Source organism: Lolium rigidum, unplaced genomic scaffold (genome assembly GCF_022539505.1).
Source record: "Lolium rigidum isolate FL_2022 unplaced genomic scaffold, APGP_CSIRO_Lrig_0.1 contig_30536_1, whole genome shotgun sequence".
Taxonomy (NCBI): Eukaryota; Viridiplantae; Streptophyta; class Magnoliopsida; order Poales; family Poaceae; genus Lolium; species Lolium rigidum.
Genome location: NW_025900146.1, coordinates 33,811 through 105,899, shown reverse-complemented (window position 1 = coordinate 105,899; position 72,089 = coordinate 33,811). Strand labels below are relative to the sequence as shown.

Sequence of the window (72,089 nt, the reverse complement as noted above, 5' to 3'; positions counted from 1 at the left end):
AAATTGAATGAAAGTTGCGTACATATCTGAGGATCATGCACGTAAATTGGCTTAATTTTCTGAGCTACCTACAGGGAGGTAGACCCAGATTCGTGACAGCAAAGAAATCTGGAACTGCGCAGTAATCCAAATCTAGTACTTACTTTACTATCAAAGACTTTACTTGGCACAACAAAACTCAAAACTAAGATAAGGAGAGGTTGCTACAGTAGTAAACAACTTCCAAGACACAAATATAAAACAAAGTACTGTAGCAAAATAACACATGGGTTATCTCCCAAGAAGTTCTTTCCTTATAGCCGTTAAGATGGGCTCAGCAGTTTTAATGATGCACTCGCAAGAAATAGTAGTTGAAGCGAAAGAGAGCATCAAGAGGCAAATTCAAAACACATTTAAGTCTAACATGCTTCCTATGCATAGGAATCTTGTAAATAAACAAGTTCATGAAGAGCAAAGTAACAAGCATAGGAAGATAAAACAAGTGTAGCTTCAAAAATTTCAGCACATAGAGAGGAGTTTTAGTAACATGAAAATTTTTACAACCATATTTTCCTCTCTCATAATAACTTTCAATAGCAACATGAGCAAACTCAACAATATAACTATCACATAAAGCATTCTTATCATGAGTCTCATGCATAAAATTATTACTCTCCACATAAGCATAATCAATTTTATTAGTTGTAGTGGGAGCAAATTCAACAAAGTAGCTATCATTATTATTCTCATCATCAAATATAGGAGGCATAGTATAATCATAACAAGCTTTATCCTCCATAGTAGGTAGCAACAAAAGACCACTATTTTTATCATCATAAATAGGAGGCAAAGTATCATCAAAGAAAATTTTCTCCTCAATGCTTGGGGGACTAAAAAGATCATGAAAACCAGCTTCCCCAAGCTTAGAACTTTCTACATTATTATCAACAATGGTGTTCAAAGCGTTCATACTAATATTACTACCAGCATGCAAATAAGATTCCATAGGTTTTTTAATTTTCGCATCAAACAATCCATGTTTTAAATCAGGAAATAGAATAAGAAGCTCATTGTTGTCCATTATGCCCAACTAGTGTAAACAAGAAACAAAAAGATGCAATTGCAGGATCTAAAGGAAATAGCTTCGAGCACACACACAACGGCGCCGAGAAAAATACTTTACCCGGGACCGGTGTATGAGAGCCTTTTACCTTTCCTCCCGGCAACGGCGCCGGAAAAGTAGCTTGATGTCTACGGGAGCTTCTATTCTTGTAGACGAGTGTTGGGCCTCCAAGAGCAGAGGTTTGTAGAACAGCAGCAAGTTTCCCTTAAGTGGATACCCAAGGTTTATCGAACTCGGGGAGGAAGAGGTCAAAGATATCCCTCTCATGCAACCCCGCAACCACAAAGCAAGAAGTCTCTTGTGTCCCCAACACACCTAATAGGTGCACTAGTTCGGCGAAGAGATAGTGAAATACAGGTGGTATGAATAAGTAGTAGCAACGGCACCGGAAAAGTGCTTTGCCCAGGACGAGTAAACAAGCAGTAGTAACGCAGCAGTAGTAACGCAGTAAAACAGTAAACAAGCAGCGATAGCAGTATTTAGGAACAAGGCCTAGGAATTACACTTTCACTAGTGGACACTCTCAACATTGATCACATAACAGAATAGATAAATGCATACTCTACACTTTTGTTGGATGATGAACACATTGCGTAGGATTACACGAACCCTCAATGCCGGAGTTAACAAGCTCCACAATAATGCTCATATTTTAGTAACCTTTAGTGTAAGATAGATCAAAAGACTAAACCAAGTACTAGCATAGCATGCACACTTGTCACCTTCATGCATATGTAGGAGGAATAGATCACATCAATATTATCATAGCAATAGTTAACTTCGCAATCTACAAGAGATCATGATCATAGCATAAACCAAGTACTAACACGGTGCACACATCTGTCACCTTTGCACACGTGCGGGAGGAATAAAACTACTTTAATAACACATCACTAGAGTAGCACATAGATAAATTGTGATACAAACACATTGCAATCATAAAGAGATATAAATAAGCACCTCACTATGCCATTCAACGAGTGAATAAGTATTCTGTGAAATATAGCCTAAGAGACCCACACGGTGCACACACTCGTCACCTTTACACACGTGGGACAAGGAGTCTCCGGAGATCACATAAGTAAAACTCACTTGACTAGCATAATGACATCTAGATTACAAGCATCATCATATGAATCTCAATCATGTAAGGCAGCTCATGAGATTATTGTATTGAAGCACATAGGAGAGAGATGAACCACATAGCTACCGGTACAGCCCCGAGCCTCGATGGAGAACTACTCCCTCCTCATGGGAGCAGCAGCGGTGATGAAGATGGCGGTGGAGATGGCAACGGTGTCGATGGAGAAGCCTTCCGGGGCACTTCCCCGCTCCGGCGGGGTGCCGGAACGGAGACTCCTGTCCCCCGGATCTTGGCTTCGCGATGGCGGCGGCTGCGGAAGGTTTTCCGTATCGTGGTTTTTTCGCATCGGGGTTTTCTCGACGGAGGCTTTAAATAGGCGGAAGGGCAGCGTCGGAGGGTCGAAGAGGCGGCGGCACCATAGGCTGGCGCGGCCGGGGCCCAGGCCGCGCCACCCTATCATCCGGGCCCACGGGGCCCCTCCGGCGGCTCTCGGGTGTTCCGGATGCTTCCGGTGAAAATAGGAACCTGGGTCTTGATTTCGTCCGATTCCGAGAATATTTCGTTACTAGGATTTCTGAAACCAAAAACAGCGAGAAAACAACAACCGGCACTTCGGCATCTTGTTAATAGGTTAGTTCCAGAAAATGCACAAATATGACATAAAGTGTGCATAAAACATGTAGGTATCATCAATAATATGGCATGGAACATAAGAAATTATCGATACGTCGGAGACGTATCAGTAACCAATGTTGCCCTATCTTGTATTTCCTAGTTGGAGGCCCATGAAGGCACTCGACGGCAAGATGGGCCACTAGGGCGGTGCAACGGAAGATTCCTTGAAGTACAAGACGCGGAAGGAGCCGAACAAGGAAAGTCTAGAGATAGATCTACTGTAAACCTAGTCATACTCGATTAGACCTCTTGAGACTTGGCCTCCTATATAAAGGCCAGGAGAGGGGCTGTTGAGGGACACAATCTATCTTAGCGATCTTAGCCAACAGAAGCTTAAAGCTAGGTCACCTCAGCGCTTAGCCATCTCGACGAGATCTCAGCCGAACTATTCGGCACCCCATTGTAACCCGTTATCATCATAATCAAGAACAGACAGGCAGGACGTAAGGGTTTTACCTCATCGAGGGCCCCGAACCTGGGTAAATCGCTCTCCCCGCTTGTCTGTGAACCGATGTCTCGTGTCAGCTTGCAGGATTCCATCAACCCTAAGCCCCTATCGGAGGGCATTGCCGAGGAGCACCCTCGACAATTGGCGCCGTCTGTGGGAACCCTGTCGGCACAAGATCGGTCATCGGCAGATCCAATCATGACACCGGCGACATCACCGGCGACTTCATCAGCAACTTCATCGACACCGTCATCGCCAAACCTGGGAAGCCCGATTAGGTTCGCCTCCTATGAGTTCACCCCACACAGCGATTCCTCCCGCTCAAACTTCTCAGATCTACAAGGAAACACGGAGATGACCTTCGGCAGCGTCCACTACAACGTCAACGCGGAAGGAATCCTTCGACTACTGGAATCGCCCACTTCCATATCGACGAGTCTAAGCGCGTCATCATCACTCGACCTTTCGGCTGGTCTGACAGACTCGACGAGTTCACCCGCGCCCTCGACTCCCCGTTCCGTGTCTTCCATGTCGGTAGGATCCGACGATCCCACATCTTCGGAGTTAACCTCGTACTACTGCTTGAACTGCGACACCAGGCACGGGCTGGGATCGAGCGACACGCCGTTCATCTGCAATGCCCAGTATTCATCGGGAGAGGACAGTATCGACAGCATCGTCCAAGGAACCACCCGAAGATCGGCACACCATCAGGTTTATGTCGCCAATAACACAGGAAACACAAGGCACAGAGGAGACGGAGACCATACTCCTCGTTCCAGTAGATGGGCAAGTTTCGAAAACAGCGCCAGCAACCACGACAGCGACTACACCATCGCGGACGAGGAGTGGGCAGCCGCCAGGGCAGCAGTACTCAACAACACACCGCTCCCCGCAGGAACCTCGGTTGGAACCCTCAATGCTTATCGCTCTATACTAGAGAAAAACCGGGAGCACCTGTCGAAAGAACAAGCCACCCTCGAGAGACGCCTATCTGCGGTAGATCGATCCAGTGAACGGCGAAGAGGCTCGCAGGCGAGCGCCTCTCGAAATACTCAAGGGGCAGGCAAGCACCGGTCGAGGCTATCCAGGATTTCGGAAGATGACGCCAGAGAAATCACGTCGAACCTGACCAAGTCCTTTATGACTACGGACACCGCAGGCATGCCACGGCCGAAAACCGTTGCAGGAGCAACTGCCAACCTTGGTGCATACCTCATCAACCAGCGCCCTGAAGGATCCATGGCTCAAGCTCATCGAGGCGCCCTGGAAAGTCTCGCGATACTGGGAAATAATCTAGTTCCACAAAAGGAAAAGATCACGCTGCAGGTTAGCGGCTCAAAGCATCATGCGAGAGACGCTCGGGATGAAATCACCCAGAGCAGGATCGACAAAGCAAGGCGACGACGCACCGCTAGGAAGGAGAATGACAGTGATTCTTCGGACAAGGATCAGGAGTACGACGACCAGAGGTACTTGCAGACCGGAGAGGAGGAAATCAAAAAAAAGAATAATATTTTTTCGTGCATTCATTATTGCAATAAACATACCATATGGTACTCCACTATACTAGTATCGGATTCGGGCCAGACGGAGGAAGTCTTTATAAGAGCATGCCGTGGAAGAACTACTACGCTGCTGCCTTGGCTAAGCTGCTTGCCCGAAGCTCTGACCAACTCTGCTCAATCAACTACTCAACAAGAGCTTTTACGCAAGTTATCGACATATAGGAATTCGACTACCTCATCACTGTGTGAAGGAAAAGGTTCCGGAAGCTTGTGATGCTCGGGATGGACTGACTCCATATGCGCGAAAGAACTGAGATCTTCAACGAAAGCCCCCCAATTTGATCGACCCTTACTTAATGACTGGTGATGGCGATTTATGCTTTTATTGCCTCCCAGACTTCTCATTCTTACTTAATTAAGCTTAAGATCGGGAGGAGCCATCTGTCTAAGTCACAAAATCCGCGAGGCAATGCCGCCCAAAAAGTTCAAGCCTACTCCTACCGATGCTGCCAAATACGATGGGCAGCAGGAGCCAAGATCTTGGATAGACGACTACCTGCAGACCGTGATTCTGCATAAGGGGAACCAAATAGCAGCAATGCAGTGCTTGCAGCTCTATCTCAAAGATTCAGCGCGAGCCTGGCTAAGGGGGCTGCCGAAGGGTTCCATCAAATCATGGGACGACCTAGTAGACGCCTTCGTTGCCAATTTCCAAGCAACATACAAGAGACCCGTCGGGATTGAAGAGTTACGGAATTGCCAGCAGAAGCAGAAGGAGTCGATGCGCTCATACATCGGGAGATTCACCAAACTTCTAAATGCCGCCGAAGATGTATCTGTCGACAGAGCAATCGACGCTTTCAGCGATGGCGTCCGGCGTGAGAGCTACATAGAAGAACTCGGACGCAAAAAGCCAAAAACTATAACCAAGTTAATGGAAATCGCCAACAGCTGGGCTGATGGTGAGGACAACGTGCGAAGGCCACGGCAGCGCAGTGACGACGAAGACGATGACCAGCCGAAGCACGACTCGGGTAGCCGAAGGGATCGTCACAAGAGAAGGAAGAACCGCAACTATGATGACAACAACCTGGTAGCCGCAGGGTACTCTGATCGGCAGGATGATCGATATGACGACAGAAGAGACGATCGACGGGACGGTAATTGGAACAACTCCGGGAACCGTGGCAAGTATAAACCGCGGCAGCAGAGGGCTCCCGAACTGCCTTACGCTGAGCAGATCAATGCCCCCTGTTACCTGCACTCGTTCGTCGACTCTAAGGACGGAAAAACGAAGTCGAGTCACCTGCTCAGGGACTGTCGGCAGAAGTTATGAAAAGAATGCGAGAAACGAGGGGACAAAACACAGCAGAAAGGAAGAAGGTACTTACATGTCGAAGAGATCGTCTTCGTCGGCAAAGACACCGGTTGATCTCTTCACGGGCGAAGCCCTGGTCGCCTCCACAGCTGCATTAACAAAGGCATCACGATCAACGTCATCATTACGCACTGATCCCTCTGTGTCACAAGCGTCATCGGCTGAAGGCGGAAGATCGGTGTGAACAGTTTCGGAATCTATCGGATCATCGTGTTCGCTCTCTGGGCCTGCGTGCTCGACAGTGTGAAAATCAACAGGTATTGAGGAGCCTCTTCCCTCAGAAGTATCATTTGGCGAATCATGCAAGTTTCCAGAGACTATGGGGGTCTGTCGAAAAGAAGAACAAATAAGAATAATAGTAATCATATTGGCCAAGTGGAAATAGCATAGTGAGAATATCAAAAGGAAAGTTACCTCTGGTGGCGGATGATCAGCATCGAGAGGAGTGTAAGAAGATATCAATGGGATCGAGTCTTCCTGGCTAAAGGAAGTAAGGCGACGGACTTCATCAAGCAACTCCTTTTCCGACAGTTCGGCAGCATTAATCCTGGTTTCATCCTTTGGACCTGAATACAACCACATCGGGCGAACTCTGGCCATGACTGGTTGGACTCGACGTTTCAGGAACACCGCTGCCACCTCTGTGCCGACCATAGTTTGGCCTTCGGCCTCTTTGATTCGAAGAAATTTGGCAAATAATTCATCGGCTGCTACTCTTTCGTCGGGAGAGAGGAGAGAGAATGTTCTTCCAGGAATTCTTGGGATTGGCTTCGAGGACATCGGTAAAGCAAGGAAGCTGGGATTCAGGTGACAGGGAATCCTTGACATAAAACCATTTCAGTCTCCACCCTTGCACAGATTCTCTCATTGGGAAATTGAAATAATTAACCTCCGAACGAGCCACAAACCCCACTCCTCCGGTGACGAAGGATCCATTACTACTGCTGTACCTCTTTACATAAAAGATCTTTTTCCACAATCCAAAATGAGGTTCGATGCCCAAAAACGCCTCACAGAGGGTAATGAACACGGCAACGTGAATGATTGAGTTAGGAGTAAGTTGCCACAATTGGATTTCGTAAGTCCGCAGAAGATGAAGGAGGAATTCATGAGCGGGGAGCCAAAGACCACGATATAGGAACGACAAGAACATCACGGTAAAGCCAGCAGGGGGATTAGGCCGAGAAATCGCACCTCGAAAGATCACATTCCCCTCGTCGGAGGAGATTAATCCCAGGCTTCGGGATCTTTTCTCGTCACGCTTGGTGACGGTTGACGCTACCCAATCTCCGGGCTTGGCTACCGAACTTGGCGGTGCTAGCGGCGCCGGAGCTGGGGAAGGAGCGTTCAGGGCGCTCCCCTTCGGAAGATTCGAGGAAGATTTGGCGGCGGCGCCTCCGCTAGTAGAACTGGCGGTGGCAGTAAGGCCCTTCTTCTTCACCATTGCGAGATCTGGGGAAGGTCGGAAAAGCAGTGGTGGCGGCGCAGCAGTAGTGAAGGAAGGAAGAAGGAGAAGAACGAGAAGATGCTTCGAAAAATGTGGGAGAAGATTAGGGATTTTTCGCCCTTTGGAGATTTTAAGGAGAACTTGAGAGCTGTGTGGGCACGTGTCGTTGCTACCGGTTCATTCAGTGGATCTTTTCTATTAAAGATTGCAGAAATCGAGGAGATGCCTTGGTGACTGTGCGAGAAGGGCCAGACAAAGAAAGAATAGGCCCAGCAGGTTACGTCCTGTCAGTCAAAATCAGGATATTAGTAAAGCGTCATCAATGACGTCATGAGAAATGCTCAAAGCATTCGAAGGAATGAAAAGGTATCGGATGGTTAACTTGAGTCTACGCACGGATTGCCAGCCTCCGCACCTAGACTCGGGGGCTACTCCCATCGGGAGCGCTGGACGCGCACCCGACAGAATGAAGATTCGAAGGAAAAAGGCCTTGAAGGGAAAGATAATTGTTCGACTCGAGTCCGCACCCGGTTGCAAGCACCCATGCCCAGACTCGGGGGCTACTCCCATCGGGAGCGCTGGGCGCGCACCCGGTAGAACTTTTTCGCACTCCAGGATCATGCCCGGGGACTTGATTCTGTGTAGGGCAACGTTGTTTTGCCATCGGCAGTTAACCAGCAAAAGTTGGGCACGTTACTCATTATCCCTTGCATGAGGAAAGTATATCGGATGACCCACGAAGACTCGCGGAAAAACTTCGGCAGAGCAAAATGTTCGAGTGGTACAACTTGAGTCTACGCACGGATTGCAAGCATCCGTACCTAGACTCGGGGGCTACTCCCATCGGAGCGCTGACGCGCACCCGACAGAAGAAGATGATGCAGATTCAAGAAGAACAAGAACAATCAAGGAGAAGAACATTGGGTGGAGGCATGCTTTAGTCTCTACCCGAACTATCTTCGGCTAGACACTCGGGGGCTACTGACGTGGGCATTACCCTTCGGGTAACCAATGTTGCCCTATCCTGTATTTCCTAGTTGGAGGCCCATGAAGGCACTCGACGGCAAGATGGGCCACTAGGGAGGTGCAACGGAAGATTCCTTGAAGTACAAGACGCGGAAGGAGCCGAACAAGGAAAGTCTAGAGATAGATCTACTGTAAACCTAGTCGTACTCGATTAGACCTCTTGAGACCTGGCCTCCTATATAAAGGCCAGGAGAGGGGCTGTCGAGGGACACAATCAATCTTAGCGATCTTAGCCAACAGAAGCTTAAAGCTAGGTCACCTCAGCGCTTAGCCATCTCGACGAGATCTCAGCCGAACTATTCGGCACCCCATTGTAACCCGTTATCATCATAATCAAGAACAGACAGGCAGGACGTAAGGGTTTTACCTCATCGAGGGCCCCGAACCTGGGTAAATCGCTCTCATCGCTTGTCTGTGAACCGATGTCTCGTGTCAGCTTGCAGGATTCCATCAACCCTAAGCCCCTATCAGAGGGCATTGCCGAGGAGCACCCTCGACATCGGTGGACGCCTGGGGGGGGCCACACCATGCCATGGCGCGGGCCCACCCTTGGCTGTGCCATGGGATGGTGTGGCCACCCTGTGGCGCCCCTCCATCTCTCCTCCGGACTTCGTCTTCGTTACGGTAAAATATTAACTTCGGTTTTTGTTTCGTCCAATTCCGAATACAAAACAACAGAAAATAGGGAACTCACAGTGTGGCATCTTGTCAATAGGTTAGTGCCGGAAAATGTATAAAAGTGCAACGAAGTGTAAGAAAAACATATATAAATTGGTGTAAAACAAGCATGGAGCATCACAAATTATAGATACATTTGCAACATATCATGCGTCGGCTAGGGTGTATTTTGGAGGAGATGAGATGCACACGCCCCTCTTTATATATACGCTGAAGGCAGCAGAGGGGCACGGCACGCGTGGCATCGATATTACTCGTTGGCAGCCGTGGGCGGCAGTCGCTCGGTAGGCGAGGTGTCGCCATTAACGTGGCGCAGACTACCGAAGAGACGCCATGGTACCAGTACTTGCGTGCCTGAGAAGACACATCGGGCATAGGTCGCTGCCAGGTGGACCCGACGAAATATTCGCCAGACGCGAGCAGACACTCAGCGCGACCGCGCAGCAACCGTGGAGACGCAAACTCGACGCATATTTGGGCTGCGGTTTGCATCTCCGCGGATAGCTCGGTCACTATGCGTCAGGCCGCTAGGCCTAGTCCCATACGCTTTTTTCGATCGCGTGGACACAAACGGTCGCTCACGTCACTCGGTTAGAGCATCTCCGGTAAATCACATCAGTCTATCCTACTGCGTTGCGGATTTGCCGGGTAAATTTTTTTTGGTTCCGATTACCCCTCTCTTGAGCCGTTGCCACAGTCGATCTTCAATCTAGTCGTTGCTGGCATGGGGTTCAGTTATCAATGGTCTGCATCGCCATTGCACGGAGGCTCTGCGGCGCCGACTCATGGAGGCTCCGCGCCGCCACATAGGGGTCCGCATGGTTCCAATCTCGCCTCGCCGACGCGCCTCCCGACAGGAGCCTTGCCAATGCTTCCCAATGAGATTTAGGGTTTCTAATTTATCTTTTGTTTGTAGTATGAGTCTACATGATTTGGTAAAGATGTTGAACAAGCTCAAATTGGAGAAGGGCATCGAAAAATACGGGCTATGGCTTTTGAAGAAACAAGTGCATAACCCATAGCACTAGATCTCCTCATAGGTCCGAGTGAAATGGGAACCATTGCAAGAGAACACTGGGAACTTGTGAGAGTTGGGATCATGCAAATGGCTTGTTGATCTGAGATAATACAATAGTTTGTACTCCCTCTATTAAAAATGTAAGACGTTTAACAATTGCTCTCGACCAGGTGAAAAGGGTAAAAAAAGACAATTCTCCTCTTCTCAAATTTTGAATCGGTACACCCAGATTTACAATTGCATCCGTCGTCGATCACCCTCGGCCTCCACCCTCGCCCTCCGCCCTCCACCTCCGGTCCTAGCAGATCCTCACCCATGTGCTCCTGGTGGACGGTCTCCTCCCAATGTGCTCCTGGAGGGCGATCTCCTTTGGCGCAGGCAGGTCCTCGCCCAGGAGCATTGTAGAGGACGATCTCCTCAGGAAGCACTTCTCCGTCCCCAGCACCTTCGTCCCAGGCAGATCCTCGAACGGTCTCCTCCCCAGGTCTCTCCCAGGAGCACCCTGGAGGACGATCTCCTCAGGCCCAAGCAGTTCCTCGCCGAGGTGCGCTTTGTTAAGCTTCATGCACTAGCCACTTGGACCAAAAGTCTGAACTGATGGAAAGGGAAAGGCAATCTACTTATACACGTCAACACCCCCTCTCACGTGTGACGGGAAGACGAGAAGACAAGTCAACACGTGTAGAGAGGCAAAGAGGCAGCGCCGGGACCACACGCCACACGGTAAGAGGCTGCGGGGGAATTTAGAATAAATTGTGAAAGCCAGGATTTGAACTCGAGACCTGGAGCTCTGATACCATGTTAAGCTTCATGCGCCACTAGAACCAAAAATCCGAACTGATGGAAAGAAAAAGGCAATCTACTTACACACGTCAACACGCTTCACCTCCTCCTCAACGACGATCTCCTCGCTAAGTGCTCCTTGCCTCTTCGACGAACGGCGCGCAGGTTCTTCCTCACCAAGCGCCTCGACGCACACGTGCTCCTCGCCTCTCTGTCGACGAACGGCGCCCAGATTCTTTCTCACCAAGCACCGCAACGCACGGGTCCTCCTCGCACAGAGAGCAACCGCAATAGGCATCAATTAAAATATATGCCGAACAAAGATAGCAGCAGGAGTACATCACAACAACAGCATCCCTGTACCTGAACAAGGCAGCAGCAATCGGATCAATATGGTGCTCCGAGACTTGAATTTCACTCCACCTGAAGAAAATGTCGATATACTGAAGGAGAACATGCTGGTACATTATCTAGCAAAATGAAGTTACAGTAACAGTTATATCAAGGAATCTATGGCATATACATTATCACTGAATTTGAATAGGTTATCAGGCAGGTAAACAACAAGGTCTCTTTGTTTGTGTTGCCAGTGCAAATAAACAGAACACTAGACAATCTGTAGGTCCATGATTTGCTCCATTCTGGTCCCAGCTTCAGCTAAGTCATTTGCCAATATATATGTAACTATAAACTCCACATATCCCGCCATTTCACCCATAAATTCCTGAAAAAAAGATTTAACCTTGCCAAAGGATGCTTTGGCTGTGCACAACTGCAAACTGGCTAGTTAAACCAGTTAGATCCGCGAATTCAGAACGCATTCGTCATGGTACATGTAGAATTAGAGGTGGATTTCAAAACAATATAATTCCACTAAATAGATTTTAAATAGCTGTTAAATGCCTGGCAAAATTCCAACTCTTTGATAATATGTCATAATCAATATTGTAGTCATGTGTGTTAAAAAGAAAGTGGCAATTTCCCTATCTTTTTATTTTGCGAAACACAGTACAACGTACACGCTCACACATATGCACATACACTCACTTCTATGAACGCACGCACATCCTACCCCTATGAGCACCTCCGAGAACGAACAAACTTCATCCGATGGGTCTTGAGATTGACGAAGTCACCATAAGTGCCTCGCTGTCGATGGGACCGTCGCCTCCAACTGAAAATAATCCTCCTTTTATGAGACACCAAAGTGTTAAACCTGGGGTTTGAACTCTGGTGGGTTGGGGTACCACCGCCCTCCTAACCACCCAACAACACGTTAGCATTAGCATCATACGATCTTTCCCTAGACAGTGGTAGCAGGTGGCAACCTAGTGTCAATTCGGAGGTAAACATGCATACTTTGTTAGCCATAAAAGCAAACTGGTTCACAAATCACAAGAACACCATGGTTCCACAACCAGATGCAATATTAAGAGAACAAAGACAGCATTGTCATAAAAGGATTTGCTTACAATCGAAGGCAGCAGCCGCATCATACAGTGATTGTCTCCAGTGGCTCTGGTCAGGGTGGTTCTCATCTCTCCTTCAAACACAAACAATTCACTGGCTATGGCAAACACGGGAGAATTACTGAGAATGCAGATAGTAGAATGACAATTTACTTTAAACTGAGCAGGAATGCCAATTTACTTTAAACTGAGAATCAATGGCAAACTTTTGGTTCAGTTAAGTTTTACCATGGCAGCGCTACAAGCACTAAAGCACACAAGTTCGTCCAGGGCAAACAACATCCAGAGTTCAGGGGTATATTTCAAATTTGAGATGAAATGGTAACATAGTGCAACTCAAGCAAAGTTGCTCACATACAGGACCAGAGAATGTGTACCTGTGATTTTCCTAAGTTTGAATCTTTCTCGGCAAACTGCTTCATAAGAAAACGGTGATTCCTTGACAGTTGCAAGTTTTCATTCTATAAAAGAAGAAAAAACTAGTGTGAAGACGTACATTTGGCCAATGTATTCAGTTGACAATACTAATTATACTCTGAAAGTGCAAGAAAATTCAGTTTGAAACATTGATAAGCAAAGCATCATTTAATAATTTGACACAAGCATCAGTATAGATAGGACTGCACGAGACATCACCGGTAAAGAAACTCAGAGTAGTGCACATTACCATGCATCTCATGGCTGAATTGGTACTACGTGTGCTAACTGAATCAAGTTTCTGACTAGTAGTAGATGACACATGGAGTGCATCGTAACCTGTTTGTGGCACCTGGTGCACCATTATCACCCTCTTCTACAGAAACAGCTCCTTTCTGAACTGAACCGAGTCCAACATCGCTGCTTGTTTCTTCACAAGACAAATGTACTCCTGACAGAGTACATCAAGTCAAAGAGGTATTGTTTCACTGTCTGTGAAAAGATATTGACTAAATTAGGAGTAATCGAATTGTAGATATTCAGGAGTGATGAAATACGGGATTAAATCGAGGAGAGGATCCATAAATCACTCAAGAACATCACACTTCGTTTCCTGGGTGTTGGTATTGTACAGAGGAACGGTAGAGGGCAGAGGGCTGATGTCTGGAACACTCTCCATCGTTCCCTGCTCCCCTTTCTTTTATTTCTCCACTCTTTCCTATTTTACATTTACATCCTCATAATATTTACATGTTACACTAATAACCTCCCACACCCCCTCAAGATGGGGCAAAAGCATCATATCGAGACTGTATCCTATGAAACAAGCCAACTGGTGAAACGGCTGAAACGGTGGCATACAACCGTTGGATGCAAAATAGACAAACCAGATCCAGCTAGAAGATTGGGTACCCCAAATTTGCAAAAGAATCCTTGTAATTTCATGGAATCAAGCGAGCCAAGTCAACCGATCTTAGATTTTTTTTTCCAAATCTACCCGTTTGTTGAAGCTCCAGCGGTCTCTGAACAAGCCGCGCGATTTGATTTGGGCAACGGCGGTCCTACATCAACACAAGAACCGACTAGTTCTTCTAGTAAATATAGCTCGAAATTAGTATGTAAAACACAGCTCTTATGTATGGAAACATTTTTTCCGAGTAAACTTGTACCAGTTGCAATGCAGATTTATGTCGTTGACTTTAGGTCAATTTTCTATTCTATGTATTTTTAAGTCCCCCTAAACATGATACAGTAGAATATCTTGAAATAATTGGAGGAACTCAACGATAAGAAATCCTAGGATATGTACGGATTTGTCCGTTTTTTTATCTTCTCCACAAATTTTGATTAAGGCAATAGAAGCTGGAAGAAAAGATATGACTCTGAGCAAACAAGTCTTGCCAACCTCGCCGGTATAATGGTACAGAACACAGGGAGAGTAACGACGTGGGGCTTGAGGAGGACAGGTCGCCTGATTCCATAAAACTACAGGAATTGTTTTGCCAAGGTGCCTGTACACAATCTTCTGGCTGGATCCTGTCGGTCTCTTTTGCATCCAACGGCTCACATGCCACAGGTGCAGCCGTTTCATCAGTTTACTTGTTTCATAGGATACGTCCTCGCATCATATAGCCCCATCTTGCAACATAGATTAGAAAAAACATTTTCAGACATGCCTTTAGTTAGAATGTCTGCTATTTGATTTGATGAGTTCACATATGGCATGCAGATTATTCCCTGCTCTAGTTTCTCTTTAACGAAATGTTGATCGATCTCGATGTGCTTTGTTCGACTATGTTGAACCGGCTTATGAGCAATATTTAGTGCTGCTTTGTTACACACCAAAGCATTAATGGTTTTGCTTGGAATAGACACAGTTCTAACAATATGATCTTCAACCATAGCACCTCACATACCCCATGAGCCATGGTCCTAAATTCTGCCTCAGCTGAAGACCTCGCAACAACACTTTGTTTTTTACTACGCTAAGTGGCCAAATTTCCTCCAACAAATGTGTAGTATCCAGATGTGGATCTTCTATCGTCAAGTGAACCCGCCCAATCAGCATCAACATAGCATTCAACTTAAGTTGCAAGTGGCCATTTGATTTATATAGTAGTCCACGACCTCGACAACTCTTGAGATAACGAATAATTCACATTACATCGTTCATGTGATGACTCTTAGGGTCATGCATAAACTGACTAACCACGCTAACAGCAAAGGCAATATCTGGACGTGTGTGTGATAGATATATCAACCGTCCAACCAGTCTTTGATATTGCTCTTTGTTTACTGTTTCTCCGGACTCGCTAGAGAGTTTATGTTTTTGTTCTATTGGAGTTGACGCTAGGCGACAACCTAACATATCATTCTCCCCCAATAAATCTAAAACATACTTTATTTGTGATAAATAAATACATTTTGGGCTCCGGGAGACTTCGATTCCAAGAAAGTATAGTTGTCCTAGATCTTTGACTTCGAACTCTCTTGTTAAATTTTAATTGCTTCTTCAGATTCTCTATTCCCATATCATCATCGCCTATAATAACTATGTCAGGTACATACACAATCAGTATGGTTAGTTTACCCATATTTCTTCTATAAAATACAGTATGATCACTAGAGAGGGACACAAAGTTACCTAGGTTCAGGGCCCTCGTGGTGAGGTAAAACTCCTACGTCTTGTCTTAGAGTGGTATTGATGTCTCACCGAGCGAGTGTAGTGTTTACAAGGTGGTGGCTTGATCCAGATCCAACTTGCTCTAGGTAGAAGGAGGTGGAATCGGAAGAGGATCAGGAGGGGATGAACAGCCGATCCCGAGAAGGTCCTCTCTACGGGGCAGCTACTCCTCCTTTCATAGAGGAACCAGCCCTCCTCCCCACGGAAACTCGAGGGAGGGGTAACCACAAGCGTGCACAAGGAGGAGGAAAGTCCCGGTCTAAGCACGTGGGCTTGGTCCACGGCTAGGAAAAGCTCCTTGATCTACGGGAGTGGTTGTGGACGATGTCAACCCCTGTTGTACTACGCCATCCACCCCTAACCTTTGGGGAAAGGAGCAATGACCATAACGATATATGCATGCAATGTTAGGGCTTCTCTTGTCTTCTAGGGTGCATCATGGCTTGCTTCATCCTCCTTAGCTTCGTCCCTACGCAACTTGCTTTGCAGAGGGATCCCCTCCTAGCGCATGACGTGCACCCCTCGCGAGGGCTTCATGTCTTCTGGAAACACCAAATCTTAACTTCCTCTCGAGGTGGCATGCACGGGCCCAGCAGCAGGTGGACCGTGGTACCCCCGGTGCCACTACACCCACATCGAAAGATTGACACCATCTTCCAAGGTGGCATGCAATCCCTCTGTAGTAGATGAATTAGTCTCCTATCGAGATCCGACATTCCTTTGTGGCCGTGTGCAAACCTAATGAGGAGATAGTTTGTTGGTTCTCGCGGATGGTTGTGCTCCAGTTCAATTCTCGAACTATTATGTGTGCTCGACATCTAGACTTAACAAGCGTACTTGCCTTTCTCTTGGTTGTTGTATCGGCTTGTATATTTGTGCAACCTTCCTTGTTACATGTGAATGTTTGCACATAAATATCTCCATTCTTTCTTGATCTCTTGCTGCCGAACTTTTTAATTGCAAATATTGTCTTTCTTGCATTCAAAGCATAGCTTTAAAAAGCATCCTCTCTTGTTTGAAATATGCACCTTCCTTCGGAATAGCGGCACTGATAATTTCATCCACTGCTAGATAATCATTTGAGTTGAACATCTTGTCCATTTCTTCCTCTATCTTTACCATTGGCTTTGAATTTATTTCTGGATTAACATCGTTCAACTCATCTTTTGTTTCAGGTTTTTTAGCTTGTTCCCCTGGTGAAGTGTTTGATTTTTCTGTGTTTTGCTCCGGTGACGATCCACAAGAGCTTGTTTGCTTGTTTCCTGTAGAGTCACTTGTTGCATCATCATTTCTGCCAAGTCATGTGTAATCATGCATTCATACGATGAAGAATAATTAATAGATTTTTACTATTTTAAAGTAATATAAATAACTTAATGTGTCTTGTCTATCTATATAATCATCTGGACTGTATTCTTTTTTCATTTTTCTATACCCAGTGCTTCTTGTTTTCATTTCCTGATGTTTCTGTATCTCGAGAATCTTTGTATTCTGTAATGTGTTGTTGCTGCATTGATGAAGGTGAGATGATTTTTTCCACCTGTGGATTCATAACTAGTCTGATGTTATGTAGACAACTTCATATTTGATTTGTTGTCGTATATCTCCCGTAAAGTAAAATAGAAAACGAATTAATGTCACAAATTCTTTACCATCTATGTTATTGCACGTTATATGAAATTAAACATTATCATAGTTATTTTTTGTTACCTTGTTATCCTGTACCTTGCATTCTTCTTTGTATTTCGGTCTGCTAGAGCTGGTACTGTTTGAAGTAGTCTTTGTTTTATGGTCATTAAATAGTTCCTGCACAAAATAATACAAATAAAGTCAGATATGGTTTTAGCCATGTTTTTATATTGTTCATAATGTAGACCAACGTTCATACTAGTTTGAAAAGTTACCATGTTAATACTCGATGAGCTTCGTGGTTGGTTTGTTTTCATATTCTGTTGTTTCTCTGGTACATCCTAGTTGCTTCAATTTGCTTCTGAATGTTGTTTCATTTTTGACTGACTGCAGTAAACGTCCTATACAAAGTAAATATAAAATTGAACGATTATTTTTGTTTGAGAAGAGTTATTGTTCTTGTATTTAATATAATTAACATTCTACTCATTATATGTTACCTTTTTATATGTAAATTGCATGCCTCTATGATGTTTCTAATCTATCGTTGAACTGATCCACCATAGGTGCCATGCTTGTCCATCATTGTGTTCATCCAAGTATAATTATTCAGTCTATCGTTCTAGTTATCCTCATCTTCTTTAAACAAACTCCGCAGAAAAAGAAAAAAAGAAAAATATTTCTCTTAATATGTTGACATGTTTATTTTCCCCTATAAGCTATGTTACATCATATCTTTTTGACCTTCTTGGCTTATTATTTTCTGCTGATGCACCAGACTTGTTTTGATTGTCTGTTGTTGACACATAACTATGTGATTTTGTCTATTTGTGTGTGGTTTGATTCGGTTTGTTGCAATGAACCTCCTATTAGAAAATAGATACTCAAAACATTGCTATCTAGCTTGGTTTTTTTTAACAATGTCGTCATAATGTTATTTTTAAAACTAGTAATGGCAGTTTACCTGCAATTTTCGTTGGCAAGTTCCCCGACTGGTTTATTTTATATTGCTTGCAACAAAAACTGAAGGTGGCTGAAAAACTGAAGAAGCAGAAGAAGATGCAGAATTCGTGAAACTCTATGAGGTTAGCATTCTATTTTGCTTGCTTCCTTCATTCTGTGCGGTTGTTGAATTTCTAGTTGAACCTTCTTCCCGGTTTACTTCATCGACAAATCGCCTCAAGTGGGCGTACTGTATTGTGATTCAACACATTTAAGTCTATCTTCTCTATCCTCTTTTTTTCTTTATCTAACTACGTATTTTTGCATGAAATTTTAAACACAAATGTTTGAGTATCAATTAATAGAAAAATATGTGTGAAATTAAATAGTACATGTTTCATACATACTAGCAATGTGACTACATTGTGATTGATGTAGGAGCATGCTCGTTTTACAAGCTAATGTATTTTTTCCACCGAATACTCCACGTATTTTCTCATCTCACATGTATATATTTTTTTGCTTTAGAAAGTAAGCATTAATGTTTTCTTTAGGTGAATGTGCTAGATTTCATTATACTTGTGTACTTCCTAACATGATCAAGTAGTACTTCTTATTATGACTATCAGTACTTCCTAATATGATAAAATAGTACTTCATAGTATCAAATTGCAAGCATTAAAGTAGCATTTGAAGGTGTGAAACGTTAGTAAATATAGGATGTAGTTATAAGTAAGTGGTACTATTTTGACAAGTTTCAACATCTGCTCTGCTGTCAGTGGAATTTTAACCTTTGGTGGTAGCTTGTTTCACCACATTATTTGAAATTCTTCTTCACCCTTCTTTTTGGATGGCTCTCATTCATCCATCTTCTCAGGTGTGTCTTGTTTTTTTTCCTACAGAATTAAAAGCAGTAGCAGATCATTACATGGTAGATTGTCGAAACTATCACGTTTCCAGAAGGAACGGGGAAAATTTGAAGAGTACTTTTGACTAGTATCCAAAATCAAGTGTTGAAGTTTAACAAAACTTTTGATTAGTTTCTAGAACCTAGTAATGAAGTGTTGAAGTTTGAAACTTCTTTCTGTTTAGAATCCAAAAACAACGAGAAAATTTTGTATTAAATATACGTGTGTGTTTGTTCTGTTAATTAGATCGTCTATGTATCATATTTAATCTTGCGGATCTGCATGTTAGATATTTACCCATGTTCCCAATACTTCGTATCTTCTTGTTCTCGTTCTTCGTCTTCCTTCGTTCCCTTGTGTTGCTGTTGTTCGCCTCTATCGTTTGAAATTTGAATCGGTTGAGAAAGAAGAGATGTGAGGTAGCATACGAAGTACCAAGGTAGAAGGCGTGTTCGAGTTGTCACTCGAGAATGTAGCCTGGCGATTTTAAATTAGTGAAGATATCTTCGTTACAGATTTGCTTCTCTTGTTTTTCTCGCTATGACTTGTGGGCTAGCAGATATCATTAAATGGCTGGCGTGTACTATTCCATGTATCACATAATCTATTTCTCTTGTATGACATGTGGGTCCGTCATTTGACGAATCTTTCATTCCTACCTTGCCACCTCACAAAATCTACGTGAGCTACTTCATGTGAATGACATGTGGGGTCGCACCCTATTGGAAAGTTGATTTCTCACTCTCTCTTTCCCACTTTTCATTGTGGGATATGTGTGGTGTTTGGTTTGTTTCCTTGATTCGTAAGTCGTTTTCCTCTTATCCTTATCTATTTCCTCATTTCTAGATCTAGTTTTGATTTTTTTTCTTCAGGTGAAGGAGTATAGTAGGTGTCTTTACTTCGTGAAACTTGCTGAAAATTTTCTTTTAAACATTTTGTTTCACTCTATTTCAAACTAAGTTCATGAAAGTTAGATTTCTGGAAACTATCTTAGAGTCCAATTTGGACTGTTTCTAATTTATTGAGTTTTATTATCATCATGTTTGAATATGTTCTAGAATTCAAAATTTAAATTTTATCAAAATGAACCGTTTTGAACTTGTTTAAAAGATATTATGGAAAATATACCCATATTCAAACAAAACGTTAATCTGATATATATTCAAATAAATACAGCTATTTTAAATTTTGGTTAATTAGATATATGTCAGTGCAATTATTGTGTATTTGAGGAATGCCACGACAATTTTCATCTTTTGAAATATGCCGGGGCGTTTTTGGAAGGCTAAGAGTGGCATTTTTCAAAGAATCTTGAGAATTAAAGTGGCATATTTCAAAAGATAAGAATTGTAGTGACATTTCTCAAATATGCAATAATTGCAGTGGCATATATCTAATTAACCTTTTAAATTTATACTAAAAATTAAATCAATATGTTAAACAATAAAAAAGGGAGTACTAATGTAAGGTGGCCGCTCTCGTCACTGGTCACTGGATAGCCAGATCGAGACGCAAACGATACGAACCTGCCCAGGGATTGCGATGTGCGATGGAGATATATAGAAGTTCGAAACCGCACCGCGCGGCGGAAGACAAGACAATCTGATAATGCTTTCACTGGACGAGCGACAAATTAAGCCAGCTCATATCTCCGTGGTCCCCAGCCATGGCGTGTGCAAAACTGTACCGCAAGTCTGCCTTCTACTAGAAGAAATCCAACCACGCACGCGCGATATATGGCCGCCATGCAGGCTCCAATCAATCCATGAGTACAGTGCTTTTCCCAATCAATCCATTAGAAAGTGCTTTTCGCAATCAATCCGCAAGCTAAAAACACCCATTCGGCCATTCCCCCCACAGTGACTGAAACAATGGACAAGGCCTGCATTGCCGTCTTCTCCTTCGCAGTCCTCTTCCTGATCCACTACATTCTACGAGGCAAGAAGAACAATGGCGGCGACAAGGCCGTGCAGCTGCCGCCGAGCCCTCCGGCCATCCCGTTCCTCGGTCACCTCCACCTCGTGGCGAATAAGCCGTTACACGCCACGCTGCGCCGCCTCGCCGGGCGCTACGGGCCGGTCTTCTCGCTGCGCCTCGGCGCGCGCAACACCGTGGTGGTGTCCTCGGCGGCTGGCGCCAGGGAGTGCTTCACGCAGCACGACGTGACCTTCGCCAACCGGCCCCAGTTCCCCTCGCAGCTGCTCCTCTCCTTCGGCGGCACCTCGCTCATCTTCTCCAACTACGGCCCGCACTGGCGCAGCCTCCGCCGCGTCGCCGCCGTGCAGCTGCTCTCTGCGCACCGCGTCGCTTGCATGTCCGGCGTCATCGCCGCCGAGATCAGCGCAATGACTCGCCGGCTATGCCGCGCGGCCGCTGCCGACGGCGGCGCCGCCCGGGTCCAGCTGAAGCGGAGGCTGTTCGAGCTCTCCCTCAGCGTGCTCATGGAAACCATCGCGAATACCAAGGGAACACGGCCGGTGGCGGACGCCGACACGGACATGTCCATGGAAGCCCAGGAGTTCCAGAAAGTGGAGGGCGAGCTCATCACGTACATCGGCGCGGCCAACATGTGGGACTTCCTGCCCGTGATGCGGTGGTTCGACGTGTTCGGCGTCAGGAACAAGATCCTGGCCGCGGTGAGCCGGAGGGGTGCGTTCCTGCGGCGGCTCATCGACGCCGAGCGCCGGAGGTTTGGCGAAGGCCGCGGACAAGGCGACAAGAAGAGCATGATCGCCGTGCTGCTCACCTTGCAGAAAACAGAGCCAGACTTGTACACTGATACTATGATCACGGCTCTCTGTTCGGTGAGTTCATCTTTCTTTCTTTTTTCGAAAATTTCAAATAATTATCAACATCAATGGTAGTACAAACATGCTCAAAAATAATAAATTTAAAATAGGTCTTTGATCACCTAGCATAACTACATACACTAGCACGAGCCAAAAAAGTAGTTGTACACTAATACTTCTCTCAGTGCAAAAGATCGCTTAAAAAATCCATAGAAAACAATTCTACAAATTAGATGTCTTATAAAAGCTAGTGCAAAAGATCGCTTAAAAATCCATAGAAAATAATTCTACAAACAATCTAATTTTTTTATATAAGCTAAAGTTCCTTTAATTAATCATACAAAGTTTTCTATGTAAATTCTTTAAATCAAACATGCTCTAAAGATGGGAGATGAAAATAGAAGGAAACCATAGATTCATTGTGCTAGAGCATCTTCAGCCGCGTTTCTCAAACCACATCCGAATTAAGCGTTTGAGGGCCGCTACTAGTTGCCGCTTTTGGGGCGTATCCGCGTCCCCCAATTTTTTTTTTAGGATTTTATATAAACATCAATCAATAAATATGTAGACAATATTGTTTTCAAATTAATCGTTAACAAACAACAAAGCAGACAAATAGAAGTTGGGCTAGATCAAGGCGTCGGCGTAGCGGATGCCTCTCCTTTGAGCCTCCATAGATGATGTACGAAGTCATATTGCAGTTGAGCATGACCAGTGGTGTCACGGATTTTCGTATGCATGGCGAGAAAATCAGCAAACTCTGCAGGCATCTAGTGTTCAACCTTCGCAAGAGATCACTGGCACTTGTAGGGACCAACATGCCTGGCTCGAGTGGCTCGAGTCTTGCGGTCATTCTCGATGATCATGTCGTGCATGATCACATAATCTTGCATCACCTCCCACAGTTGGTTGTGAGCCCAAGAAAGAGCGGGATACCGAACAATAGCAAATTAAGCTTGAAGCACACCAAATGTCCGCTCGACATCCTTTTGGCATCTCTCCTCGACATCCTTTCGGCATCTCTCCTGGAACTCAACAAAGTGGCAATTTTTGACCCGTTGGCGGACATTGTGTTGACAAATGTCGCCCATGTTGGATAGATGCCATCGATTAGACAGTAGCCTTTGGTATATATTGGTTGCCATTGATCTCATAGTTGCATAGTGGTGCATGACCTTCCACAAGTTTCGAAAACATCGGAGAGCGCTGCAGCACATTGATGTTATTGTGCGATCCCACCATGCCAAAAAAAAAAGCCAAATCCATAGGTCATAATCTGCCACAGCTTCAAGCACCACACTGCAATATCCATGACGCCCTTTGTACATACATTGGGAAGCAAAGGGGCAGCTCTTCCGTGACCAATGCATACAATCGATACTTAAAAGCATTCTAGGGAATCATATCGCTGCATTTTGTGCCATGATTCTAGCAACATTTGCTTCAGTTGGCCCTCTCAAATAGTACAGGCCGAACTTTCCCACACGGCTGTGCAGAATTTGTACATGCACTCAATGGCAGTGGACTCACTCATGCGAAGGTAGTCGTCATGTGCACCGGCAAGTGCTCCATATGCAAGTATCCTCATGGCGCGGTGCATTTCTGGATCAACGAGAAGGCAGTTGTGCTAGCGGCATCATGTAGTAGGGGTCAAACTCTCTCACGCCGAAGGATTTCCATGAACAAGTCCTTGCTCATCCTATAGCACCATCTAAAATTGTCGGCATGTGTTCCAACCTCTGTCGGGGCTTCGACTTTTTTCTTCCCGGCCTTGAACCTCCACTGCGTAGCCTCTTCTTCTTCTCCTCAGCTTCATCAAGCTTATTTTTTTGAAGTCAAGCGATGATCTCCAAGTGCTCACGAACGTTGTTGTCGCAGGTTGCGTAGTCATCAAGCATTTCTTGAATCATCTCGTTGCATCTATCCATATCTATGAGGCAAAACAAATAGTTGGAAATCCGCGACGGCAATGCGGACAATAAACATTGACTGGCGGCGCCTACCATACAAATGATCGAACACCTTCTACGCACGGAGGATGGGAGAGTGGCCGCCGCATTCTGGCCAGAGTAGGCGAACCACCGGCGACGAAAAGAGAGGCGAGTGAGTCAAGCGGAATCCAACGCAGTCGAAGTACCGGGTCGGCGGTGGCCGGAGATTTGAGTGGCGGCGGAGGGTTGGGAGGGGAATGAGAGGACGCACTGCACGAAAGAAAAAGGCCGAAGCAATGGTATCAGCTATGGTCGCTGGTAGGTAGGAACACACGCGGGTTTTAGTTCAGTCCGACATCCTCGCAGTGCGTCCATGGAGCCCCAAATTCAACTGAGGCTACCCAACCGCGCCCTAGGTTCCCTTGCGTGCCAATTTATTTTCAGATTCCCGAAACTTAAAAGCCTAGCAGCACAGATCTTACATCGATCTTAAATCGTGAAACATAGTGAATCGAACAACACAACATGCATGCATAGGAGGTCATGTGCATTCGACAAAAGCATTTCACCCTTTCCTATCTGGTACCACCCACGTTTCCTTTGTAGTATTTGTTTTATTTCGTAGAAATTTTAATATGTTCTACATAAACTTGGCGTAGAAGTGCACATCTTTTTACATCCAAAACAAATATGGAAAACCCTACCGATAATTTGGAGGACCTGTCTTGCGAGTCCTGCCCCTTGTGCGAACATTCTACACGGGAATTTTTGTCAAAAAGGACCACCTGCCCCACTGAAATGTCAAAAGAGACCACCTGTGAACGGAAATGGCAAAACTACCGTGGCGGCAGCACGGCCAGGCGACGCGTGGCACCTGCCGCCGGAGCCGGTGGCGGCAGGCCCTGCCGCCGTCAGCCGTGGCGGCACGTCCGCCTCCGTGAACCGACCGACCGCCGACGTCGCCCTGCCGCCCTTGCCGGTGGCGGCACGCTGAGCTGGCAAGCCTGCCGCCACCACCGGTGGTGGCATGTGCTGCTGGCCGACAGCCCTCCACAGCGCGCTGACGGCGCTGATTCCCACGTACTTCTTCGAATTATTGTACTGCTTTTTGGCTGATTGCACTGATTGAGGCATGTTCTGCTAAATTTTCCCGCCTAATTCTGTCGCTCAGTTCGCTATAAAAGCCAGCGTCGAGTGTGCCTAATTCTCTCGCTCAGCTCGCTGATATTATTTGGTACACAAGTGCTCATACCTTAGCCAGCATGAGTGTGCCTTGCTCAGACCAGGATTTTAGACCGATGAAGGGAAAGAATGCAACTTTGCCGCCGGGGGTTAGAGCAGAGAGGTGTTGGTGCGGCCGCCTTGCGAAGGTGAAGGAAGTGGTGGATTTTTCGGATAAGTTCGGCATGAAATATTTCATGTGCGCATACTACGATCATGATCCACCCGCACATACAAGTTCATCGTCCTCGAGACCTACGGTATGTTGTAACAGCATGATTAAAAATCATATTTGTATGTCATTAATTTTCATTTATTAATCGTCTTATTTTTGTTGCAGTCTCCGCCGCCCCTTTGCAACTGGTTTCACTGGATAGACCAGGAGCAGCCGGATTGGGCGCGCCGTGAGGTGGAGGAAAAACAGAGGCGTGCGTGGGCAAGGTTCCATGAGGAGGAGCGTTTCGAAAAGGCTATTGCTAATGATAAAGCAGAAAGAGAGAGACAGATACAAAAATTAAGGGCAGAGCAAGCTCGAAATCGCGAGGTAAATCAGAAGCGGATGGATGATGAGGCTGCACGTAGGTATGCAGAGGAAGAGGTGCGCAGGGAGGCCCGTGAAGCGGAAAGAAAGAGATTAAGAGAAAGGGCTGCTGAGGCGCAGGCAGCAGAAGAACGCGGCGACAAGACTGGAAAATGGCCACGCTGGACGCAGGGCAAATAGAGTGATTTGTTGTAGTAACTACGTATTTTAAATTCTGTTTTACTTTCGCGTTGTATCTTAAATTCCGTTGTAGTGATTAGCCGTATTTTAATTTAAGTTATATTTCCAACTTTATTTCAGCAGATGTATTAATAATAAATGTTGGTTTCCCGGAAAAAGGTCGCGTGTAAATTTTCCCGCCTAAAGTTCCCGCCTTATTTTTTCCCGCCAAAATTTCGCGCCATGAATTCCCGCCAAGATTTCCCGCCTTTTGTCTGAGCCGCGTGCTATAAAACCCCTCCCCGGGCATTCATTTGTTGTACACAATCAAAGTCGCCAGAAGATGGCTCCTCGGGGAGATCGTAGTTTTACTGCACGTATGGCTGCTCCTCTTATCTCCTCTGCTACTTCAGTTATGAGTGCCAATAACATAGAAAATGTCGAAGATCTGGTCACGAATGTGAATCTTCTCGTTGAGGTAGGCAAGCTTTTTTCTAAGCACGCAGGTATGCCTGGCCGAACTCCGGTGGAATTACGACAAGAGCTTCTTAGGTTGCAAGCAAGGTTTGAGAAGAAGAAACCGAAGGATGAGAAGGAACAAGAAGAATTTCTAAAGTATCCATATACATGGGCTTCCTCGACGGAGGATGACGAAGAAGTCTTCACGCCGAGGAGTCTAGCTAAGAGCAATGAATATTTCAAGGGAAAAGTGCTGCATCCGCTTGCGTTGACTCGGACGATGATTTTATGCCACCGAGTAAGAAGGGAAAGGCTAGTTCATCATCGAAGAGCAAGAAGAAGGGAAAAAAGTGAAGCTTATAATGTTACTCGTAGCGTTTATTTTAAGTTGTGGTGTTGGCATTGCCGATGTATCTTCATTTTATGTTGTATTTTTGCATGTTCATGTATCTTATTTTGAAAAACTGGTTGAATAATAATTGAAAATTATAGAAATATGTCTCATACATAGGTCATACATAGATAGAAATAATGGTAATATGGCAGAGTCGTCAACATATCACCCTTGTCGACGACGGCGTGGTGGTCTCTGCTTAGCACCAGAAGGCGACCAAGGATCTGGTATACGATGTTGGCGCAAACCTCGACCGTACTGTTCGTGCTCCTCATCTATGTGGGCCTCATAGTTCTGTGGTGGAGTTTGTAATACATGTTGAGATTGTGCCGCCGGAGGAATTAAACTGCCTTGTGTGCTTATAATGTCAGCTCCAAAGAATTCATTAAATATCCCTTGATTCTCAGGTTGACTAGAAGTTCCGGGATAGTATTCTTCCTGCATATGCTCGTAGCTTCGTGGCGGGGCCATATTGTGGCCGAAACCAGCTATCATGTTGGGCCAAGCAGGATCAAAAGATTGCTGCGTAAAAAAATTAGTTGTAAGTAATAGACATGAATATTTTTATGGGAGAAATTATATATTACAATTGAAGGAACCTGTGGAGGAGGCATATTGTAGCCGAGTCCAGCTTCCGTCTCTGACCAGTCAGGTTCAAAAGATTGCTGCGGATGAAAAATATTCGTAAATAATAGGCGTAATTTTATGGTGTATGACTGATTATTTATAAAATATGAACATACGCGAGTGGTGTTGTCGATGTTTGAAGTCTCCCCTTGGGTGTATGAAAATCGTTCCCCGAACGGATTAGTAGAGAAAATATTCTCCTCCTATTTTTAATGCACAGAAGATAATATTTTTTGTAAAATCTTGTAGAAGAACGTACGCGCATTTATAATTTTAGATGTATCTGATAATACCTGTGTGGCAGCATGGGGCGGAGACATGCGAGCTGATTGTGAGCGGTCAAGTAGAGATGAGTCGACGCGTGCATATGATGGATTCCGCGTAGGAGGTTGGCTCGTACGCGCCATACTGCTCGTACGCGCCATACTGCTCGTACGCGCCATACTCGGTCTAGACGACGGTGCATCTGGCATGTCGTACTCTCGTGTAACAACATCGTCATCTCGAGCACAACCAAATCTTTTAAGCCCGTTCATGGCCGTATTAAAAATACGCCTAATAAGGGACTTTCCTTCAGGAGTATTCACGTTTCGCAGCCGCAAAGCATCCGCCGCAGACCGAGCGATCTCCCTATATTCTTGTATCTGAAAATAGAAAATTCAAAGTATGAGAAAATGGTGTGCATATTTATTTCAATTGCAACAAACTCATATTTTTAAAGAATTGCAAGTACCGAGGTATCGCGATGGTATGCTGCTGTTCGTTCAGTCCCTACAACCAGTGAATCTGTCGTCCTCTCTGGTGGAGGACCGGTGAGCAAAATTCTTGTGCTATTGCGATACCAATGATTGTAGTGGTCGTATGTGACGTCACTATATTGTCTACCAATATAAGAAATAATTGTCGTTAGCACATGTATAAAAATAATCGAAATAATTTAATACAAAACGTACCTATGCTCTTGCACTACATCGGATGCCGCATTATTAATCCACAGCTGTATCCACTGTCTATTACGACTGCTCCAGTCGGCACAATTCAAACCTTTATTATCTTGCCTGAAATCAAATGATATATTTAATTAGGAAGATGTAAGTCATAAATAAAATGTAATACATTTTATATTGAAATGAGCGCACTTACGTGTGAACTAGATCGTCAAGTCGCCTCGGTAATGGTGATGGAACAACCAGATAGAGCCCAAACTGCCGCATAACACGCTCTGGGTTATATGTCTCAATCATCCAAAGAAAGAGGAGGTGGCAGCGTGTTAACCACAAGTCGGAGCCTGTATACATATCAGCTGTAGGTGGCTGAGCACCCCACACAGCAGCATCATCCATCCATGGGTTCCATCTGATCATGTGATCCTCTAGCCCCTCAAACTCCTGGTGGTATTCCGGGTAACAACCGTGCACCACATTTGTTGACCAATTTTTTTTAGCATGTACCCAACGAGATCCAAATGTCAGAGGGCCATGTATAGCATGCCCAAAATCATATGGGTGGATTATGTTGGATAGGTGGGGACGTCCAACAGGTAGGTACTCCCATGACCATAGCTGAAGAAACTCATAGCTGACGGCAAGTATGTGGCCTTTAGATTTTTTCGGGGTGGCATGACATAACCCCCTGTATGTATGAGCAAGCATGGCTGAACCAAAGCTGTATATGGGCCTGGGAGGTAAGGGGCCATCTACTATCTCTTCGGCAATTTTAATCAAACTAGGGAGAACAACGTCACCGTGTGACGAAGGGAACATTATACCTAAGAGATACAACACATATGCAAATAGATGTCGTTCCAGCGTGACATTATCTGCATTGCCAGGTAAGTTAGCAAAATGTGTAACTATCCAGTTCAGAGGCACACCTCTAGGACGGTTCCCACTGCGGGTGTTAACAGGAAATGGAACACCAAGCCGTGCTTCAACCTGTAGCGGCCAATTACTAGAATATGCTTGGGGGACCACCTGGATTACCAATGATAGGAAGAGCAGTAATCATGGACACATCTTTTAGGGTCGGTGTCAACTCTCCACAACGTAACTGAAAAGTGTGGGTCTCAGGTCTCCAACGATCAACAAGGGCTGACATAAGAGATGGGTCCAACAGAAACTTCTCTTTGCTTGATGTAAGCTTGGAATATGAAAGAAGTCCGTGAGCGCGCAAGTGATCCATATAACGAGCGTGAACATGGAGCCTATTTTTGATGCCGCGTAGCCTGAAGGGCTGAGGGGGGTCGAAGTGGGCGTTTGTAACAACCCAAAAATTTCAAAACAAACAAAATGAATTTCCCTAGTTCCAAATTTTGGAACCAACAAAAACTTTTATTAAAATAAGATTGATACATATAGACCTTGTTTTAAATCCTGTGTTTTGCCATGATGAGTGTTATCATGCTTATGTGCTAAACCCTAAAACCCTAAAGTGATCAAGGAAGGTCACCAACCCAATAAAATAAAGAAGAAAGAAATCAAATAAGAAAAACCTTAAACCCTAATCTTCTCCGTAAATCATTTTAGATCTATTTTGAGAAACACAAAATAAAATAAAAGACATATGTGGGCATATAGTCCTAATAGGTAAATCTTGAACCCTACCTTTATTATTTATGCTAAATAATGGTGAACCATTTATGAACCCTACTAAACTCTAAACCTCACCCCTCTTTTCACCACCCTGGTTAAAATAAAATAAAAAGAATTTAATTAAGAAAAAGGCATATGTGCCTATGGCTATTTTTATAAAACTTTACCCTAAGCTTTTCTACTTTGCTTAGAGGTTTGGAAAACCTTCACACACCTTATCTAGTACCTATCAAACCAAATCCAAGTGGTTTCCAACGAAAATAAAAAGAAACTAAAAATGCCATAGAGGCATATGAGAATAAAATAGCAAATATGTGAATTTAAGAATCTTGACCCTAATACATGTGGTAAATGGTTGGATCACTTCCATATGCCATTTCAACACTCAACAACATCAATTGGGTCAAGCCAAATCAAATTAAAAATCAAAGGCAACATATGCATAGAGGCATAAGTGGCACATAGCCATTTCCCCAATTCTTGACCTATGCACTTTAAACCTTGACCAAATGGTGTGAAACCATCTCTCAACCTAATATAATACTAAATTGACCCTAACCCATGCCCAAGTAAAGCAAGATCAACCATTTACAAAAATAATGAATTTAACACATCACCTCTTATGTGTTATGGCCATTTTTGCAAATCTTTGAGAAAGACCATTTGAATTGGTTTCAATGGTTGGAAAATGTTTCTAAACTAATAAGAATCACATTGGAGTAAACAAAAGTCAACTCAAATAGGGAGAAATCAAATAGGGAGAAAATCCCCAAAATTCACTCACATACACTTAGCCAAATTTGCAAATCTTCAACCAAGGCCACCATTGCTTGATCTATTGTTTGTAAAATACTTATATATAGTAAACAAACATAATTGCATCAAAGAAACAAGAATCAAATCAAAGCAAATCTCAAATTCAACATTACATGTGATAATGGTCATTGGGCCATTTTATAAAATGTTCCCCTCTTTACCCCTCTGGCTTTGACTTTTCTTCAACCAAACTTGGTCAACTATGACCATGTCATCCAAGACCATATGAAGGTGAACAACTTTCATGTTGACCACCATACCTAATGTTGACCAGGTTGACCAGAATGCATTTGACAAGTGGAGACTTTAAAACTATGTGAAGATGACCCCCATTTTGAATCCTTGCAAACCTTCACCAAAATGAGCACCACCACCACCATTCCATCTCTATGATTTTATGAATGAGATCCACCAAAGGAATTTCCAAAATTCAAAAATTAGTTTCTTGCGGCCATTTCTACAAACACTTTGCAGGCAGACCCCAATTTGATGCCCATGCTGAGTTTTTGGTTGGACTTGGTCCAACCCTGGCCCTCCCCTGCTGCTCTGTAACACCACCACCTCTCTGGACACCAGTCCAAGCCACTGCCAGCCCTGAACCTTGCTCACCTTGACCAAAAACTGACCATGCCGAGGCATGGCATGACATCCACATGCTCACCTCCTCTCCTCTCCCATCCAAGCCACTCCACCATGTCCTGCGGATCACCCTGACGTTGCTGAGCAAGCTAGACATCATCGTGAGTCGGAGAGAACACGACAGCACCCTGGACAGCACGTGGTCACCGCCCTCGGCCTCGCCAGCGCGTGCACCAGCATGGCCACGGGCACGCCAGTGCGCCCGCTCGCCCTCGTCACCCCGACCATCTCCTGCCCTCTTCTCTCACCTACGGCCTCTCCTCGACGTCAGCAAGCGCATAGACAACTCCACTTGGATGCGCCAGCCCTGTAGACGACGACACGGACGACGACCATCCGCCGCAGTACACGGGTCCCCGGTGACGATGACGACGCGACCACTCCACCCCTGGCCTCTCCTGGATGCGCGTCGTGCTCACCGTGACACCAGGAACACGCAGTGCCCATCACTTGCCCCTTCACCGCCCTGAAACGCCGACGGCGTCGACGACCTGCCCCGCTCGCCACGGCCACCCCTCGCCCCTATAAAAATAGGCCGCCCCTGGACGATTTCATCACACCCTCGCATTCCTCTCTCACCACTGAGCCTCCTCGTCCCCTCCTCTCGCTCAATTACTCACCGGAGCCCCCCAATTTCTCGCCGGAGCCCGCGGCGGTGCTGCAGAAGAAGCCGACGATTGCCGCCACCTCTGGAGCCGCCGTTTGTACCAGCAGCTTCCCCATCCTCGACAACCTCCTCCTGCACCGACGCCGTTGATCGCCGGAGCCCAGGGTCGCCGTCGACCCCCTACCTCCGCCGCTGCGGTGAGGTCTTCCTCCCGTCGACGACGACGACTACCAGCCGCCCGATCTACCCCTCATCCAACGGCCGACGCTGCGCACCGCTTCGGTAAGGAAACCAACCACTGACAGGTGGCCCCTCCCTGTCAGGCGGCCCGCGTGCACCGTTCGCATAGCCGGGCCGGCCCAACTTGTTCTCTCTCTCCCTGGCCTATTTGCTTTCCCGCGCGAGCCCATGCATTTGAATTTGAATATTTCGAATTGATCAAATTGCTTACTGCATACATTTTCCAATTTAAATAGAATCAAATCTACCTGGCCAAATTTAATAAATTTTATATATTTGGAAAGTTGAGGAAATTATCTAAACAACCTCACTGGTCTCAAACCTAGATTATGGATAGAAATAATGTGACAAAATAAACAATGCAGGGACTTTTCTGCCTTAGATTAATTCTTAAAAATCAACCAAAAATGCTTTTGAGTTGATTCCAACTCCTATAATTCACATTTCACTTACACTAATTGTTTCTGCAAAAATATGCCATGCTTACCTTGAATGATCATGGCCTAGTTTAATTAAAGGACTTTATGACTATTTCTAGTCAAAGACATTGTCCAAAACTATTAATAAATCTTATGGGAATATTTCTCTCATTTAAATCTTGTCATGAACAATTCAAAATAAGTTAGAGACTCTGGTCATTTAGGTCTCATATGAATTGTTGATAATATTAGATCCTTACCATGTTAAAAATTAAATGGTATGAGGTGCTACACCTCATTTAAATCATTAGTATGTGGTATTAAACTATATGAGGTGTAGCCTCTCATTGAAATACTTACTCCAAGGGATTCAATGAGAATTAATGACACATGTAGTAATAATCCATAGGTTCTTATTTAAAAATATTCAATCATTTTCATAGTAGTATCTAAATTAATCAAGGCTACTTATTAAATCTTATGAGATGTATTGGTCTCATTTAAATCTTGCCTCAACTAAGTTAATATGGGGTATAGACTATGGTCAATTTTAAACCCATATTAAATTAGTTGATGATATTAAATCATTAATCATGGGTAATAAAAAGGCATGAGGTGGTGTACCTCATTTAAATCATTTCCCAATTGATACTTGTGAAGAGGTTGACTTTAGTCAACCTAGGTCACATCTTATTCATGAAGGAAATTAAATCTTAATAATATTTAATGAGAGGAAATTATTTTCTCTCAAGAAATAAATAGAAACTCTAATTAATATTTATAATGAGAGGAAATTATTTTTCTTAAGAATAAAAATTAAATCAACTCACCTAATAAGCATGTTGATTGATAGTTTAGTAAGGGTAATTTATGTGTGTGCTTAGTCTAGTACTTAGGCTTTGTGTGGTAATTGTGTGTATTGTACTCGTATTTAGACGCTAGTACCGATGAGTACATCGAGGAGGAGGAGGACTACTTTGAAGAAGAAGAGAACTTTGATCACTACTCCCACCAAGGCAAGCTATTATCAATGCAAGCTAACTCCAATGCAAGCTATTATCAATGCAAGCTAACTCCAATGCAAGCTATACTCTTGCAAGCTAATATTCTTGCAAGATACCCTAAGGCAAAGCTCTACAAGAGCAAGGCCTCATCCCCATTTAATTTATGCTTAATGATCCTATCCCAAGTTTTTACCTTACACGTTTTTGACTTTGGTTTATCAAAGCTTACTTTTTTTGATTCATGATTCACTTGGTTTAGATATAGAGTAGAACAAGAGCATCAAAGTTAGCCTAGAGCAAGACAAGCTAGTTAGCACCCCTCATGACTAGTTGCTAGTGCTAAACAAATAAAATTGACTACTCTAGATGGGAAAATGTGAAATGAACTGACTTTGAAAACCTTGGAATGATGACTCATTCTATTGAAAGATTTTGAAGGTGTATATGGCTTGTGAATGACTTGGTGAATTTTACAAAAAAAACTGATGGTTGGGTTCGGATGCGATACCATTCCAATTTGAAAGTACCCCCACAATACCCAACATGGGTAAGGGCTTAACTAGAAATTTATGTGCTTTAGTATGGGTTCCCTCTAAACAAGCGTCATCGGGGTTATGCCAAGGGCTGCCTCTACAAAAGAAATGATGTGATATGACGTGAATGAGGTGAATTGTCCGGCCCAAGCCTCGTGCAGTTCCCGGGCCGATCGTCTGTCTTCACCGGGAGGCCAAGCTCATGGGGAGAGGTGCCTATACTAGAGTATGTAAGTGAAAGGTTATGGTTGGTAGTCCGCATACGGAGTATGATAAATCGAGGCCAGTTAACCCTGACGGATTATTGCAAATGTTGTGGCACAAGTGTACGACCTCTGCAGAGTGTAGAACTATTCGAATAGCCGTGTCCACGGTTACGGACGATTGGAAAGGCCATACTGTTCCTTCATCAGACCATTTTTCAAAAATGTGACATGTGAAGGGTGACTTGTGATTTGAACTTGAAATGGTGACTTTGACTTGAATCACAACAGAGTTGTGGGAATGACACTAATGTTCCCACTTGAGTTAGTTAGCAAATGAAGAGGCTTTTACTAAATACTTATGAAATAAAATTGGCTTTATGCAAATAAACTTAGAGCTTAGCACCCCCTTACTATAGTTGATAGTGCTTACATCGAGTATTAGTTTGCGAGTACTTTAAAGTACTCATGGCTTTGTCCCCGGCTATTCAAATGGCCGGACTATGAAGGAGAACAACGATGACGAGGAAGATGGACAGCGGGACGTCTACGACAACTAGGATCACTCCCGACGTCAACGGTTGCTCGTGGAATAGATGGACCGCAACCGTTACTTCGCTTCCGCTATGTGTTTTGTAATAGGATCTCTAGATCCACTATGATGTATTAAGACTGGATCATGTGATCCCTCTATGTAAGACAATTATGTGATGTAATGAATGATGTGTTGTGATATCAATCTATTATGTCTCGCAAAAACAATATTCCTGGGATTGCGATGAATGGCATAATAGGCATCTGGACTTAAAAATCCGGGTGTTGACAAGTTGGTATCAGAGCCATTGTTGACCTTAGGAGACCCTAGTTAGAATGGACGTCCTGAAAAAATTAGTTTCATAAACAAATGAAGTAGATATTTATGAAAACTTATTCTCACTCTTATCCTTGAGATCTTTTCCAAAATAAGAGATCCATACTCCACTTTTCCTTATAATCCTACATAAAAGTTTGCACACTTGATCACTTCTCTCATCTTAAATTTCTCACAGATGGAATACCAATGGAAATGCTATCAGCTTGGTCACGGAGGAGAACTGTGGTTCGAAAAGGAATTGAAGCAACTAGTGGAATATCTAGGACACCCGTACCCCGAGTTCTTCGGAACATCCTTCAATAATCAGTTGGGAGGATCACCCCGGTGGGAAGTTTCCGCTGACCTAGGAAGAAAGCTTGAAGCCCCGGTATGGGAAACCATATGGTTTTCTGTAACGGGAAACACCTGGAAGGAAGGACTAGACAAAGCTATGCAAGAAGCAATTTCCCGTCTGTGTGGACAAAATGAGGACAAGATCAAGAACACTCGTTTCCTCTACTACCCAAGATATGACTCCATGGGAAGACCGATGACCATGCCCCCACCACAACCAGAGATGAACCCCTATAAAGCCCCTCAGGATTTCAGGCAGTACAAAACCCGCAGGGATTTGGATAACGCCTTCGCCTCTCGCCAAGCACCTCACCCGTGAAGAAGAAGAATCCACCCTGAAGAGTAGTATCACCCCAGCACTTAAGTAGGTGTGAGTTGTATCAGGATCCCCCATGTATCGTAGAGCGATGAATGGTTCTTCAAACCAACGGTGTGTTAGCCTTGTAATGTATGATGCTTGGTGTGAATGAAAAAGTGTTGCTGGTTTTTACCCCCTCAACACTACTCAAGTTTTGAAAACTTTGTGAACTTTAACTCAAATAAACCATAGAAATTTCCCTCTTATCTTACCATCTATCTCAATCTTCAGATGGCCCCACCAAACCGCAACCAAGACGCAATGATGCAGATGCTCCAGATGATGATGGAAGATCGCGAAGCCACGAGAGCTGAACGACAAGCCAACTTAGCTGCACTGCAACAGATAGCTCAGAACAATCAAGGCCATGGAAACCATGATCACCCAGGATCAAAGCTGAAGAACTTTCAGAACACCAACCCTCCTATGTTCAGCAAGACCGAGGAACCACTGGACGCAGATGACTGGCTCCAGACAATGGAGAACAACCTAGAAGTTGCGGGAGTAGAAGCCGCAGAGAAAGTACTGTTTGCCACCCACTATCTGTCAGGACCAGCCAGAGCTTGGTGGACCAGCACCCGTGCCATGAATGCAGGACAGATGATGACATGGGAAGACTTCAAGCTGAAGTTCAGCAAATACCATGTGCCCCAAGGACTGATCAAGAAGATGAGAGACGAATTCCGTGAACTGAAGCAAGGAAGAATGTCCGTGGTGGAATACCGCGACAGGTTTCTTACACTGTCAAGGTACGCCCCGGATGAGACAGACACCAATGAGAAGAGGAAGGAAAGATTTCTGAACGGACTGCATGACGAGATGCAAACAGTGTTAGTGAACATTCCGTTCGCTGACTTAGAAGCCCTTGTGGACTCAGCCATACAGATGGAAGGAAAGCTGCATCAAGCCAACGAGAACCGCAAGAGAAGAATGATGAACCAGAGTGGACCCCACCATACCCAGAAGCACCGCAACAGCTCAACTGGAGGATTCACCTCAAGATACAATAAACCCCCTGCTCAGAATTATCGCCCCAACTACCCCAACCACAATGGAGGACCCCCGAAGCCCGGAGGCAACAACAACAACAACAACCACCACAACAACAACAGTAACAACAAGGGAAACAACAACAACACCAATACTGCCCCAAGGACTGGAAGTAACGCTGTTCCCGTCAACCCCAAAGACAAGTCCACAGTCAACTGCTACGAATGTGGAGTTGTGGGTCACTTCTCCAATGAATGCCCCAAGAAGCTTGCCCGGATTGCCGCCAATACCGCAGCACCTGCTCAGCAACAGCGCCGCTTTGTCGGAAGAAGGAATCAGAACAACAACAACGGACGTCTCTACCACATGACTGCCACTGAAGCTCAGGAAGCACCCCAGACCATGCCAAGTATGTCCTCCTGTTAATAAAATGCTCAATCTCTCTTAGGAACCTAACTTTTCTTAAAATCTCGGGACGAGATTTGTTTAAGGGGAAGGGTTTGTAACAACCCAAAAATTTCAAAACAAACAAAATGAATTTCCCTAGTTCCAAATTTTGGAACCAACAAAAACTTTTATTAAAATAAGATTGATACATATAGACCTTGTTTTAAATCCTGTGTTTTGCCATGATGAGTGTTATCATGCTTATGTGCTAAACCCTAAAACCCTAAAGTGATCAAGGAAGGTCACCAACCCAATAAAATAAAGAAGAAAGAAATCAAATAAGAAAAACCTTAAACCCTAATCTTCTCCAGAAATCATTTTAGATCTATTTTGAGAAACACAAAATAAAATAAAAGACATATGTGGGCATATAGTCCTAATAGGTAAATCTTGAACCCTACCTTTATTATTTATGCTAAATAATGGTGAACCATTTATGAACCCTACTAAACTCTAAACCTCACCCCTCTTTTCACCACCCTGGTTAAAATAAAATAAAAAGAATTTAATTAAGAAAAAGGCATATGTGCCTATGGCTATTTTTATAAAACTTTACCCTAAGCTTTTCTACTTTGCTTAGAGGTTTGGAAAACCTTCACACACCTTATCTAGTACCTATCAAACCAAATCCAAGTGGTTTCCAACGAAAATAAAAAGAAACTAAAAATGCCATAGAGGCATATGAGAATAAAATAGCAAATATGTGAATTTAAGAATCTTGACCCTAATACATGTGGTAAATGGTTGGATCACTTCCATATGCCATTTCAACACTCAACAACATCAATTGGGTCAAGCCAAATCAAATTAAAAATCAAAGGCAACATATGCATAGAGGCATAAGTGGCACATAGCCATTTCCCCAATTCTTGACCTATGCACTTTAAACCTTGACCAAATGGTGTGAAACCATCTCTCAACCTAATATAATACTAAATTGACCCTAACCCATGCCCAAGTAAAGCAAGATCAACCATTTACAAAAATAATGAATTTAACACATCACCTCTTATGTGTTATGGCCATTTTTGCAAATCTTTGAGAAAGACCATTTGAATTGGTTTCAATGGTTGGAAAATGTTTCTAAACTAATAAGAATCACATTGGAGTAAACAAAAGTCAACTCAAATAGGGAGAAATCAAATAGGGAGAAAATCCCCAAAATTCACTCACATACACTTAGCCAAATTTGCAAATCTTCAACCAAGGCCACCATTGCTTGATCTATTGTTTGTAAAATACTTATATATAGTAAACAAACATAATTGCATCAAAGAAACAAGAATCAAATCAAAGCAAATCTCAAATTCAACATTACATGTGATAATGGTCATTGGGCCATTTTATAAAATGTTCCCCTCTTTACCCCTCTGGCTTTGACTTTTCTTCAACCAAAATTGGTCAACTATGACCATGTCATCCAAGACCATATGAAGGTGAACAACTTTCATGTTGACCACCATACCTAATGTTGACCAGGTTGACCAGAATGCATTTGACAAGTGGAGACTTTAAAACTATGTGAAGATGACCCCCATTTTGAATCCTTGCAAACCTTCACCAAAATGAGCACCACCACCACCATTCCATCTCTATGATTTTATGAATGAGATCCACCAAAGGAATTTCCAAAATTCAAAAATTAGTTTCTTGCGGCCATTTCTACAAACACTTTGCAGGCAGACCCCAATTTGATGCCCATGCTGAGTTTTTGGTTGGACTTGGTCCAACCCTGGCCCTCCCCTGCTGCTCTGTAACACCACCACCTCTCTGGACACCAGTCCAAGCCACTGCCAGCCCTGAACCTTGCTCACCTTGACCAAAAACTGACCATGCCGAGGCATGGCATGACATCCACATGCTCACCTCCTCTCCTCTCCCATCCAAGCCACTCCACCATGTCCTGCGGATCACCCTGACGTTGCTGAGCAAGCTAGACATCATCGTGAGTCAGAGAGAACACGACAGCACCCTGGACAGCACGTGGTCACCGCCCTCGGCCTCGCCAGCGCGTGCACCAGCATGGCCACGGGCACGCCAGTGCGCCCGCTCGCCCTCGTCACCCCGACCATCTCCTGCCCTCTTCTCTCACCTACGGCCTCTCCTCGACGTCAGCAAGCGCATAGACAACTCCACTTGGACGCGCCAGCCCTGTAGACGACGACACGGACGACGACCATCCGCCGCAGTACACGGGTCCCCGGTGACGATGACGACGCGACCACTCCACCCCTGGCCTCTCCTGGATGCGCGTCGTGCTCACCGTGACACCAGGAACACGCAGTGCCCATCACTTGCCCCTTCACCGCCCTGAAACGCCGACGGCGTCGACGACCTGCCCCGCTCGCCACGGCCACCCCTCGCCCCTATAAAAATAGGCCGCCCCTGGACGATTTCATCACACCCTCGCATTCCTCTCTCACCACTGAGCCTCCTCGTCCCCTCCTCTCGCTCAATTACTTACCGGAGCCCCCAATTTCTCGCCGGAGCCCGCGGCGGTGCTGCGGAAGAAGCCGACGATTGCCGCCACCTCTGGAGCCGCCGTTTGTACCAGCAGCTTCCCCATCCTCGACAACCTCCTCCTGCACCGACGCCGTTGATCGCCGGAGCCCAGGGTCGCCGTCGACCCCCTACCTCCGCCGCTGCAGTGAGGTCTTCCTCCCGTCGACGACGACGACTACCAGCCGCCCGATCTACCCCTCATCCAACGGCCGACGCTGCGCACCGCTTCGGTAAGGAAACCAACCACTGACAGGTGGCCCCTCCCTGTCAGGCGGCCCGCGTGCACCGTTCGCATAGCCGGGCCGGCCCAACTTGTTCTCTCTCTCCCTGGCCCATTTGCTTTCCCGCGCGAGCCCATGCATTTGAATTTGAATATTTCGAATTGATCAAATTGCTTACTGCATACATTTTCCAATTTAAATAGAATCAAATCTACCTGGCCAAATTTAATAAATTTTATATATTTGGAAAGTTGAGGAAATTATCTAAACAACCTCACTGGTCTCAAACCTAGATTATGGATAGAAATAATGTGACAAAATAAACAATGCAGGGACTTTTCTGCCTTAGATTAATTCTTAAAAATCAACCAAAAATGCTTTTGAGTTGATTCCAACTCCTATAATTCACATTTCACTTACACTAATTGTTTCTGCAAAAATATGCCATGCTTACCTTGAATGATCATGGCCTAGTTTAATTAAAGGACTTTATGACTATTTCTAGTCAAAGACATTGTCCAAAACTATTAATAAATCTTATGGGAATATTTCTCTCATTTAAATCTTGTCATGAACAATTAAAAATAAGTTAGAGACTCTGGTCATTTAGGTCTCATATGAATTGTTGATAATATTAGATCCTTACCATGTTAAAAATTAAATGGTATGAGGTGCTACACCTCATTTAAATCATTAGTATGTGGTATTAAACTATATGAGGTGTAGCTTCTCATTGAAATACTTACTCCAAGGGATTCAATGAGAATTAATGACACATGTAGTAATAATCCATAGGTTCTTATTTAAAAATATTCAATCATTTTCATAGTAGTATCTAAATTAATCAAGGCTACTTATTAAATCTTATGAGATGTATTGGTCTCATTTAAATCTTGCCTCAACTAAGTTAATATGGGGTATAGACTATGGTCAATTTTAAACCCATATTAAATTAGTTGATGATATTAAATCATTAATCATGGGTAATAAAAAGGCATGAGGTGGTGTACCTCATTTAAATCATTTCCCAATTGATACTTGTGAAGAGGTTGACTTTAGTCAACCTAGGTCACATCTTATTCATGAAGGAAATTAAATCTTAATAATATTTAATGAGAGGAAATTATTTTCTCTCAAGAAATAAATAGAAACTCTAATTAATATTTATAATGAGAGGAAATTATTTTTCTTAAGAATAAAAATTAAATCAACTCACCTAATAAGCATGTTGATTGATAGTTTAGTAAGGGTAATTTATGTGTGTGCTTAGTCTAGTACTTAGGCTTTGTGTGGTAATTGTGTGTATTGTACTCGTATTTAGACGCTAGTACCGAGGAGTACATCGAGGAGGAGGAGGACTACTTTGAAGAAGAAGAGAACTTTGATCACTACTCCCACCAAGGCAAGCTATTATCAATGCAAGCTAACTCCAATGCAAGCTATTATCAATGCAAGCTAACTCCAATGCAAGTTATACTCTTGCAAGCTAATATTCTTGCAAGATACCCTAAGGCAAAGCTCTACAAGAGCAAGGCCTCATCCCCATTTAATTTATGCTTAATGATCCTATCCCAAGTTTTTACCTTACACGTTTTTGACTTTGGTTTATCAAAGCTTACTTTTTTGATTCATGATTCACTTGGTTTAGATATAGAGTAGAACAAGAGCATCAAAGTTAGCCTAGAGCAAGACAAGCTAGTTAGCACCCCTCATGACTAGTTGCTAGTGCTAAACAAATAAAATTGACTACTCTAGATGGGAAAATGTGAAATGAACTGACTTTGAAAACCTTGGAATGATGACTCATTCTATTGAAAGATTTTGAAGGTGTATATGGCTTGTGAATGACTTGGTGAATTTTACAAAAAAAAACTGATGGTTGGGTTCGGATGCGATACCATTCCAATTTGAAAGTACCCCCACAATACCCAACATGGGTAAGGGCTTAACTAGAAATTTATGTGCTTTAGTATGGGTTCCCTCTAAACAAGCGTCATCGGGGTTATGCCAAGGGCTGCCTCTACAAAAGAAATGATGTGATATGACGTGAATGAGGTGAATTGTCCGGCCCAAGCCCTGTGCAGTTCCCAGGCTGACTGTCTGTCTTCACTGGGAGGCCAAGCTCATGGGGAGAGGTGCCTATACTAGAGTATGTAAGTGAAAGGTTATGGTTGGTAGTCCGCATACGGAGTATGATAAATCAGGGCCGATTAACCACGACGGATTATTGCAAATGTTGTGGCACAAGTGTACGACCTCTGCAGAGTGTAGAACTATTCGAATAGCCGTGTCCACGGTTACGGACGATTGGAAAGGCCATACTGTTCCGTCATCAGACCATTTTTCAAAAATGTGACATGTGAAGGGTGACTTGTGATTTGAACTTGAAATGGTGACTTTGACTTGAATCACAACAGAGTTGTGGGAATGACACTAATGTTCCCACTTGAGTTAGTTAGCAAATGAAGAGGCTTTTACTAAATACTTATGAAATAAAATTGGCTTTATGCAAATAAACTTAGAGCTTAGCACCCCCTTACTATAGTTGATAGTGCTTACATCAGTATTAGTTTGCGAGTACTTTAAAGTACTCATGGCTTTGTCCCTGGCTATTCAAATGGCCAGACTATGAAGGAGAACAGCAGTACGAGGAAGATGGACAGCGGGACGTCTACGACAACTAGGATCACTCCTGACGTCAACAGTTGCCTGTGGAATAGATGGACCGCAACCGTTACTTCGCTTCCGCTATGTGTTTTGTAATAGGATCTCTAGATCCACTATGATGTATTAAGACTGGATCATGTGATCCCTCTATGTAAGACAATTATGTGATGTAATGAATGATGTGTTGTGATATCAATCTATTATGTCTCGCAAAAACAATATTCCTGGGATTGCGATGAATGGCATAATAGGCATCTGGACTTAAAAATCCGGGTGTTGACAGCGTTCGGGTCCAACCATTGGTGACAACGGTGATCGGCATCAAACGACGCCTCTAAAAGGTCTGGTAAGTGCGACGTCATCACCTGTAAACATAATAATTATAAATATGTTACAAATATGAATAGAAATTATTATAAATATATTACAACACATTATGAATAGAAGTAATTATAAATTTATTATAGCAAATCATGCGCACAAATTATTATAAATATATTACATCACATTATGAATAGAAATAATCATAAATTTATTACAACAAATCATGACTACAAATTATTATAATTAACATCAAGCTGGGTTGTTGTTGCTACGGTACGGGCATTCCCTTCGCGCATGACCGGGACATCTGCAAACGCGACAACGGCGTGGTTCTCCCGACTGACTATGGTCCATGTCATTTCTATGACGGCGAGATTGACGTCGACCCTTCGCGGTCCTCTTCAACGTCGCGTCCGGAACCCATATGGTGGATTTATCCGGCCATACATCCCTATAGTGCTGCCCAATGCCCCATGTCCAGAACTCACCATTCCATGTGTGCAGTAGGTTGTATGTGTTGAAGTACGGAGATATGTAGGACTGCACGCTGATGTTCTGTGCAGAAGCAGCCTTGAGGACATGACTACAAGGGTATCCCAAAAGTTTTGGCTTGTTACAACTGCACTCACACGAGCTAGTTCCGAGGGTGACAGCATGCTTTCTTGAGCCTCTGTGGTGGCCTCTCACAAACTTGGCGCGTACATGTATTTCCCACTTATTCCGAAGTGCGTCAATTTGACGGAAACCATGGCTTTGTGATTTTTTTGCTTTCTCGTCCAGATGTCGCTGCATCTTTTCAGACCATGGCTTGTTCAGTGCGTCCCGAGCGTTGGCAACCTGGACTCTGTCTGCAAAGTACGACAAAGTCCGGTTCCAAGTTTCAGTAATCAACGCCGTGATAGGGAGGGCGCGCACACCTTTCAGCACACCATTGTACACCTCTGACATGTTGGTGGTCATTATGCCGTACCGTGCCCCAGAGTCGTGAGAAAGCGCCCACTTGCTTAAATCGGGGCAACTCTCGGCAATCCACGTAGACAAATTAACTGTCCTGGTATTGCCCCTCCGATCTCTTCTCTGTGGCAACGCAGCTTTCTCAATTTCGGCATTGATTCCCCTCCAAATTGCATTCATCTTCTCTTCTGTCTTCTGCATGCACATTCTCTTGAACAGCTTGAACCAATCCTTGTTCTTGAACTTTGAGTAAAAATTGGCTGCCAAATGCCGCATGCACCACCTTGTCTCTAGATCGGGCCACCCCCATTCTGGATCTTGTGCCACCTTCATAAATTCGAGCACACTCAATAGCCCCGTGTTGCGATCAGAGATGATGCAAACATTGGGGTGATTTCCGACAACTGAAATCTTCAAGCAGCATAAGAACCAGAACCAGCTATCTTTGTTCTCGCTCTCCACCAATGCATATGCAATAGGAAGGAGCTGATTGTTTGCATCAGCTGCGATCGCCAACAGGAGTGTACCCTTGTACTTTCCAGTGAGGAAGGTACCATCTATTGACAACACCGGACGACAGTGTTGAAATGCCTGTATAGCCTGCGGGAATGCCCAGAATAAACGGTCAAGTATTTCTTCATTTTGCTCCCTGGGGTGTGGACGTTCTCTCCTGAATACTTGAGTCCCCGGGTTACTTGATGATATCTGATGGAGCAGTCTGGGGGCTAGGTCATATGCTTGCTCATATGTGCCATATAGCCTCTGGAAAATGTCCTCCTTGGCACGCCTTGCCTTTCCGGAGCTGACAGAGAAGCCAATCTGATCTTCTGCAGTCTCTTGCAGCGTCTTCACACTAACATTGATGTCTTTTTCCACCGCCACTTGCAAGATATGTGACAAATATTTTGCGGTCACGTTGCGGTGGTTAGCCATAGCCCCCACCTGCTCGCAACTATGTGGTTCTATTTTTGAGATATGCCAGGGCTGACATACCCCAGAGCTCTTTCGAGCGATCACTCTCCCCATGCACCCCTCATTCAATTTGACACATATCACTTTTAGCTGACTTCGATCAGACTGCTTCACTCTGTGCTCCCGAGATATGCTCAATGCATACCTCTTTATTGCCTGGTCAGCGGAGTCCTTGTCAGGAAAACTTTGCCCAACTAGCAGACTATCCTCTCCTAGGCCTGGAACAGACCGAAATTCATTGCTTATGGTCATGGTCTGCAGGAAGTCAGGGTCCATTGGACCCGGGACCGCCCTCTGGGGAGGACCTACTCCTTCTTCATCCGACGATGATTCGGACGAAGATGAACGAGCATCATCATCCAACGCCTCAGGCAATCCCTCCACATGTTCGCTGATGTCGACGACCGCGGACCAATATCCTGGGTCAACATTATGGTGGCTAGGCATCTGCTCCGATGGGTCGATGCTACGAGCAGCGGTGATGGCAAGCTGATCCGACAGGCCGGTGCTAGGGCCTGCGGTGATGGACAGCTGCTCTTCTGCAGCGCTCCTACTGCTTCCAGCATCATCAGTAGCTGAAATAAACTTCACATACACCATCGGCCGTCCGTACATAGCAGCACCAGGTGTGCTTGCAAACCTCATGTACGTACGCCAATTTGTATCATTTTTTACCTCCCGCAAACCCCAACGGGCAGGTCCATTCCCTTCTACGACGATAAGAGCCTCAACCGTCATCCTCTGTCCACGCATCCCCGACCAAATGGGGCTCGGATGATTTTTCTTACATCCGCAAATGCTCTATTGACCATATCTATCACTGCAACTTCCATCGAGTCGCAGTTCGAGAAATCCACCCCACCGAATTCGTCACGTACGACGTCCCCATAGTACACTACCAAATTTTCCATCGTACCTACCGCACAACCAGATTTTTAAAATTATATTAGTAACATCCTACCTTAAATCATATTACTGTTTTAATACTTTCATTACAACACTTATTCTAACATGGCGGTAAGACTTTAAGAAAATAATTAATCCTTCCTTATCTAAATATTAAAAGACATCATATATATACCTTAATTTGCAGATAGATATTCTTCCTAACATTAAAATTTGCGAGTTGAAGCATGTTCCTAACATACAGTTATTAGTTCAACAAATTATCCATCTCTTTAATTTTCAGTTATACATGCAATAATAGTACGCTGCACTACGTGTTGCTCTATTTCAAATTAAGTTACATCCTTCATAAAATCTCACTCTCTGTACATAATATGCTAATACAATGTTGCTTGCCTAATTAGTACAGTAAAATATACTACACTACACCACAAATGGCAACAGCTAACATATGCATGTACGAATAAAATTGGCGATCTACAAGAACTCACCTTAATTTTCTTCTTTCGCTGCTTCGTGCACCCAATTAGCGGCTCAATCAGTGACTCAATTAGCTAATCAATCACTAAAGAACAATGGCATGGGAGGGCTGCTTCGAGCTGTTCTTCTGTGAGCTCTCATACGCGAAGAAAGATGAAAACGTATGAGACGAATAGCTGGCCAGCTGCTACTTATAAAGGACGTGAAACAATCACTTTCGGTGGTCACGGTCCTGTACCAGCGGCGGATGTCAACTCATGTCGGAGAATCATACAATCAATTTTCTGTACAACTACAGTCTCTAATATAGCTGAAAGTGCAAAAACTAGTGCCAAATAGACTCAAACGGGAGCAAACAGCCTCAGAATCAGAGACAGCCCGAATCTGACACAGTTTGCGTGGAAATCAGCGCCATCAGCGTGGGAATCAGCGCCGTCAGCGCGCTGTGGAGGGCTGTCGGCCAGCAGCACATGCCACCACCGGTGGTGGCGGCAGGCTTGCCAGCTCAGCGTGCCGCCACCGGCAAGGGCGGCAGGGCGACGTCGGCGGTCGGTCGGTTCACGGAGGCGGATGTGCCGCCACGGCTGACGGCGGCAGGGCCTGCCGCCACCGGCTCCGGCGGCAGGTGCCACGCGTCGCCTGGCCGTGCTGCCGCCACGGCAGTTTTGCCATTTCCGTTCACAGGTGGTCTCTTTTGACATTTCAGTGGGGCAGGTGGTCCTTTTTGACAAAAATTCTCTACACGGCCGCTAAGAGAAACTCTAGCAGACCTCCGCATAAGGCGGCCGCAGCTAACTGCATCGAGTTTTTTCGCTGCAAAAATCGATGGTGCCAAACAGACCCCGCATAGCAGTACCCTAAAATAGAATATGTTTTCCTCTCAAAAAAAAATTAGAATATGTTTTTTTTCGGTTTCTCATATGCGGTATCTGTTGGGCCGAATCGTCCATGAACAGCAAAACCGAACAACAAAACATGGTCGACTTTAACACAAATCACGGCATGACGGAGCAATATAAATCAAATGACGAAGTGACATAGCAATACAAATCAAATTTACTGTTCAGATCACACAGTACAACAAATTACAATAATTGTTCAAATCAAATAATTAAACAAATAAATGGTCCAATGAGGAGAATGAAATAGTTTCACACACATTGAGAATGAAATGAGGAAAACAAAATTTAACGGCCAAGAAATTCCCCGTGATGCTCGACAAGATCATCCCGTAGCTGAAAATGGTTTGCATTGTCCTCAATCTGCTTGTATGTTTTAAGAAAAGCTTTGGTTCGATTAGGATTTCTAGTAGGCTTCACACGGTTGCCAATATTGTCAAATTCAAAGGAGCAATCCATATCTCTCTCATCCTCGATAATTATATTATGCATGATCATGCAAGCACTGGTTATGTTATGTAGAGTCTACTTATCCCAAAATTTGGCTAGCCCTCGAATAGTAGCAAACCTTTCTTGTAAAACACCAAATGCTCTCTCTATGTCCTTCGTTTTCTTGCGTTTTTTGCAAAGTGAGCTTCCATCCTATTTCTAGTTTGGGTATGGTTTTGACAAATGTGGACCATTTTGGATAGATCCCATTTGCTAGGTAATACCCCATGTTGTATTCATGGCCGTTGACTGTGAAGTTGCAAGCCGTCGCACTCACCATTGACAAGCTTACCAAAAAGAAAGGATCTTTGCAGAACATTGATATCGTTCAAAGATCCTGGCAGACCAAAGAAGGCATGCCAAATCGAGAGGTCCTCTGAGGCCACTGCTTCAAGCATGATGGTTGGATCACGATGATGGCTAGTGTACTGACCATGCCATGCTGCCGGGCAATTCTTCTACGTACAATGCATACAGTCGATGCTTCCAAGCATCCCTAGCCACTCCCTATGTGCCATTAACCTCTGTGGGTGTCCTCCTCAGTCGGAGCTCGGAGATATTTTTCTCCGAACACATGAATCATTGTCTTCGCAAAGAGGAGAACGTATTTGATTGACGTATCTTCACCAATTCAAAGATATTCGTTTGTGTAGTCGGCGGCGTTTCCGTAGGCCAAAATCCTCATCGCCGCCGAGATTTTTTTGTACGGGGTAAATGCAACGAAGCCGACAACATTTCTCCGACAAGTGAAATAACATCCTCATCGCCGCCGAGATTTTTTTTGTACGGGGTAATCCAATGAAGCCGACAACATTTCTCCGACAAGTGAAATAACAACATCTCGCTTCGCATGTCTTTACTATCTTGACGAAAACCTCGTGTGTCATCCTACATAAGAGATAGGTAGGTACCTCGTCGAAGTAGTCCCGCATCAACATCTCCGAGCCAATCGCTCGGTTGCGCGGGATTCATAGGCGGCCTACGGTTGGCCCTCGACTCTTCCTCTTCCGATTCTCCTCGCCGTGCAGGTTTTGGACCGCCACCAGCAAAAGCATTTCCTCCATTCGTCATTGTCGTTGGATTCCCGATCAGAATCATCCAAAGAGGACGAATCGAAGTACACATCGATGGACGCGGTCCGCACCAAAACCCAGGAAATGCTCCACGAAGTCATCTAGTTGGAAGAATCGACAAAGGGATTCAACAAACTGTAAATCAAAATCGATACTACAAAGTCATACTGGTGGCTGGGACTCGTACGACACGGACCTGCGATGGCTGAGACGGTGGCGACGATGGTGCGGGAGGGCTAGGGAGCGGTTCAGAGCGGAATGTTCAACGCGCGCTGGATTCTGTACGCGATGGGGAAAACACCATAGTCGAGCCGCCGAGCCGCCGATCCGAGTACATCCATCTTTTGGTGCCGCGGTGGGGTTTTGCTGCAAAACAAATTGGCCTCCCGCATTTTCCCGGTATCTATGTGGGTCTTGATCTGCGCATGGTACCGCATACCGGCGGTTATTTTTCGGTTTCCGGATAAATTGGGGGTGTGCTAGAGTTGCTCTAACATGGGAGTCAACGAGAGGAAGTGAGGTCCCACCATGATGGCTTTATCTCCCGAGGATTCTTTCACCTTCCTTCTATTGTTTTCATCCCCATGCCCTTCTACACAAAATCTCCCTACCACCTTCGCCGCGCGGTGGCAGTACCATGGGCGACAATGGGTGTGAGGTGCATCCATGGTTGTCGTGAGGGCGGCTCCATCAGCGCCGATCCCCACATCGTCGAGCGCCACGAACCGACTATAGTGTTCTTTGTGGTCATCCTCCTTGCCTCCGCTCCTATGACCCATGTGCTCTCTACCAACTGTGACGCGGCTGACGGGGTCAATCGGAGGCGTTGCCCTCTCCTCGTTCTCACCTACCTTGTCCAAATCCAGTGGGGTGGGGAGCACATGAGCGTGGTTTTGCTCCAGCCATGACATTGGTAGTTGCAGAGAGATGCTACGAGGGATGTGCGGCAGTGCTACAAATGAACCTCGGTGTTTCTATGTGGGACGTGTGGTCGTGCTGCGACGGAGCACCGTCTATGGTACGAAGGAACACAATACTGCGAAGGAACCCCGCCGGTTCTACAAAGGAGTATCACAATGATGCAAGGGTTGTGCGGCGGTGCAACCATCGGGGAGGGGTGATGGCGTGCTGCTATCTGGAGGTGGTGGTGCTGCCACATGTAGGCGGCACTGGTACCATCAATGTTTGGCGGTGCTACAAGAGGGCGGCGATGGTACCATCAGTGAGAGATGATGTTGCAAGGAGGGGGGCTCGATGCTGCAAAGAGGTGTGGAGGTGTTTGCAGCCGTAGTCGAGATGATGTCAACGAAGCCTTTTTTTTATTCTGTTGCTGAGGAACTGTTTTATGCTTCAATAAATTAGCTGTGGGTTATTTCTTCAATGAGGCAATTACAGTATCGGGTGGGCTGACGAAGGGAATACGACATGTTGGGCTCTTTGGAGGCGGGGATGGGAGCGAAGTATCGGGACTCTCAGCATTATCTAGCATATCTAACATATATTTTACATTTTTTCTATAGGGTGTGACTAATTTCCAGTCGACTAAAAATTAAGATAATTTCAAGTCAGGTCATGTCATTTATGTGTGAGTAGTCAAAGCTCAGTTGCAACATCATCTGCAAAGCTGGAAAAACATCCTAGTTGCAACATACTCTCTCCGTTCCAAAATAAGTGTCACAATTTTTTTACAGAGTAGATATAAATGTATCTACACACTTCTTATTTTAGAACGAAGGAAGCATGATGCAACTAATGACTAGCACGACTAAGAACTAATTAGGAAATACCAACCATTTTCTAGCATATCCGTCAAATTTAAGACGTTCATATTGCCTCCATTTTTAGTTCTATATCCAAAGATACCCTAACCTCGTGGACATGACTTTACCACAAACAACTTAAAACAACTTCTCACTACACCTCTTTTTCTCCAATAATTCTTTGCAGAATTTATTTGGAGCTGGAAGTCTGGAACAGAGACCACCTCAACCACGACGGAATGGGCGATGTCGCTCCTGCTGAACCACCCAACGGTGATCAAGAAGGCCCAGGCCGAGATCGACGCGTTCGTCGGGAACTCTCGCCTAGTCGCTGCTGACGACGTGCCCCGCCTCGCCTACCTCCAGTGCATTATCAGCGAGACGCTCCGGTTGTACCCACCGGTGCCACTGCTGCTTCCGCACGAGTCCTCCACTGACTGCAAGGTCGGCGGCTACAACGTGCCGAGCGAGACGATGCTTATCGTGAACGCGTACGCCATCCACAGGGATCCAGCAGCGTGGAAGGACCCGGCAGTGTTCAGGCCGGAGAGGTTTGAGGATGGCAGGGGAGACGGGATGCTGGTGGTACCGTTCGGGATGGGGCGGCGGAGGTGCCCCGGGGAGACGCTGGCGTTGCAGATGGTCGGGATTGTTCTGGCAACGCTGTTGCAGTGCTTCGACTGGGAACGGGTGGACGGCGTGGAGGTGGACATGACGGAGGGGCCAGGGATCACCATGCCCAAGGCCGTTCCTTTGGAGGCCGTGTGCAGTCCGCGCGCAGCTATGTGTGATGTCCTTGAGAAGCTGTAACGATCGAAGTATATCATCATATTTACATCATAATAATCGCATGGTTTGATAGCGTTTCATCCTACTATATAAATAAACCTGCTGCTGCTTGCGAGCATATTCATGCTATCATGTAATGCATTCTGCTAAAGAGTGTCTACTAAGGCATTTTATACTTGTAGTGTACTTAAAGGTATTATTCTGAATCCTATAAAATGTCTACTAGTTCGTTTACTTATCTGGATTTAGATGGGCTAATCCTGTATCACATATATCTTCTTATTTTTGCCTAAATTAAAAACTCACCATTATATTAAAATATTTTTGAGGAAGACTATTTGTGGGGATTGGAGTCAATTGGGTGAACATCAGGTAATCCCCCATTCTAAACCCCTCTGAGGTGAAAATAGGAGAAAAATAAACAAGCCTACACTACTAGAAAAACAGCTAGCCGTGAGTTTGTTAGCAGCGGTGCACAATGCTACTGGTGTGCCACTGCTATATAGCAGCAGCGCACAACTAGGTCGTGCGTCACTGCTAGAAGCTTACTAGTGGCGCGCTGGGTTAAGCCATGCGCCACTACATTCTTGGGCCTGGGTGACCCCACTGCCATTTACTGATTTTTTTTGATTTCTCAAAATCAAAAAGTTTTTTTAGATGAAATTTTTCTATATGAAAATGTATCTACAGAAAAAGTTACATCCGATTTCTGCGGCCTACGGCTATTTACCTTTTTTAGATTTCTCAAAATCAAAAAGAAAAATAGAATTACAAAAAAATATAGGAGTGACGCACCAAGACTTGGGGTGCGCCACTACTAAGGTTACAAAATTTGAAACCAGCCACCATCCAAACATCCTTATCCACCCCCGCTTCCTTCTACCTCCTTTTCATCTCTGCCTCCTCCCCTTCGTCCATGCCTCCTCCCTTTCCTCCATGCCTCCTCTTTCTCCATGCCTTCTCATTCTCCTCCCTTTCCTCCATGCATTCTCCTCCTCCTCCTCCCTTTTCTCCATGCCTCCTCCTCCTCCTCCCTTCCCCCATGCATGCATCCTCTTTCTCCATGTCCTCCTCCTCCTACTACTCCTACTCCTACTCCTCGACCCTGACGCCCTAGCCGGCCTAGGCCCAACACCGCCCTTCTTTCGACGTCGTGACATCGACATCGCCCTTTCTGGACCTGTCGCTTCTTCTAGCACCCATGCCCCGCCTTCGCCTCCGCCCTGACCCGCCCCGGTGACCAACGACTCAACCTCCAGTGCCCCGACCCAAAGTAGCCACCAAGATGCGAAGGAGCAGCCACCAGGACGCAAAACAAAAATTGTTCAGAAAAAATGAAAAATAATCGAGATCTAAATCCACATTTCAGAATTACCAATGGCGCACCTAAACTTGTACTGGTGGCGCACCTTGCAAAAATAGCAGTGGCGCATCACCTAGTGCGCCACTTTGTATGCCTTACCAATGACGCACTAGATGGTGCGCCACTACTAGTCGTTAGCAGCAGCGCACCACTGATAGCAAAAATCGGTGTGCCACTACTAAGCATTTTCCTAGTAGTGATAAATTCTTAACACAATTGAGTACGGTTTCTTTACTCTAGTTTTTCTGCCATTATATGTTTCTACTGTGTTGCGTGTTAACTGCATTGTGTGTACCGCAGCATAATTTTTTGTTCTCATACCATAGTAATCAGAAATGAAGAAAATGATCTCAAAAGATGATGTAGAAAGATGCACCAGATCGAGCGTGGAAAAAACGGAGCCCGTGCACGAGCGCCCCGTGAGTGCTAGCGCAACCCTTGCTCTTACTGGGTGTTTACCAGTTAAGAAATTGGTAAATGATTACTGGAAGTCAAGTCTATAAATCGTACTAGTTGCACAAGCTAGGGTTTTCTACTAGTCCCTCTACATTGTGTGTTCATGTAAACGAATGTATACTAGTCAAACAAAGTGTTGCGGTGGTTTTGTAAGGAGAAATAGTCACATAGGTGCCATTGAGTCAAAGCCTCAACTGCAAACTGTTCCGACACATGAGTGACACTTTGACTTTTGGCTTTTTGGAAGGGCAAGAGCTAGCCATCAGCCTACAGCTAGTTTTACATCCCCCCTTGGTCACTGCTCCAAACCTAGGTCCCTACCGAGAAGAAATAACGAAGAAATGTGACATCGGTTTACAACATTTTATGAGAATACGTAAAAACTTAAGACATGTCGCAAAATATTTTTGCAACATAGCATGCTCATATAGAAAAATATATTCTATTTAACAAATCTCCATTTGTTTGGAGTAAAATAGTAAAATCATGTCACAGTCTCCAACAAAGAAAACTAATACATCCAACATCTTTGCATAACTCATCCAACATTATATGAACTACTATGTAACATCGATGCAATCTCTTTGTAGCATATGCACATACATAATTTTAGCACTTTGCCCATACTAACACAACAACAACAATGGATACATATAACAATCGCAACATAGTATGTAACAACGAAAAAATCCACAAAAATTGTCCTTCTTAAACAATCATGGAGGTACCAATGCATTGCATGTGCCGATTCGAACTTGCCGATAACAGTACGCCACACCGCAGACACAGCGAGCCAGATCGGCGAACCTCCTATCAATATCTTGACCGATGCAATCTTTGATAGAACTAGGTGATTCCCCGCGCGTTGCGGCAGGCATTAGTGATGATTTACGAAAAAGCACAATCTATGAAAAAATAATGTTATTTGCAAATTGTTATCACCGGATTTTGGCCAAATCAGGAGATGGGCCGTAATTGAGATGGGCTTGAAGGATATACACGTGGAGCGTCTCTAAAGCGGCCTTGCACGAAGAGTTTGGGCTAGATTGCCCGTGTATCTGTATTATAGTAGATTGCATCTTAGTTTAGAATTAAAAGATAGAGTTTAACCCGTACACGGTTAGGTGTACGTTCGAATTAGAAAGTCCCTTGGACTATAAATATGTACCTAGGGTTATTGAGAAAGGAGGACAATCACGTTCACAACAAACACAAACCAGGCGCATCGCCACCCCTTGTTTCGAGGGTTTCTTCCGGGTAAGCATCATGCTGCCTAGATCGCATCTTGCGATCTAGGCAGTACACGTTTATTCGTTATCTTGTGTTGCTCGTGCTGAAGCGTCGTTGATGGCGAGTAACACTACTTATCGTAGATGTTTTGGGGCTTGCATTGATGCTTTTCTTATACGTATTTGCTTAGCTATGCCGTCCCTTGATATCTAGCTGCCCTTATACCTATCTAGGTGTAAGGGCAGCACCTTGCTTGTTCGTTGTTTAGTAGATCCAATATGTTATAGTTTATCCTTGTTCCTCAAGGATTGGTTTAATATCCGTATGTTAGGCCTTGCAAACGGGTTGAACGATCCGGTAGTGCGTAAGGTAGGGTTTATTAGTCCTAAGAGGGATTGTTCCGGGAATTGACTTAATGTTGGTTTTTAGGCCTCTTTTAGGGTTAGTTTTCCATTATCTTTCGTGTCTATTAGGCTCAACTACGCGTAGGATGTTCCGATCATGTGGTGAAAACCCTAAACTGTCGTGGATTGGTTTAACTTTGTATTGATCAAGCAGGATCCCCATGTCATCGTAAACCCAACGTGAACCATGGGGCGATCGGCTCTTTGAGCCGATCCACAGAGCAACCTGAGAGCCGATCGGGCTCGTATTTAATGTTTACGTATCTACCATGCAGGAGACTAATCGAAGCAATCCAACACCTTCCTGACCAGGTATAGGTCAGGTGGCACGCCCTTGCAACCGCCAGGACATGTGCCAGAACATTGCGGGACGACGTCGAGGGACCAGGGCCCACCCAGCAGTCTTGGCAGCCTCCCGGCTCTTCGTGTTGCTTAACCACTGCTCGCCGGTGGGTTTTGGCAGGCAACACATTCTGGCACGCCCGGTGGGACGCTATCTACAGCAACCACGTTAACACCTGCATCCAAGATGGCGGACGAACCGATCAAGTACGAAGATCTGCCTGCAGAGCACAAGAAGAAATATGACGAGCTCAAGGCCATCTTCGAGGCCGATCTCATCGGCTCTTTTGAGAAGACCCGTTTGCACGGCATTAGGTTCAAAGGATTCCAACCTGAAGGCGTGTTTGAGGGACTAGATCTGTCTCTCCCTTCGGAGGAACGTACCAGAGCCCTGCGCCAGGAAATTAACTATGCTGTGGCTCATTCTCTACATCGGCATTCTGAGAGCCTGGTCAACACTCTGGAGCGTGTTGTGCTTCGTGTGGTTCAAGAAATCATGAAGCATCAGTATTCTCCGTCAGGACCTGCTCTAGGAACTCACCAGGGAGAAATACCGTTCTACACTAGGCCACAACTGCCATTCACGTTGGCCGCTCCACAACAACAAGGGTCACCAGCGTACGTCGTCTACAAGGTTGGAGGTGATCCTGGCGATTACCAATTCCTGTATGAGCCGCTGATGCGCGTAGATGTACACGTCCGTTGGGAACCCCAAGAGGAAGGTATGATGCGCACAGTGGCAAGTTTTCCCTTAGAAAGAAACCAAGGTTTAATCGAACCAGGAGGAGCCAAGAAGCACGTTGAAGGTTGATGGTGGCGAAATGTGATGCGGCGCAACAACAGGGATTCCGGCGCCAACGTGGAATCTCGCACAACAAAACCAAAGTACTTTGCCCCAACGAAACAGTGAGGTTGTCAATCTCACCGGCTTGCTGTAACAAAGGATTAAGCGTATCGAGTGGAAGATGATTGTTTGCAAGAAAACAGTAAAGAACAATTGCAGTAGATTGTATGCTATGTAAAGAATACGACCGGGGTCCATAGTTCACTAGAGGTGTCTCTCCCATAAGATAAAAGCATGTTGGGTGAACAAATTACAGTCGGGCAATTGACAAATAGAGAAGGGCATAACAATGCATGTACATGATATGATAAATATAGTGAGATTTAATCCGGGCATTACGACAAAGTACATAGACCGCCATCCAACTACATCTATGCCTAAAAAGTCCACCTTCAGTTATCATCCGAACCCCATTCAGTATTAAGTTGCTAAGTAACAGACAATTGCATTAAGTATGGTGCGTAATGTAATCGACAACTACATTCTTAGACATAGAATCAATGTTTTATCCCTAGTGGCAACAGCACATCACAACCTTAGAACTTTCGTCACTCGTCCCAGGTGTCAATGAAGGCATGAACCCACTATCGAGCATAAATACTCCCTCTTGGAGTTAAGAGTAAAAACTTGGCCGGAGCCTCTACTAATAACGGAGAGCATGCAAGATCATAAACAACACATAAACAATAGATTGATAATCATCATAACATAGTATTCTCTATCCATCGGATCCCGACAAACACAACATATAGTATTACGGATAGATGATCTTGATCATGTTAGGCAGCTCACAAGATCCAACAATGAAGCACAATTAGGAGAAGACGACCATCTAGCTACTGCTATGGACCCATACTCCAGGGGTGAACTACTCACTCATCACTCCGGAGGCGATCATGGCGATGAAGAGTCCTCCGGGAGATGAATCCCCTCTCCGGCAGGGTGCCGGAGGTGATCTCCTGAATCCCCCGAGATGGGATTCGCGGCGACGGCGTCTCTGGAAGGTTTTCCGTATCGTGGCTCTCGGTACTGGGGGTTTCGCGACGGAGGCTATAAGTAGGCGAAAGGGTAGGTCAGGGGGGCTGACGAGGGGCCCACACCATAGGGCGGCGCGGGCCCCCTCCGGCCGCGCGGCCCTATGGTGGCGGCGCCTCGTCGCCCCACTTCGTTATCTCTTCGGTCTTCCGGAAGCTCCGTGCAAAAATAGGACCCCGGGCGGTGATTTCGTCCAATTCCGAGAATATTTCCTTACTAGGATTTCGAAACCAAAAACAGCAGTAAAACGAAGAATCGGCTCTTCGGCATCTTGTTAATAGGTTAGTTCCAGAAAATGCGTAAATACGACATATAATGTGCATAAAACATGTAGGTATCATCAATAAAGTAGCATGGAACATAAGAAATTATCGATACGTTGGAGACGTATCAGCATCCCCAAGCTTAGTTCTGCTCGTCCCGAGCAGGTAAAACGATAACAAAGATAATTTCTGAAGTGATATGCCATCATAATCTTCATCATACTATTTGTAAACATATGTAATGAATGCAGCGATCAAAACAATGGTAATGACATGAGTAAACAAATAAATCATATGACAAAGACTTTTCATGAATAGTACTTCAAGACAAGCATCAATAAGTCTTGCATAAGAGTTAACTCATAAAGCAATAAATCAAAGTAAAGGTATTGAAGCAACACAAAGGAAGATTAAGTTTCAGCGGTTGCTTTCAACTTATAACATGTATATCTCATGGATATTGTCAACATAAAGTAATATAACAAGTGCAATATGCAAGTATGTAGGAATCAATGCACAGTTCACACAAGTGTTTGCTTCTTAAGGTGGAGGGAGATAGGTAAACTGACTCAACATAAAAGTAAAAGAATGGTCCTTCAAAGAGGAAAGCATCGATTGCTGTATTTGTGCTAGAGCTTTTATTTTGAAAACATGAAACAATTTTGTCAAAGGTAGTAATAAAGCATATGAGTTATGTAAATTATATCTTACAAGTTGCAAGCCTCATGCATAGTATACTAATAGTGCCCGCACCTCGTCCTACTTAGCTTGGACTACCGGATCTTTGCATGCCATGTTTCAACCAAGTGTCACAAAGGGGTACCTCCATGCCGCCTGTACAAATGTCTAAGGAGAAAGCTCGCATTTTGGATTTCTCGCTTTTGATTATTCTCAACTTAGACATCCATACCGGGACAACATGGACAACAGATAATGGACTCCTCTTAAATGCATAAGCATGTAGCAATAATTATTATTCTCATATGAGATTGAGGATGTATGTCCAAAACTGAAACTTCAACCATGATGAATGGCTTTAGTTAGCGGCCCAATGTTCTTCTCTAACAATTTGCATGCTCCAATCATTAAGGTGATAGATCCTTCAGACAAGACGGACATGCATAGCAACTCACATGGTATTCAACAATAGTTGATGGCGTTCCCCAGAAGCATGGTTAGTGCATAAGTACATATTCAATACTACGATAGTTTTTAAGGACATAAGTACATATTAACAAGATGCATAGTTCCCCAGAAGCAACTTAATAAGAGATAAAGTGCATAAGTACATATTCAATACTACGATAGTTTTTAAGGATATTTTGTCCCATGAGCTATATATTGCAAAGGTGAATGATGGAATTTTAAAGGTAGCACTCAAGCAATTTACTTTGGAATGGCGGAGAAATACCATGTAGTAGGTAGGTATGGTGGACACAAATGGCATAGTGGTTGGCTCAAGGATTTTGGATGCATGAGAAGTATTCCCTCTCGATACAAGGTTTAGGCTAGCAAGGTTATTTGAAGCAAACTCAAGGATGAACCGGTGCAGCAAAACTCACATAAAAGACATATTGTAAACATTATAAGACTCTACACCGTCTTCCTTGTTGTTCAAAACTCAATACTAGATATTATCTAGACCATAGAGAGACCAAATATGCAAATCAAATCTTAGCAAGCTCTATGTATTTCTTCATTAATGGGTGCAAAGTATATGATGCAAGAGCTTAAACATGAGCACAACAATTGCCAAGCATCACATTATCCAAGACATTTTAGAATTACTACATGTAGCATTTTCCAATTCCAACCATATAACAATTTAACGAAGAAGAAACTTCGCCTTGAACATTATGAGTAAAGCCTAAGGACATATTTGTCCATATGCAACAGCGGAGCGTTGATACGTCTCCAACGTATCGATAATTTCTTATGTTCCATGCTACTTTATTGATGATACCTACATGTTTTATGCACATTATATGTCATATTTATGCATTTTCTGGAACTAACCTATTAACAAGATGCCGAAGAGCCGCTTGTTGTTTTCTCGCTGTTTTTGGTTTCAGAAATCCTAGTAAGGAAATATTCTCGGAATTGGACGAAATCTTCGCCCGTGGTCCTATTTTTGCACGGAGCTTCCGTAAGACCGAAGAGGGAAGGAAGTGGAGCCACGAGGTGGCCACACCATAGGGCGGCGCGGCCCGAGCCCCGGCCGCGCCGGCCCGTGGTGTGGGCCCCTCGCGCCGCCTCTTGACCTACCCTTTCGCCTACTTAAAGCCCCCGTCGCGAAACCCCCAGCACCGAGAGCCATGATACGGAAAACCTTCCGAGACGCCGCCGCCGCGAATCCCATCTCGGGGATTCAGAGATCGCCTCCGGCACCCTGCCGGAGAGGGGAATCATCTCCCGGAGGACTCTTCATCGCCATGATCGCCTCCGGAGTGATGAGTGAGTAGTTCACCCCTGGAACATGGGTCCATAGCAGTAGCTAGATGGTCGTCTTCTCCTTGTTGTGCTTCATTGTCGGATCTTGTGAGCTGCCTAACATGATCAAGATCATCTATCTGTAATACTATATGTTGTGTTTGTCGGGATCCGATGGATAGAGAATACTATGTTATGGTGATTATCAATCTATTGTTTATGTGTTGTTTATGATCTTGCATGCTCTCCGTTATTAGTAGAGGCTCGGCCAAGTTTTTGCTCTTAACTCCAAGAGGGGGTATTTATGCTCGATAGTGGGTTCATGCCCGCATTGACACTCGGGACAAGGACGTAAAGTTCTAAGGTTGTGTTGTGCTGTTGCCACTAGGGATAAAACATTGATTCTATGTCTAAGGATGTAGTTGTCGATTACATTACGCACCATACTTAATGCAATTGTCTCGTTGCTTAGCAACTTAATACCGAATGGGGTTCGGATGATAACCCGTAGGTGGACTTTTTAGGCATAGATGCAGCTTGGATGGCGGTCTATGTACTTTGTCGTAATGCCCAATTAAATCTCACTATATTTATCATATCATGTATATGCATTGTTATGCCCTTCTCTATTTGTCAATTGCCCGACCGTAATTTGTTCACCCAACATGCTTCTATCTTATGGGAGAGACACCTCTAGTGAACTCGTGGACCCCGGTCCTATTCTTTACATAGCATACAATCTATCGCAATTGTGTTTTACTATTTTCTTGCAAACAATCATCTTCCACTCGATACGCTTAATCCTTTGTTACAGCAAGCCGGTGAGATTGACAACCTCACTGTTTCGTTGGGGCAAAGTACTTTGGTTTTGTTGTGCAGATTCCACGTTGGCGCCGGAATCCCTGGTGTTGCGCCGCATCACATTTCGCCACCATCAACCTTCAACGTGCTTCTTGGCTCCTCCTGGTTCGATTAAACCTTGGTTTCTTTCTGAGGGAAAACTTGCCACTGTGCGCATCATACCTTCCTCTTGGGGTTCCCAACGGACGTGTACATTTACGCGCATCAAGCCTGTTTTCCGGCGCCGTTGTCGGGGAGATCAAGACACGCCGCAAGGGGAGTCTCCACTTCTCAATCTCTTTACTTTGTTTTTGTCTTGCTTTATTTTATTTATTACTTTGTTTGCTGCACCTAAACAAAACACAAAAAAATTAGTTGCTAGTTTTACTTTATTTACTGTCTTGCTCACTATATCGAAAACACAAAAAAAATAGTTACTTGCATTTACTTTATCTAGTTTGTTTTATTTACCGTTGCTAAAATGAATACCCCTGAAAATACTAAGTTGTGTGACTTCACAAATGCAAATAATAATGATTTCCTATGCACACCTATTGCTCCACCTCGCTACTACAAGCATAATTCTTTGAAATTAAACCTGCTTTACTGAATTTGGTTATGAGAGATCAATTTTCTGGTGTTAGTTCTGATGATGCTGCTGCCCATCTCAATAATTTTGCTGAACTTTGTGAAATGCAAAAGTATAAGGATGTAGATGGTGATATTATTAAATTGAAAGTGTTTCCTTTCTCATTAAGAGGAAGAGCTAAAGATTGGTTGCTATCTTTGCCTAAGAATAGTATTGATTCATGGACTAAATGCAAGGATGCTTTTATTGGTAGATATTATCCTCCCGCTAAAATTATATCTTTGAGAAGTAGCATAATGAATTTTAAGCAATTAGATACTGAACATGTTGCTCAAGCATGGGAGAGAATGAAAACTTTGGTAAAGAATTGCCCAACCCATGGATCGACTACTTGGATGATCATCCAAACCTTCTATGCAGGACTAAATTTTTCTTCGCGGAATTTATTGGATTCAGCTGCTGGAGGTACCTTTATGTCCATCACTTTGGGGGCGGCTACAAAACTTCTTGACGATATGATGATAAATTACTCGAATGGCACACGGAAAGAGCTCCACAAGGTAAGAAGGTAAATTCTGTTGAAGAAACCTCTTCCTTGAGTGATAAGATTGATGTGATTATGTCTATGCTTGTGAATGGTAGATCTAATGTTGATCCAAATAATGTTCCTTTAGCTTCATTGGTTGCTCAAGAAGAAAATGTTGATGTGAATTTCATTAAAAATAATAATTTCAACAACAATGCTTATAGGAACAACTCTGGTAATAACTATAGGCCATATCCTTCTGCTAATGGTAATGGTTATGGTAATTCTTATGGGAATTCTTACAATAATAATAGGAGTGTACCCCCTGGTCTTGAATCTCTGCTTAAAGAATTTATTAGTACACAAACTTCTTTTAACAAATCTGTTGAGGAAAAGCTTGATAAAATTGATATTATTGCTTCTAGAGTTGATAGACTTGCCTCCGATGTTAATCTTTTAAAATTGAAAGTTATGCCTAATAATGATATTGATAATAAGATCACTACTACAGCAAATGCCATCCAAGTTAGAATTAATGAGAATATAAGATTAATGGCTGAACTGCGTGCTAGGTGGGATAGAGAAGAAAATGAAAAACTAGCTAAAGAGAATAATGTAGCTAAAGTTTGGACTATTACCACCACTAGTAATGCTAATTCTTCACATGTTGCTGCACCTCCTACTATCAATGGTAAAATAATTGGTGTTGGCAATGTTTCTACTCCTAGTGCAAAGCGTACAAAACTGCCTGAAATTGCTAAAACTGCTGAAACTGCTTGTGATAAACCTGCTGAAATTTTTTCCAACCTTGGGAACAATGATCCCATTGCTGCAGCTCATAATGATTTAGATTTTGATGATTGCCACATCTCTGAAGTTATAAAGTTCTTACAAAAACTTGCTAAAAGTCCTAATGCTAGTGCTATAAATTTAGCCTTTACAAAACATATTACAAATGCTCTCATAAAAGCTAGAGAAGAGAAACTAAAACTTGAAACTTCTATTCCTAGAAAATTAGAAGATGGTTGGGAGCCCATCATTAAAATGAAATTCAATGACTTTGAATGTAACGCTTTATGTGATCTTGGTGCAAGTATTTCTGTTATGCCTAAAAAGATTTATGATATGCTTGACTTGCCACCATTGAAGAATTGTTATTTGGATGTTAATCTTGCCGATAATGTTAAAAAGAAACCTTTGGGGAGGATTGATAATGTGCGCATTACGGTTAACAATAACCTTGTCCCCGTTGATTTTGTTGTCTTGGATATCGAATGCAATGCATCTTGTCCTATTGTGTTGGGAAGACCTTTTCTTCGAATTGTTGGTGCTGTTATTGATATGAGGGAAGGTAATATTAAATATCAATTTCCTCTCAAGAAAGGTATGGAACACTTCCCTAGAAAGAGAATTAAGTTGCCTTTTGATTCTATTATTAGAACAAGTTATGATGTTGATGCTTCTACTCTTGATGTTACTTGATTTGCACTTTCGCGCCTAGCTGAAAGGCGTTAAAGAAAAGCGCTTATGGGAGACAACCCATGTTTTTACTACAGTACTTTGTTTTATATTTGAGTCTTGGAAGTTGTTTACTACTGTAGCAACCTCTCCTTATCATGTTTTTGTGCCAAGTAAAGTTTCTATGTTATAGTTGATGTTATATTTGGGATCGCTGCGCAGAAACAGCATTGCTGTCTGTCACGAATCTGGGCACAGGCCTCTGTAGAAAATTCGAAAAATCTGCCAATTTACGAGCGTGATCCTCAGATATGTACGCAACTTTCATTAGTTTTGAGTTTTTCCATTTGAGCAAGTCTGGTGCCATTTTAAAATTCGTCTTTACGGACTGTTCTGTTTTTGACAGATTCTGCCTTTTATTTCGCATTGCCTCTTTTGCTATGTTGGATTTATTTCTTTGATCCATTAATGTCCAGTAGCTTTATGCAATGTCCAGAAGTGTAAAGAATGTTTGTGTCACCTCTGAATGTGTGAATTATTAATTGTGCACTAACCCTCTAATGAGTTTGCTTGAAGTTTGGTGTGAAGGAAGTTTTCAAGGGCCAAGAGAGGAGTATGATATACTATGATCAAGAGGAGTGAAAGCTCTAAGCTTGGGGATGCCCCCGTGGTTCACCCCTGCATATTTTAAGAAGACTCAAGCGTCTAAGCTTGGGGATGCCCAAGGCATCCCCTTCTTCATCGACAAATCATCAGGTTCCTCCCCTGAAACTATATTTTTATTCAGTCACATCTTGTGTTCTTTACTTGGAGCGTCGGTTTGTTTTTGTTTTTGTTTTTGTTTGAATAAAATGGATCCTAGCATTCACTTTGTGGGAGAGAGACACGCTCCGCTGTTGCATATGGACAAATATGTCCTTAGGCTTTACTCATAATGTTCAAGGCGAAGTTTCTTCTTCGTTAAATTGTTATATGGTTGGAATTTGAAAATGCTACATGTAGTAATTCTAAAATGTCTTGGATAATGTGATACTTGGCAATTGTTGTGCTCATGATTAAGCTCTTGCATCATATGCTTTGCACCCATTAATGAAGAAATACATAGAGCTTGCTAAAATCTGATTTGCATATTTGGTCTCTCTAAGGTCTAGATAATATCTAGTATTGAGTTTTGAACAACAAGGAAGACAAGTGTAGAGTCTTATAATGTTTACAATATGTCTTTTATGTGAGTTTTGCTGCACCGGTTCATCCTTGAGTTTGCTTCAAATAACCTTGCTAGCCTAAACCTTGTATCGAGAGGGAATACTTCTCATGCATCCAAAATCCTTGAGCCAACTACTATGCCATTTGTGTCCACCATACCTACCTACTACATGGTATTTCTCCGCCATTCCAAAGTAAATTGCTTGAGTGCTACCTTTAAAATTCCACCATTCACCTTTGCAATATATAGCTCATGGGACAAAATAGCCTTAAAAACTATCGTAGTATTGAATATGTACTTATGCACTTTATATTTTATTAAGTTGCTTGTTGTGCGATAACCATGCTTCTGGGGAACTCCATCAACTACTGTTGAATATCATGTGAGTTGCTATGCATGTCCGTCTTGTCTGAAGGATCTATCATTTTAGTGATTGGAGCATGCAAAATTGTTAGAGAAGAAATTGGGCCGCTAACTAAAGCCATGAATCATGGTTGAAGTTTCAGTTTTGGACATATATCCTCAATCTCATATGAGAATAATAATTGTTGCTACATGCTTATGCATTTAAGAGGAGTCCATTATCTCGTTGTCCATGTTGTCCCGGTATGGATGTCTAAGTTGAGAATAATCAAAAGCTAGAAATCCAAAATGCGAGCATTCTCCTTAGACCTTTGTACAGCGGCATGGAGGTACCCCTTTGTGACACTTGGTTGAAACATGGCATGCAAAGATCCGGTAGTCCAAGCTAAGTAGGACGAGGTGCGGGCACTATTAGTATACAATGCATGAGGCTTGCAACTTGTAAGATATAATTTACATAACTCATGTGCTTTATTACTACCGTTGACAAAATTGTTTCATGTTTTCAAAATAAAAGCTCTAGCACAAATACAGCAATCGATGCTTTCCTCTTTGAAGGACCATTCTTTTACTTTTATTGTTGAGTCAGTTTACCTATCTCCCTCCACCTTAAGAAGCAAACACCTGTGTGAACTGTGCATTGATTCCTACATACTTGCATATTGCATTTGTTATATTACTCTATGTTGACAATTATCCATGAGATATACATGTTACAAGTTGAAAGCAACCGCTGAAACTTAATCTTCCTTTGTGTTGCTTCAACACCTTTACTTTGATTTATTGCTTTATGAGTTAACTCTTATGCAAGACTTATTGATGCTTGTCTTGAAGTACTATTCATGAAAAGTCTTTGCTATATGATTCACTTGTTTACTCATGTCATTGCCTTTGTTTTGATCGCTGCATTCATTACATATGTTTACAAATAGTATGATCAAGATTATGATGGCATGTCACTTCGAAATTATCTTTGTTATCGTTTTACCTCGCTCGGGACAAGCGTAACTAAGCTTGGGGATGCTGATACGTCTCCAACGTATCGATAATTTCTTATGTTCCATGCTACTTTATTGATGATACCTACATGTTTTATGCACATTATATGTCATATTTATGCATTTTCCGGAACTAACCTATTAACAAGATGCCGAAGAGCCGCTTGTCGTTTTCTCGCTGTTTTTGGTTTCAGAAATCCTAGTAAGGAAATATTCTCGGAATTGGACGAAATCTTCGCCCGGGGTCCTATTTTTGCACGGAGCTTCCGGAAGACCGAAGAGGGAAGGAAGTGGGGCCACGAGGTGGCCACACCATAGGGCGGCGCGGCCCAGGCCCCGGCCGCGCCGGCCCGTGGTGTGGGCCCCTCGCGCCGCCTCTTGACCTACCCTTTCGCCTACTTAAAGCCCCCATCGCGAAACCCCCGATGCGAGAGCCACGATACGGAAAACCTTCCGGAGACGCCGCCGCCGCGAATCCCATCTCGGGGATTCAGGAGATCGCCTCCGGCACCCTGCCGGAGAGGGGAATCATCTCCCGGAGGACTCTTCATCGCCATGATCGCCTCCGGAGTGATGAGTGAGTAGTTCACCCCTGGACCATGGGTCCATAGCAGTAGCTAGATGGTCGTCTTCTCCTTGTTGTGCTTCATTGTCGGATCTTGTGAGCTGCCTAACATGATCAAGATCATCTATCTGTAATACTATATGTTGTGTTTGTCGGGATCCGATGGATAGAGAATACTATGTTATGGTGATTATCAATCTATTGTTTATGTGTTGTTTATGATCTTGCATGCTCTCCGTTATTAGTAGAGGCTCGGCCAAGTTTTTCTCTTAACTCCAAGAGGGGGTATTTATGCTCGATAGTGGGTTCATGCCTTCATTGACACTCGGGACGAGTGACGAAAGTTCTAAGGTTGTGTTGTGTCTGTTGCCACTAGGGATAAAACATTGATTCTATGTCTAAGATGTAGTTGTCGATTACATTACGCACCATACTTAATGCAATTGTCTCGTTGCTTAGCAACTTAATACCGAATGGGGTTCGGATGATAACTCTGAAGGTGGACTTTTTAGGCATAGATGCGGTTGGATGGCGGTCTATGTACTTTGTCGTAATGCCCAATTAAATCTCACTATATTTATCATATCATGTATATGCATTGTTATGCCCTTCTCTATTTGTCAATTGCCCGACTGTAATTTGTTCACCCAACATGCTTTTATCTTATGGGAGAGACACCTCTAGTGAACTGTGGACCCCGGTCCTATTCTTTACATAGCATACAATCTACTGCAATTGTGTTTTACTATTTTCTTGCAAACAATCATCTTCCACTCGATACGCTTAATCCTTTGTTACAGCAAGCCGGTGAGATTGACAACCTCACTGTTTCGTTGGGGCAAAGTACTTTGGTTTTGTTGTGCAGATTCCACGTTGGCGCCGGAATCCCTGGTGTTGCGCCGCATCACATTTCGCCACCATCAACCTTCAACATGCTTCTTGGCTCCTCCTGGTTCGATTAAACCTTGGTTTCTTTCTGAGGGAAAACTTGCCACTGTGCGCATCATACCTTCCTCTTGGGGTTCCCAACGGACGTGTACATTTACGCGCATCAAGCGTGTCTCTCTCCCACAAAGTGAATGCTAGGATCCATTTTATTCAAACAAAAACAAAAACAAAAACAAAAACAAAAACAAACCGGCGCTCCAAGTAAAGAACACAAGATGTGACTGAATAAAAATATAGTTTCAGGGGAGGAACCTGATGATGTTGTCGATGAAGAAGGGGATGCCTTGGGCATCCCCAAGCTTAGACGCTTGAGTCTTCTTAAAATATGCAGGGGTGAACCACGGGGGCATCCCCAAGCTTAGAGCTTTCACTCCTCTTGATCATAGTATATCATACTCCTCTCTTGACCCTTGAAAACTTCCTTCACACCAAACTTCAAGCAAACTCATTAGAGGGTTAGTGCACAATTAATAATTCACACATTCAGAGGTGACACAAACATTCTTTTCACTTCTGGACATTGCGTAAAGCTACTGGACATTAGTGGATCAAAGAAATTCATTCAATATAGCAAATATGGCAATGCGAAATAAAAGGCAGAATCTGTCAAAAACAGAATAGTCCGTAAATACGAATTTTAAAATGGCACCAGACTTGCTCAAATGGAAAAACTCAAAACTAATGAAAGTTGCCTACATATCTGAGGATCACGCTCGTAAATTGGCAGATTTTTTCGAATTTTCTACAGAGACTTGTGCCCAGATTCGTGACAGACAACAATGTTGTTTCTGCGCAGCGATCCCAAATATAACATCAACTTTAACATAGAAACTTTACTTGGCACAATAATATGATAAGGAGAGGTTGCTACAGTAGTAAACAACTTCCAAGACTCAACAAAACAAAAATTTCTGTAGTAAAATAAACACATGGGTTATCTCCCAAGAAGTTCTTTCTTTATAGCCATTAAGATGGGCTCAGTAATTTTAATGATACTCTCGCAAGAAATAAGCGTTGAAGCAAGAAGCAGATTTAAAACACATTTAAGCCTAACCCACTTCCTATGAAAAGGAATCTTGTACACAAATAGATTCATGAAGAACAAAGTGGCAAGCATAGAAAAGCAACACAAGTGCAATTTCAAGATTCTCAACATAAAGAGGGGAAACTTAATATTATTAAGATGCATATAACCATGTTTCCCTCTCTCATAATAACTTTCAGTAGCATCATGAACAAACTCAACCGTATAAGTATCACATGAAACATTCTTGTCATGAGCCACATGCATAAAATTATTACTCTCCACATAAGCATAATCAATTTTATTAGTTGTAGTGGGAGCAAATTCAATAAAATAGCTATCATTATTATTCTCATCACCATAATCATCATACATAGGAGGCATATTGCAATCATAATTAACTTTCTCCTCAATAGTAGGTGGACTGAAAATATCATATTCATTTTTGCAAGCATCATATATAGGAGGTAAAGTATCATCAAAGTAAATTTTCTCCTCCATGCTTGGGGGACTAAAAATATCACAACCAGCTTCCCCAAGCTTAAATTCTTCCATAACTTTAGAAATAATGGTGTTCAAAGAGTTCATGCTAATAACCTTGCTACAACTATTTTCCAAACAAAGTTCCATGGGTTTTTTAATTTTCTCTTCAAACACATCATGTCCTAATTCAAGATAAATTTCATAAAGATCTCTAATTTTTTTGTTGTTTTCCATTATGCCTAACTAGTGAAAATAAAAGCAAGTACAGGACTAGACATTATAACAAAATAAATTAAATGCAAGTAACTAATTTTTTTGTGTTTTTGATATAAAGCAAACAAGACAGTAAATAAAGTAAAGCTAGCAACTAATTTTTTTGTGTTTTGTTTAAGTGCAGCAAACAAAGTAGTAAATAAAATAAAGCAAGACAAAAACAAAGTAAAGAGATTGAGAAGTGGAGACTCCCCTTGCAGGCGTGTCTTGATCTCCCCGGCAACGGCGCCGGAAAACGAGGCTTGATGCGCGTAGATGTACACGTCCGTTGGGAACCCCAAGAGGAAGGTATGATGCGCACGGTGGCAAGTTTTCCCTCGGAAAGAAACCAAGGTTTAATCGAACCAGGAGGAGCCAAGAAGCACGTTGAAGGTTGATGGTGGCGAAATGTGATGCGGCGCAACAACGGGGATTCCGGCGCCAACGTGGAATCTGCACAACAAAACCAAAGTACTTTGCCCCAACGAAACAAGTGAGGTTGTCAATCTCACCGGCTTGCTGTAACAAAGGATTAAGCGTATCGAGTGGAAGATGATTGTTTGCAAGAAAACAGTAAAGAACAATTGCGGTAGATTGTATGCTATGTAAAGAATAGGACCGGGGTCCACAGTTCACTAGAGGTGTCTCTCCCATAAGATAAAAGCATGTTGGGTGAACAAATTACAGTCGGGCAATTGACAAATAGAGAAGGGCATAACAATGCATGTACATGATATGATAAATATAGTGAGATTTAATCCGGGCATTACGACAAAGTACATAGACCGCCATCCAACTACATCTATGCCTAAAAAGTCCACCTTCGAGGTTATCATCCGAACCCCATTCAGTATTAAGTTGCTAAGCAACGAGACAATTGCATTAAGTATGGTGCGTAATGTAATCGACAACTACATCCTTAGACATAGAATCAATGTTTTATCCCTAGTGGCAACAAGCACATCGCAACCTTAGAACTTTCGTCACTTGTCCCAGGTGTCAATGAAGGCATGAACCCACTATCGAGCATAAATACTCCCTCTTGGAGTTAAGAGTAAAAACTTGGCCAGAGCCTCTACTAATAACGGAGAGCATGCAAGATCATAAACAACACATAAACAATAGATTGATAATCATCATAACATAGTATTCTCTATCCATCGGATCCCGACAAACACAACATATAGTATTACAGATAGATGATCTTGATCATGTTAGGCAGCTCACAAGATCCAACAATGAAGCACAATTAGGAGAAGACGACCATCTAGCTACTGCTATGGACCCATAGTCCAGGGGTGAACTACTCACTCATCACTCCGGAGGCGATCATGGCGATGAAGAGTCCTCCGGGAGATGAATCCCCTCTCCGGCAGGGTGCCGGAGGTGATCTCCTGAATCCCCCGAGATGGGATTCGCGGCGGCGTCTCTGGAAGGTTTTCCGTATCGTGGCTCTCGGTACTGGGGGTTTCGCGACGGAGGCTATAAGTAGGCGAAAGGGTAGGTCAGGGGGGCTGACGAGGGGCCCACACCATAGGGCGGTGCGGGCCCCCCTCTGGCCGCGCGGCCCTATGGTGGCGGCGCCTCGTCGCCCCACTTCGTTATCTCTTCGGTCTTCTGGAAGCTCCGTGCAAAAATAGGACCCCGGGCGAAGATTTCGTCCAATTCCGAGAATATTTCCTTACTAGGATTTCTGAAACCAAAAACAGCAGAAAACAAGAATCGGCTCTTCGGCATCTTGTTAATAGGTTAGTTCCAGAAAATGCGTAAATACGACATATAATGTGCATAAAACATGTAGGTATCATCAATAAAGTAGCATGGAACATAAGAAATTATCGATACGTTGGAGACGTATCAGCCGCCCAAGGAGATCCCACATGGATACGTGTGCACATACGTGCCGGACTGCAACAACTGGGCGCACACGAACCAGATTACAGCAGGAGGGATTGCCGGAGCAGGAGGGAGTTCTGGAGCAGATGCTGAGAAACAGGCGTGGCTAGCTAAATATGCCACCGGAACAAGTCATGAAAGCTCAACTGCTACAGCTCCTACCGTGGATCAGATCAGTGCAATCTTGAGAGACCAGTTCGGTATCCTGCCGAAGAAGAGAACAATCGGCTATTCCAAGCCGTATCCCAACGAGTATGACCTGATCCCACTACCGCCTAAGTATCGGCTCCCTGACTTCACAAAATTCAGTGGATCAGAAGGGTCTAGCTCAATTGAGCACGTGAGCCGATATTTGGCATAGTTGGGCATGGTCTCAGCAGCAGACCAGCTACGTGTGAGGTTCTTTTCACAATCTCTCACGGGTCCAGCCTTTGGGTGGTACACCTCGCTGCCACCAGATTCGGTTCAAACATGGAAGCGGCTGGAAGAGCAGTTTCACATACAATATCATTCAGAAGCTACTGAAGCTGGCATTGCCGATCTGACTCAGGTGCGGCAAAGGCGAGGAGAGACGGTGTCTGAATACATTCGACGTTTCAGGACTCGTCAAGAACCGATGTTATTCGGTTCGTTTATCCGAGAAGGAAGCGATCGATCCGGCAATAGCAGGCCTCTCAGCTCCGCTCAAGGATCTGACTTTCCAGGCAGACTACAATTCACTGGCGCATATGGTTCAGAAACTGACATCGTATGAACAGCGCCACCCAGAGTTGTACCAGGACAAGTTCAGGCGCCCGGTCGCCCTGGTCGAGGCAGAAGAAGATGAAGACTCTGCAGAAGATCAGAAAGTCGCTGTGGCTGAATAGGCTCGGGGGGCATGCCGTGTCCTGCAAATGGGTGAAACAACCAGGGCCTGCAAAAGGGTTTGACTTTGATTTAAGCAAAACGGAGCAGATTTTTGATTTGCTGCTGAAGGAAAAACAGCTGAAGTTACCCGAAGGCCACAAAATCCCTACGTTACAAGAAATGAACGGGAGACCATACTGCAAATGGCACCACACGTTCACCCACGCCACCAACGACTGCAAAGTATTGCGCTGACAGATTCAAATGGCGATAGAACAAGGCCGATTACTCTTCGGTCAGTTTGCCATGAAAGTTGACACA

The 72,089-nt window shown here is 44.1% G+C and overlaps 1 protein-coding gene across 1 annotated transcript; it reads left to right on the top strand.

Annotated features, from left to right (window-relative positions):
- Positions 1 to 20,970: 20,970 nt before the first annotated feature.
- Positions 20,971 to 51,482, top strand: LOC124680915 (cytochrome P450 81Q32-like). The gene is made up of 3 exons (XM_047215932.1): positions 20,971 to 21,999; positions 30,615 to 30,626; positions 50,825 to 51,482. The coding sequence occupies exons 1-3, from the start codon at positions 21,067 to 21,069 to the stop codon at positions 51,425 to 51,427; spliced, it is 1,548 nt and encodes a 515-aa protein (XP_047071888.1). The 5' UTR covers positions 20,971 to 21,066; the 3' UTR covers positions 51,428 to 51,482.
- The last annotated feature ends 20,607 nt before the right edge of the window (positions 51,483 to 72,089 follow it).

Coding starts and splice junctions, on each gene's coding strand:
- LOC124680915 (XM_047215932.1), top strand. CDS start 21,067: ATGGACAAGGCCTGCATTGCCGTCTTCTCCTTCGCAGTCCTCTTCCTG.